This window comes from Alosa alosa, chromosome 5 (assembly GCF_017589495.1).
Source record: "Alosa alosa isolate M-15738 ecotype Scorff River chromosome 5, AALO_Geno_1.1, whole genome shotgun sequence".
Lineage (NCBI taxonomy): Eukaryota > Metazoa > Chordata > Actinopteri > Clupeiformes > Clupeidae > Alosa > Alosa alosa.
This window is the reverse complement of record NC_063193.1, coordinates 4,690,931-4,763,019: the sequence shown is the minus strand read 5'-3', so window position 1 is coordinate 4,763,019 and position 72,089 is coordinate 4,690,931. Positions and strand designations below refer to the sequence as shown.

At 42.8% G+C, this 72,089-nt stretch overlaps 2 protein-coding genes across 3 annotated transcripts in view; both read left to right on the top strand.

The window, feature by feature from the left end:
- The first annotated feature begins 19,578 nt into the window (after positions 1-19,578).
- lzts1 (leucine zipper, putative tumor suppressor 1) lies at positions 19,579-51,480 on the top strand. Its single transcript, XM_048244436.1, is given in 6 exon segments — positions 19,579-19,749; positions 43,586-44,085; positions 46,099-46,467; positions 46,469-47,146; positions 47,908-48,102; positions 48,481-51,480. Coding segments are annotated over 5 exon segments (2,166 nt in total). The 5' UTR covers positions 19,579-19,749; positions 43,586-43,734; the 3' UTR covers positions 49,054-51,480.
- A 15,669-nt stretch (positions 51,481-67,149) lies between these two features.
- Positions 67,150-72,089, top strand: part of msi1b (musashi RNA binding protein 1b) — a 21,948-nt gene continuing 17,008 nt past the window's right edge. The window contains exons 1-4 of one of the 2 annotated variants that reach the window (XM_048243922.1): positions 67,150-67,311; positions 67,714-67,754; positions 68,471-68,552; positions 68,725-68,809. In XM_048243922.1, coding sequence (XP_048099879.1) covers positions 67,253-67,311; positions 67,714-67,754; positions 68,471-68,552; positions 68,725-68,809 — 267 coding nt within the window. In that variant the 5' untranslated portion in view covers positions 67,150-67,252. The remainder of the gene's footprint in view (positions 67,312-67,713; positions 67,755-68,470; positions 68,553-68,724; positions 68,810-72,089) is intronic. The other variant, XM_048243921.1, reaches the window with a different exon arrangement.

The following is a 72,089-nucleotide window of genomic DNA, read 5'->3' as shown; positions in this document are numbered from 1 at the left end:
TATCAAATCGTTCCTGTATTCTCTTAGCCTGGCCGTGAGAGATCTCATCTGCAATTTCTCAAACAAATTGGACTGTAACTCTATTCTCAACGCCCACAGACACTGGCATATTCAGCAGCTTGCAAGGACATTTGACTTTTAAAACTAATCAACTGAATTAAGAATTATTCTTATGGCATACCTTTTATGGATCAATGGAGGCACATACACACATACCCACATAGACATATAAACACTGCCTCAGTTCTGCTTGGGCCACCAGTGAATATGATTAGACATGGCTCTAGTTATAGGCATGTTTTTTGTAAACCTAGAAACACTTTCTGTAACCTTTATAGTGAACTCCCATTTAATCGGAAGATAAACATTCTCATCCTAAAATAATCTTCAGCTGACAAAAGTTTTCATTTTTAGAGTGTATCATTCACTCACTCATTTTCATGCAGCTCAAAACACACTGCTACAGTCTCATTTAATCTCAACTGAGCAAGTTAAAAAATACAAAATACCATAGGAGATGCCCTCTCACTACCAATCTATCTGCAGACATCTCTCAGACTTCTTGTGTTGATTGTGCCCTTGAGTTTCATTGCACTCAGCCTACATACTTTACAGATTGACTTCACTGGACATCAACTTACCCAAAGCCAACCCCTGACCTTCACCATAACTTGTAGTTAACAGACTGCTAACAGTTTGTGTATTTATTATCTAAACATCTGTATGTAGTCTTTAGGGCACTTACTTTAGTTTAAAGCAACACAATGTAAGAATTAGTACCCGTTGGGGTCATTTACTGTACAGGGTTCCATGAAAGTCTATCAGACTGACATTAATGTTGGAAAATGACACCAAAGGGCTAAACAGTGTGTCTAAAAGTGAAGAAAAGGGTGCACTGTCCCTGCACTCTACACCAAAGTTACATAATCCAATTTCAGACATTCCAGGCGCACAGTGGCAATAGCAGAGATGTTATTCTCCCTATGAAAAGTTATTGCACTCTCAAAATGTGTTTGACACTGCTATTTAAGTTTTTTTTTTTTTTTTAAATACAGAACAGTGTTTCTCTAAAAACTCACCTGCTGGTAGTAACTAAGGTCACTCAGTGTGAATTGAGGACAACTTAGCCAGAAACTGACTGGGGGACAGATATGTCCCTGTTGTGGCGCCTGATCAGGGACACCTCTTTTCTTTAGTCACCCAGGGGAGTCTGAGTCCTCTCTGTGGCCTATAAAGGCCATCATTATCTGGCTACAATGATGCAATAGGACAATTGCATGAAACACTGTGTCCTCAAACTGGCATCTAATCACAGGGAGTTTGTTGTGACGGCCGGCCGGCTGATTGTTTCCTTTGTGCCGGCCGTCATCGTAGGGAAATGTTACCGCCGAAAGTGGCCCAGTGGGTGAATGCGCAGAGGCCGATAAGCAGCGCAGACGGTGTGAGGGATGACGGAATGACATTTGGGTTTCCATTCAACCGTGAGAGACACACACACACACACACACACACATGCTTACAGACCTGCTCTAATCATCTGGTCTGAAGTTTTTCATCTCTGCTTAGTCAGCCATGTTAGGGCGTGCATAATATGATGATAGTGGTGGACGAAAGGGCCTCTTCTATTTAATGGGCTGCAGAGCTCTGCCCATCTTAAAGGTATACAGTTTCAGGTATTATTGGTGACTCTACAGCTTCCCCTGGAGTCGCGATATATTTATATTTTACTTTGCCGTTGGAAATAGCCTACTTCTCATGGCTTGTTCCCCCTGTATACAATGAAGATAGCCTGAGACTCCAGACCCAAATCCGAAAGATTAAGGGTCTGGCCATGAATAATGTAATGGCCCAACTTGAGGGGCGGCACCAAGCATGCATTTGATAATCTCACTGCACGCAATTGGATAACACAATACGACTAATGTTTAATGGCTGATTCCGGACTTCGACGCAATTGGATAACACTATGACTGTCATCAGTTTAGCTTTTGTTATGAAGGCAAAGGACTAACAATAGGCAAAAACTATCTCCACGCTATCTGTCTTCGGGTCTGCAATTCTTGAAGTTGCATTGCTGGTTCTCTTGGTAGAAATCTGCTACAGCTATGCTCTATGGCAATGCTAGGTGAACGATTCCCCTATTACACGTTAGCCTGGGTGTTCCCATGCTGCCTTGCGCGCGATTTGATTCACGCTGCTAAGGCAGCCTGGAGACCATGGAGCAAATTTTCGCCTGAGATAGGGAACCAATCACAGAACAGGGGGGAAAGCAAGACAATAAACGGATCTGGGCATTTTTTTTCCAATAAAATCTGGGCATTTTTTCAAATGAGCGTTTGGGCGAGGGGCGGTAGTGCCCCACTCCACCCCTGGTCAGGTTACACTTTCAAACTTTTCAGAGAAATTAATACATTCTCTTTGAGACCTTCCCTGGCATAGCTCACAAACTATAATCTGGGTGCTCACTCCAGCAACATCAATTGACTCACATGTTGAGATGATATCATTCATGTGATGTGCAAATGAGCAATAGAAAACTGATTGCAGATATCACCTTCATACCACTTATATTGGGGACCCTGTGCTGCCCCTGCCAAGATGGCTGCCCATGTCACCAACACTTAAATCGGCTTAGAGCCATATGTGTTGTACTATATTGTGTGCTGTACATTGTGTATTTTTTAAGCAATTACATGTGCACCTTGCACAAATAAGAAACTACTTCTGGGAGAGCAATGTCAATGTGTGCTTGTGTGTGTGTGTGTGTGTGTTACATCATCATACATGCATATTACCCATTGGTAGCTGAGGATTTGTCCCTCCATCTTTGATGTTGGTCTGTCATCCATTCCTATGTTATGTGGTCAGAAATGTGATTACGGTACTTTGCCAAACTTCTTGCAATTTACATTGCAATTAGTCTCTGTGAATAAATGGAAAATTACAGGAATAACCACACTGCAAATGGCTACCTCAAGGTTCTTTTCATGTCTTTGCCTGATTAATAACATGTTGCTGAACGATGAGTCTCTAATTTTGTCCATACTTAGTGCCTTGGTTACAGGTTTCTCAATCGAGCTCTAGTTGGTCTTCCTACCACTGCATACTGTACATGCATTATCTAAGCCCATGTCGACTTGACAGCAGCTCTGAAGGGGGTAAGAAAAAATAGCACAAAAAAAAGCAGATTGCCTTCAAAAGTAGGTCGCAGGCTCAGGTCATGAGACACGAGGAGTGTCTGTGAGACTCAGACTCCTGTTGCCGCTGGTTAGACATTAGCCGCTGCGCTCCCACTGACTGTAAATGAAGTTTGTGACGCTGGTAGCAGGGCTAACAGATCATCGTTTTCCTACCTGTGTGTGCAGAGCCTCCATCCTCTGGACATCTCCACCGTAAGTCAAACTTGCTTCAAATGAAGATTCTCCTACACAGCATATTATGCTGAGCATTATATGCCAAACAGCACTACACATACGTAGCATCACCTTTTATTAACTGTCCATATAGGCACTATAGGCTCATTGCTTTTGTCTTGGTTAAAAGTTCAGTGTACATGTTTAGGATGTTTTGTAACACACTTAGGCATTGCAAAGCATCCCACCTCCTCCCCATTCTCCTCCATTTACTCAGCAGCTCTCAATTCAAATGATCACATCCATAGGGCGATCACAAACAATCTTTGCTATGGGCATTTTATGGCCATGACCAATACATGAGATGTTACATCAAGACATTACCTACCATATGCACACACTGCATCTAAAATCTAATAAAATCTAACCAACTGTGTTATTATCAAAATATCTAGTTGGTATTTTTTTCAGTATAAAGACACTTACCTAGGGCTTTCTCGTAAAATCATTTGGCTTGATATGATATAAGTTTGACTTATTTGAAGACGTTTCATCATAAAAACAAGCTACTTTGGCGGCCAGTGCTTTGAACAAATTTGTCTTGATAAGACTCCTTAAAATAAGTGAAACTCTTATTAAATTAAATCAACGGTTAGCCCGAGAATTCTCGTCAGCAATTCAAATTTCCACTGGAGCTCCAAGTGGATTTGTGTATAAAATGGAATTTTTGGTACATAGCTAATTTAGATAAACTTATGGTGTGGGTGCTTGCGTTTCTTTAGGAATCCGCCATCTTGGTTTGTATAGAAATGAATATTAAGTGACACATACAAGTAAGAGGTTGGACATACGTGACGGTTGGTAATATGTGACGTTCCGATAAGACTTATACTAAAAACAATACCAAATAGATGTTTTGATCTTAGATTAATAACAAGATTTTATTTTTTGCAGTACAAAATTTGTATTACATACATACAATAACCTCATTAGCTTGATAATGACACTTAATGGAAACTGGGATGTAAAATATTTTTACAGCAGACAGCCATGCCAATATAATGCAGTCCAAGAGCAAAATTGTGATGTGCCAAGATATTTAATGTTTTCATTATGTATGGGAGGTCGTGTCTGTAACTAGTGCAAGGTGATGTCCTTTGACCATGCCATATTGAATTTAGGAGGAAAACTGCGTTCACATATTTGGGCCCATTTGCTAATCAATGATAATATTAGCTATAACAATATAAATTTGAATATTTGGCAAGAAAGGGAAACTACTGTATAACAGATGAATGCCAAAACATCCCCTTTGTATCAGCACCTCTCTCTCTCTCTCCCTATATCCTATTTCTCCTTCTCTCTCTCTCTCTCTCTCTCTCTCTCACACACTCTCTCTTTGTGAGTGAGGATATGCAAGTGAGTGGTGGGGTAATAGAATGCTGTGAGGACATGAATATGCAGGTGAGTAGGGGGTAGTAAAATGCTGTGGGGACATGAGGATGTGTGAGTGGGAGGTAGTCCATATGGGGTAGTAGAGTGCTGTGGGGACACTAGCCCAGCTCCTTAACCACTACACTACCACCGGCCCCGCTATACATGTGGGGCAGCAGTGCTGTAGGGACATGAGGATGTGTGAGTGAGGGGCAGTAGAATGTAGAATGGGGGTAATAACGTGCTGTGGGGACATGAGGATGTGGGAAGGATGTGTGAGTTAGGTGAGAGTGAGGGGTAGTAGAGTGCTGTGGGGACATGAGGATGTGTGAGTGGGAGGTAGTCCATATGGGGTAGTAAAGTGCTGTGGGGACATGAGGATGTGTGAGTGGGAGGTAGTCCATATGGGGTAGTAAAGTGCTGTGGGGACATGAGGATGTGTGAGTGGGAGGTAGTCCATATGGGGTAATAACGTGCTGTGGGGACATGAGGATGTGAGACTTAGAGGTAGTCCATATGGGGTAGTAAAGTGCTGTGGGGACATGAGGATGTGAGACTTAGAGGTAGTCCATATGGGGTAGTAAAGTGCTGTGGGGACATGAGGATGTGAGACTTAGAGGTAGTCCATATGGGGTAGTAAAGTGCTGTGGGGACATGAGGATGTGAGACTTAGAGGTAGTCCATATGGGGTAGTAAAGTGCTGTGGGGACATGAGGATGTGAGACTTAGAGGTAGTCCATATGGGGTAGTAAAGTGCTGTGGGGACATGCTGTGGGGACATGAGGATGTGAGACTTAGAGGTAGTCCATATGGGGTAGTAAAGTGCTGTGGGGACATGAGGATGTGAGACTTAGAGGTAGTCCATATGGGGTAGTAAAGTGCTGTGGGGACATGAGGATGTGTGAGTTAGGTGAGAGTGAGGGGTAGTAGAGTGCTATGAGGATGCGTGAGTTGTACTGTAGTACATACGGGGTAGTAGAATGCTGTGGCGTCATGAGAGTAAGGACGTGCGAGTGAGGCGGGGGGTGGTAGAGTGGGTTGCTCTCAGATGGGGGGTTAGAGAAGACCTGATCCAAGAAACAGCATGCCTAATTTTTTGAAGACCTGATCCAAGAAACAGCATGCCTAATTCAGAGCTGTGCAGCAGATAAATAATGCATCGCAACGCAGTGTTTGATTCTGATTTGCTCGTTGCTGCTTCTCTCTCCATCGCCTTTTGCTGGGGATCACAATCAACTCAGTCAGAACAACCAGGACAGGAAGAGAAATTGTTTTCCTTTTTGTTTGTTAATTTGTTTAGCAGGGACAAAAAGAAAAAAAAGAAACACACATAATGCAATTCCTTCCTATCCCCGACTCTATTATCTTATATCATTCATGATTTGCAGACAAGTGCAGACTTTAGCAAATTAAAAGTCTGTTTGTTTCCCACCCTGTGTCCAAGTCACTTCAACCCAGATGGATGGTACCAGGAGCGAGCCGACAGAATTTTCCTTCAACTTTTTAACGTTTCTTCCAAATAAGCATTTTCCATCGAGGCGTTGGCATGGGCTGAATTAGCCATTAGAAAATTGCGGGGATGGGGGGGGTTGGATAATGAACATGGACTTCATTCACTGGCCCCCTAAAGAAGGCAAAGACCTGCTGCCGCGGCAGAAAACCATGCTGCGCTGTTTGTTATGCGTTGTGGCCGTTAAATCATGACCAATGCCACAAATAATATTAATGGCTACCAGAAAGGGACATTACAATAAAAAAAATGGTCTGCAACTTCGAATGTCTGCAACTTCAAATGTTATTTCCCAAAAGTCAGAGCACTTCTGGACAGAAGTAATATTAAAATCTGAAGCACTCACTGAGTAAGACTCCATGGCAATAAGGGGATTGGCACAGATATGTCTGCAGACTTGGGACACACAGTATGGGAGCTCGTTAACAATTCATTTGGATAGTCTGCCTACAGAGGCCTTCTCTGCTATATTTTTGGGGCTTTTTTGCCTTGATTTGGACAGGACAGTGAAGAGTGACAGGAAGCAAGTGGGAGAGAGAGATGGGGTGGGAATCGAGAAATGACGGCAGGTCAGATTTGAACCTGGGTCCCCGTGGGCACTCAGACCTGCACCTCAGAACTGCACCACAGCGCCCCCCGTATCTGGCATTTCTAACATTCCACCAACTTATTAGTTGAGATTTAATAATGCAGCTGTTTTGCTTTTTCTGTTGATTATTCACAGATATATTGTGATACATGATCAGGATGTTCTGCATTTAATTTCATGGACACTCCATTGTTTGGCCAGGATCTGGTCTAGTGGTCTTTCAGTATGAGGAGATATTCAGCTGTGTGTGTTTGCAGCATAAAGTAAACTCAATTAGTTTTTGTTCAGGTCTTGTTCAGGTGTTCAGACATCTGATAATGGATTTGGCACACACATACCAACAACATAAAGTTATTATCAGAATAAAAGCTGCCATCTTTATGTACTGTATTGTGTGTTTTGTCATCACTTGCCTTTCAGAGCGTGCTTACCTTGATCCCTCCACTGTATAGGTCACTTCCTGTCTACCTATCTTCCCTACTCTGCTCTAAAACATGTTGTTGAAATTGTTTGTTCACTTGGAGTCTCAGGAAATGGTGACTCAAAAAACCCTTAACTCTAAGTCTCCTCGCTCTGTATCAATGCACCACTGTCGGCAAATGAAAAGTTGGGTCAATTTAACCAGGAATTTAACACACACACACACACATACACACACACACACACATACACATACACACACACACACACACACAGATATAACACAACACTTTGAACAAGCTGCATCTGCTGCAAGCTCCGAAGCCTCCTTAAGGCCTACTCTATGACAAAGGGAGGGACCGCAGATGTCAAGGCAGTCTGGAGAACCTGACACTTGACCAAGGTCAATTGAGAAGGTGGGAGGTTGTGTGTGTGTGTCTGTGAGAAAGAGAGAGAGAGAGAGAGAGAGACAGAGAGAATATGTCTGTGGATGCTAGATATGAAGAGACTGAACTAGAAACTCTATATCATTGTATGTGGTTTCCTTTAATCATCAACAATTGAAGAGAGGGGGAGAGAATATGTCATGTCTTGTCATGCTTATATGTGTATAAAGAATCACCACAAAAGGCCACAAGCCAGCCCTCAAGCACCCTCAATCCACCCACACAACCCACCCACCACATACACACACACACAAACCCTCGTAAAGGCAAAATGACACCCTCTTTCTCTCTCCCTCACACACACAAACACACACACACACACACACTTGCCAAAACAAACATGTGCACTGCCAAGCACAATACAGTCTCCAGTGGTGCCTTAGAAATGCTCCAGTGGCTCAGCTGATGGAGCGCGCTGCTCCTAGCCATGTCAGAGGCGAATGGGAAGAGGGGGGACGCTTCACTTACGCAAATCAATGAATAAATGAACTGGTGAATACATGAAGGTGCCGCTGGCCAATTGGAATTGGCAGTATTTTGGTTAATGCAGCACTGGTTTGAGGAGACATTTATCCCACTCAGGCTTCGCTTTGGAGTTCTTTCTCTCTCTCTCTCTCTCTCTCTCTCTCTCTCTCTCTCTCTCTCTCTCTCTCTCTCTCTCTCTCTCTCTCTCTTTCTCTCCTGTTGTTTCTCAGTGGTGAGATGTGAATTGACTTGTGCAGGCAAACCACCTGCCTGACCCTGTTAGATCAGATCACAGATCTTGAAGGTGGCCCGAGGTGCTGCAGCGGTCAGGCAAACCACACACAGCCAGCTACCAACATCGGGTCACTCAGACTGTGTGTGTGTGTGTGTGTGCATGTGTGTATTGTGTGTGTGTGTGTGTGTGTGTGTGTGTGTGTGTGTGTAGTGTATGTGTGAGTGTGGGTGTCCTTACCACTTCCCAATTCATGAGGGGGTTGATACAAGAGGGGGTTGAAATCCGATATTAAACAATGTTTTGTAGAAAGAATGACTATAGTGTGTGTGTGTGTGGGGGTGTATGTGTGTGGGTGTGTCTGACTTTGTGTGTGTCTGTGTGTAAGTATACACAAGCAGTTTTGCGTTCGCGTGTGATGATATATTCGGAACAGTCTGTACAATTGCTCAGTCTTTCAACTGTAGTCGCACTATGGCCATGTGGCAATGCAGCACTGCAGCGGAGTCTCACATCCTGTATGCATCACACACACACACACACACACACACACACAGTATGCATCCCATCCCTCCTAAGCGAATGTGTGAGTTTGAGAATATGAGCAGGATTAAAGACCAAGAAAAAATAAAGCAGCAGCTCTTTCCACTGGTTCTCATTCATCTCACAGACGAGGTCTCCTGCGTGGGGTCTCCCTTCACATGTAGAAGAAATGTTGTGGTTAGTAGCAATAAGGGGGGTGGAGTACCTGAGCAGAGAGTGAGGGGTGGTGGTGGGAGGGGTAGAGGTGGGGGGGATGTCACTTGGCTGAGGAGAAATGTGATTGGGCGATGTGGGCCGCTGACCTGCCTTGTGAGCTTTCCCGAATCCCTGTGTCGCACAAGACCAGTGTGCCTCGGAGACGTTTGAGCAGGCTGAAACATTTACTGACGCACAAACAATTTCTGGAAACATCCGTCACTCAGAGAAGAGGAGACTCTCAGGCAGAAACCCACACATCCCCTCCCAAATCCCTATACACACACACATACACACGTACACACACCCACCCACCCACCACACACACACACACACAGAGATGCCTGAGAGGAAAAACTCAGCTCTTAGTTCACTCTGCCAAGTCCATCCTCTCTGCAGTGTACACACACAAACACACACACACACACAATGTGTACTGTACATGCACACACAAACAAGCAATCGCACACACATTCACACTGTATAACACACACGCATGCATGTGTGATAACACATACATTCATACACAAACAGAGACACTGAAAGGCACACACACACACACACACACACAGACACAGTCTGAGAGACACTTTCTCAATTATTCCTAATCACACACAGAGACAGCGAAAGGCAAGGGGAGTGGTCACCAGTGATTGTCCTGTGGTGTCATTTTGTCCTGTGGTGCAGTCCAGTTGTAAATCACATTCACAGGCTTACCTGTCTCACATTTAAGGGATGGACTGGCCTATTACAGATCTCCATAGCAATGCTCTCCCTCTCTCTCTCTTCTTTGTGAGTGTGTGATTATGTGTGTATGTGTATGTGTATGTGTGTGTGTGTGTGTGTGTGCACGCCCGTGTGTGTGTATGTGTGTGTGTGTGTTTGTGTGTTTGTACGAGTTGCGTGCGTGTGTGTGTGTGCGCGCCCGTATGTGTGTGTGTGTGTGTGTGTGTGTTATGCAGCACCTGCTGAGTACACTGATTCCTCCTTTTCTGCTCATTCCTGTGTAATTACATATAGTAAATAGCTCTCCATGCTGCTGGGGAAATGCTTTAACATGCTGCTATCTAATTAACACAGACCTCTACCAGTGCAAACACAATAGATGCTTTCTGCTCTCCAGTGCAATTATTCCACATTTAACATATGCACTTAAAACAGAATCTGTCAGCACACAATGCCACTGTACAATTAAATGGCATATTTAATTAATTATTTACTTATTTATCTGTCCTTATTTCGCTTATTGAGGAGAAAAAATATAGGGGAGAAAAAAGTATGGGATTTGGGCGAAATGAGGCAGAGCAACAGCGCCCCTTAGTGGTCGCCATGCTTTACATTTTTCATTATTAAACAGTTTCATGTCTCAGCGATTGCACTTAAATCTTTGACCACTGCTTTGCCATTTCTGACAAATTACCAATTTAATTTGCAATTAGATATTAGCTGAGACTACAAATACCCGAAATGTACAGGGCAGTAGTTTCTTTTGTGAAATGGAAGCATATCCAACAAGTCTTCCTCCTCCTCCTCCTCCTCCTCTACCTCTCTCTTTCTTTTAGGCAACAGCTTCAAAGCGCAAAGAGCTAAATTGTTTTAACTTGTTATTTTTAATTACTGCATGTTTTTCAGAAAAGGAACATTACCGCTCATAGGCAACATGAAAACCTCAGCAAATCCTGACCAGTGGGAGGCAGTATCTCCCTGATCACGTCAGACATCTGCCTGTCTTACCCATGTTTTTACTTGTGCTGATTGTGTTGTTACTGCTGAGTCTTGTGTTGATTAAAGGGACCCTATGCAATTTCTCTACAGAGCTCCCCCTACAGCTTCAGAGTATCCACCTGGCTCGGTCAGTCTGCCGTTTCCTCTTTCCCTGTTCCTCCGATAACAGTTAACTCGTTTTCTGCTTCTTTTCGCTGGCTCTGCCTTGACGAATGTCTGAGAAATTCCATCGCTACTATGTTCTAGCCAGTGCCTAGTGTGTATGAGTGTAGTGCTGTAAAGCAATTTGTTGAGGCCCACGGCCCGCCAGACCAAAACTGCGTCTGCTCACAGACGCTAGGGGGAAGCAAGATGGCCACCATTCAACTCGGAAAAGTAATTTAACCATTACAATGACTCCGAAGCTGTTAAGTTAAGGTAAATTAAGCTAAAACTGCGAGTTCCCCTTTAAAACAAATACAGTAATAAATTAATAAAACATTGCTTTTATACTGCATCAAACTAGCATGTTTTGTGAGCTACAGTATGTCATATATTATGCAGTCTACATGTTCAAATTAGACTACAGTGATTTAAAAGGGTTGGGTCGAAAAAGTCCATGATCAGATGTGAGTTTCACTGTAGAGATGTGTCTCCTGTAAAAATGTTAAGCTACAGATTTCTCCAGAATACACACAAACCCACTGACACACTTTGGCTTGTCCTCGTAACACAGAAGGATAAGTACATTCACCTCAACGTCTCAATCCTCCTCCTGGATGTGAGGGCGGGGGACAAAAGAAGAAGAAGAAACTAAGAAAAAGTCTTTAAATCACAGGTGGTGTCATTTCCCACTAACCTCCTATCTGCACTGTTCTTGTCTTAGCACCAAGAGGCAGCCCTCAGAGGAGACAGAGGCATCGCTCCATTCAGATGTAGCCCTGAGCTGTCAGTGCAGACTCTAGGCCACTGGGCCAGCCTGTGCTCCATGATGATGCATGATCCCCAAACCCCTCCCAGAGCTCTCCGTCGTTCTGGCTGCCAGCAGACAGTGCATCAAAACACAATTATTTTATTGGTGTAGTCTCTGCGGGCAAATGTGTCAGATGCCATAAAGGCACTGTAACGAGCTGACACTGTTGAATTCAAATGTCTTCCACTGGTGTTGATGGGAGCGCTGTAACACTAGCCTGTGGTTTAATGCAGACATTCAAAACATGCTTTGCATAAGGCCCAGGGTTATATGGGTGTCCAATTCCGAGGTGGTGGAGACATATCATAAAACCAAAGATGGGCACAAAATGCATTTAAATGCTGTTCTGTGATATGATAAACAAAATACTCATGTTTTAAATGCATCAAAATAAATGAGAAAAAACAGCAACATCAAAATGAAGATATCAAATTATGTTTCCGAGCAGCATGATATCATATTTGATAATTTTATATTTAACAGCTTTTCACTGTTTAATAAGGCATGTAAATTCTGTTCCAACAAGCTCTTTATCATGATAGGGAGTATTCCAGCTAGAAGGCCAACAAGGTAAAAACATGCATGAAATTCCTTGCCAAATTCCTTGTCAACCAATTAGCAAGAGGACAAACTGTTCAATAACTGCTTTTTCCACATTTTACGCGCATTAGGCAAAGCACTCAGGACATTCTGTCTCCCAAAGATGCAGGCAGGTGAGGCATACATGAGACATGGAAAGTATTTTAATATTTAGTATTATAATTAAAATGTGACAATGCTGAAAAATATACTACATGGACCAAAAAAAACACATAACCAATTAAGACCCATCAAATATAAATTACAGAATGGCATTTTGTATTTCACCGGCCTTCATTCTTTGGTAGATATTTTCCATATGTATTCAATAACAACCCCAGGTGTGAGTTTATTGTGTGTATTGTGCTTAATAACATGTTCAGCTGTGTCCTCTTCACTGTCTGTCTGCCCAATGATCTTTTCTGGTAATGCATGTTGAGGAACACTGTGTGTTTTCACTCATGTCTTCAGCTAGCAGTCTACAACTGTTTCCATGGAATCCAGTGTGAATTTCTGAGAATCCTCTGAGATCCCATAGAGTTCACACCTATACTCAGACCTGCTCCCACCTGTACTGTAGTATGTGTCCTCTCCTGTCTTCCTAGGGATTGTATGGACATGGGTTTGTCATGGTGTATTAATGTCAGCCATGTAGACCCGCTATAGTGGCGTGGTGGTAGTGTGTGTGTGTGTGTGGGGGGGTATAGACCAGTCTGCACTCCCACCTTACATGAGTGTTGAGCGGCGTGCCCTTGCCGTCAGCTCCTGACTCCTGAGCTCAGAGCACGATACATCATCCCCCTGCTTTGTGCCCCCTACAGGCCTGCGAGGGGAGGGGAAGGGCACAGAGGAAAATCAATAGAAACCAGGACCTGACATACTATTTCTGCTACCAAAACAAAAGCCAAGGATTGCTCTCTCTCTCTCTCTGTCTCTCTCTCTGATTCTCTTACCTTTCTCTCTATTCTCCTTCTTTTTCTCTCACTTTCTTTCTCCCTCTACTTCTATCTTTCCTCCCCACTTTCTGCTATGCTATTTCTCATACTGTGTCAGAGTAGTTATCTATCTCAGGGGATGCATGTCTTCATGGCCTATATACCGGGGGTCCTGCAGCATTAGCAGATATGTGGTGCACTGACAGTCGCTGATCTCTCATTATTCAACATGGTTTGACAAGAAAGGTAGGTTTATTTATCTACATTTGCATAATATCAATAATGAAAAGGATTGGCTAGATACACAATCCCTTTTTGGTCACTCTTACATCATACACTGATACACACACACACAAAGAGAGAGAGAGAGAGAGAGAGACAGAGAGAGAGAGAGAAAGACTCACAGACACAAACACACACACACCACACATGGACACACACATACCACACAGACACACACACACACACCTCATGACAGATGTCCCTGTGACTCTCCAGGGGTCATCTTGCACATGAAGACCCACCTCCACTGACCCTTAGCAAATGAAGCAGGACTAAAGTTAAAAGGCAAAGGTCAAACATGTGTGTGTGTGTGAGAGAGAGTTGAGAGGCACGTGCTCCTGTGTGAATGAAAGGGGAGACTCAACCTGTCTAGCGTGCGCACACACACACACACACACACACCACACACACACACGGGGGGGTTGAACCAGATTATATGGTCTGTTGTTCAACCTTGACTTTTGATTTGTCTGTACCGATCTTGCTCTATTATTCTCCCCCTCCTCTGCAGTGGTATTGGCAGAGTATTATTCCAGATCTATGAACATTGTGATTCATACTTCTGCAAGCTACCTATTTCTATCTCTTTAGGCACAGTTGGTTACATATAAGATTACTGTCACGAAAACACCCTTTTATAGTTTAGCACGGGACAGTGTCCTGCATGCTGAAACTTCTCTCTACTTGAGTAGTCTTCATTGTCCACCCCTTGGTTCCCTTAACTCCTTTTCCTTTTATTAGCCTATTTTCCTCTGTGGTTGCTTATTTAAAAGTACACAGGAACAAAATGGTCTATTTGCAGTATGTAATGAGCCACGCTTGTCCACCCATGGAAATGAAGGCCGTTTTGTGCTTAGGAAGATGCGATGTGCCTTAAAACTTCTGTATGGTGGCTTATTTAAATGTACCCTGCAATAACAGTCTGTTGACAGTCTCGGATGTGCTCACTTGTGCTTCCGATAAAATTAAGATAATTTTGTAGTTATAAGGAATTGATGTCCCTTTAAATGTACACAACAGCATAACAGTCTATTTGCAGTGTCCACTAAGCTACGCTTGTATTCCCATGGAAATGAAGACCGTTTTATGGTTAAGAAGATATGATGAGCCTTATAACTTTCACATGGTGACTTATTTAAATGTAACACCATAACAGTCTATTTACAGTCTCCGATGTGCCATGATTATGCTCCAATTGAAATTAAGATCACTTTACAGTTATGAAGATGTGATGTGCCTTACAGCTTCGTCCCCACAGTGTCCACTTCCCCACTGCGGGGAAAAATGCTCCTAGTCAACAGAAAGCAAATTGGGAAACTTATTCATCCATAAACAAGCCTGCTGCACGGCACACAACGCTGTGGCATTTCGTTCGCTGGATGCCCCGCTTCTGTTGGGGCAACTGTCCAAAACCTGTGCGATCCAGCCGCCTAATTATTTCCTGGCAGCGCGTCGGGTGGGAACAGAAGGCTCACGCATTAAAAAGTGTCACATCATTATGATGAACAACACATCAGGCTGACCCCTAAACTTTCCGCTTTGATAAATTACCCCAAAACAAGTCTCAGAGTGCACCACAAAAAGACATTGTTTCTGTAGAATTTCGATTTGGAATAAAAGTTTGATTTATTTGCAGGGTGTTATTAAGGGCTTCTACATACCCGACGCACCCGACCGGTAGCGCGACAACGTGACGTCAAAATGACGTAGATCTTGCTGGCACGCCAGGATTGAAGCCAGGTAGCGCGAGGTAGCGCACCACTCATTTTTTTCAGACGAGCGCGACAAGGCGGAAACAGGAAGATGGACTAGTTCGAGGGCAAGCGAGAGTTGCATTGTTTTGTTACAGTCGTGGATATCTAAGGATATCTATTAAGGCCTGAACAAAATCTCTTTCCACTTCAGGAAATTACACAAACTCGCTAGCTAACTAAACTGTTTAAATTATTAAAATTTCCCTCGGGATGACTAAAGTATCTATCTATATATCCATCTATCTATCTATCTATCTATCTATCTATCTATCTATCTATCTATCTACCTGTGCACACACCTTGGAAACTAGATGATAATGATGATGGTAGTTGTGAATAGTAGCAACCAAAGTCTGAAGTACCATCACAGAGGCTAGCTAGGTAGTTACCATAGACAGTAAAAGAAATGGACGAACAGACTCAGTGGGAGGGCACTGAGTCAAATTGAACAATTTTTCAGTTGGCCCCCCCATTACTGCGCAGACTCGCACTTAACTTTGTGACGTTAGCCATCGAACTAAATCATATGATAGGCTACACAGAAATTCTTCTCACACTTCCTTTGCCTTCCAAGTTATCAAAGTTAAACATTTATTTAAGCATTATTATTAATATCATCCTTACAAGTGATATCAAGTCGTGTTAATGTTGAAACTACCACACATGATCATCTTACTAGTGTTTCTTACTGCAGCTTCTTCTGCTGTGTAACATAGTTAGCGTTAGTCTTTTCACAACAGCGACACCTCTGTTCAGGAGAATATTGCAACTAGTGTCGCGACCACCACGCGTGAGTATAAATGGTTACGGCGCTTCTGTGACGTCACATTGTCGCGCTACTGGTCGGGTGCGTCGAGTATGTGTGACGTTTTATTAAGGGGCCTCAGCTACACTGTGAAGACCCCATGCAAGAATGCCTCCAAAAAGAACAGAACTTGACATTTGACCCTGAGTTACATAAGATAAGTATGCATAAGTCTGTACTGTTGATCAGAAGCAACAACATTTTGATTTAGTAGCTTGCATTACCATGCAACTTAATTAAGAGCAATTGAGCAACTGAAAAAAGATTCCAGCACTAGTTTTAAAACACTCCTTACCCCTAAACTTACCATCAATCTTACACTCGACTGGTGCAACCGACTGCAGACCTTTATCCTGAGTTACAGGAACGCCTTGACGTCAGTCTTGAAGTATTGACGTCAACAAAATCGTCAGTGCACTATTGAAAATAAATTGTCTGATCCTGTCAAAAACATACAAAGGTTGCAATTCACCTGTAAGTGAATGCTTGGTACCACTTATGCTTGGTATGTACATTTGCAACATTTGTTTCCACAATGCTGCCATTCGGTACCCTTTTTCAGATTATTGGCCATTAAATAGTTTAAACCAGATGCTATGCAATTTAACACATATACACTCTTCCTATTTCTATACTAAAACATACTCAAAATGAATGCAATTGTCTTCGTGTGGTCTAAAATGTAGAGCAATGAATGGAAACAATTTTCAAAACTATGTCAACAGGAAGGATATTTATAAGCTATCAATTATCTGTACCTTTTTTTAGAACACTGTCCACGTAGTCAAATAACATGAAAATGTTTTTACACCCTTAGGGTATGGCAAAAAGAAGCGCTGCCTTTGGTATCAGGACACAAAAACACAGTCTGTTTTCATTGAGGTGCCACTCAAATGAAACTGAAGGGGTAAGAGGGTACGAATATTTACGTATGTTTTCTTTCCTCCACCCTCAAATTGGAAATATTATATTTCCACAAAACTAGATAGGAAGTGCAACCATTCGTCAGCGTTTTCTCACAAGACAGAGAGACAGAGGGGGTGTTGTTGGCAGATTAACCAGACCCTGGGACAGCAGGCAGCGAGCAGCACAACAGCACACACTGAAATTGAATCCTGCAGCTTTTAAGGCCTCAGTGGATCTGCGACCCTGTGGCCCAGGAGCTGTCCTGGTTCAGTGGGCACGGAGACCAGCCCTGACCCCTCGGGTCGAGGGCATCGTCTCTGGAGTCCTGCTCAGCACAGCTCTGCTCAGCCAGGGAGGGGGATGGGAGTGTGAGGGGGTCAGGCGCATCTCCCTGGGTCTCTGTTCTCTGTTTACTCAGTATTGATCTGTGGTCTGTTGCCGCGTTCCTGCTGCTTTGTGGCACGGTATTGAGGACAGCAGGGGAGGAGGGAGGGCTGGAGATGGTGAGGTGGGGAGGGGAGGGGAGGGCAGCTTGTGAGACACCAGGTGTTCTGACCGACTACCGATGTCTGGCGGCCACCAAAACAACATCTATTATAAATACCTATCACCATTGGGACTGTGCAACCAAAGCGACAGATTTCTTTAGTAATGTGAAGAAAGCGGCAGAGCGTAGGTTCCTTTGTTGTACAAAACAAATAGCTCAAGGACAAGATGTGACTATAGCTTGTTTACTTTACTTGCCACTGGTAATTTAGATCTAGAGATGCATGTTGAATAACTTATTTTGCGGAAACATCTGGACATGTGAGACTTGCTACTACTATCTAGACTTTTCTATTGACCTATTTTGAGTGAGTTAATACACAGGGTGAGTTATACCTTATATTTCAAAGGGTTGTTTTTCCATAATGAAACCTGTGTGGGAGAAAAGTATCATTAGAGAGTGAACTCGTTGACTCATAACACCGGAGTATGTACATAAATCATTCTCACAAGCAATACAAACAATGTGACTCACAAGGGCAGAAATAACTCACTCACAAAATGGCTCTGCCATCCCCCCCCCCAAAGTCTTCCCGCTGGGATCTCTCCCAAGTACAAACAAACTGGACACTCAGAAAATACACCCTCTTTTTGATTTCCTGCGTACAAAACAGACAAATGAAAGATAAGAGTGAGAGGACTGGAGAGGTGAGGAGAGTGAAGAGAGGAGCGGAGGGTAGGTGGTAGGTGGATGACAAGGCAGGATGGATAGTCAGACTTCAAGGGACCCCATGCGGTTTCAAGGTGAACACCTGTCATTAGAACAGGTTGCACTGATTAGAGGGACAGGTGGTAGAGGTTTATTATTAGACTGCCGTTAAAAGTGTAAACACACGGACCCAGGAACATACACACATGAACACACACATCAGTATAAATGTGCCTGTATGTCTCAGACACACACACACACACACACACACACATACACACACACGCAAACGTAACATTTGATGGCTGCGTACAGAAACAAATCATTTGTAAGTACAAGACCAGACATTTACAACATGCTCAAGACAATACAAGTTACCAGGACAACAGAGAACTGACAGGTGACACAGATTCAGACAGTGAACTGACTGCAGCTGCTTGTGGAGATCAAACACTTACACTTCTGTTGTTCCATGCCATGGCAGGAAGTCTGTTTTTCTGCCAACACATACCACCCCTGTTACTGTTATCATGGCCCTGCCTCTATTTTGAAAACTTGCTGGGTGGTGGATACAATGCAGTGGAAGACCATCATTAGGAGGATTTAGCCTGAAATCTGTTGATACAGGCCCAAGCTGTGGAACCCAGCGGACCCAGAAAGATTTTTCCAGATTAAAAAATGAAGATACAGTAGGGGTAGAGGGCTCAAAGAGCTTTGGCTTACTCAAATTGTGAGCTCGTTTTTAAAGGATCTGACAGAGCTGGAAGATTTTGGTTTTATTCTTGTTTTTGTTTTCTTACCTTTGTGGCTTGAACTAAACATACAAGTGTTTCACCTAGATGCTTTAACAGAGATAGTGTGAATCAATGTTATGAAATACATTTCCGTGAAGGACAGACAGAAAGAAAGAGAGAAAGAAAGAAAGAAAGAAAGAAAGAAAGAAAGAAAGAAAGAAAAAGTGAGATAATGACACCATAAGCAAAGGAGTGCAGAGGTTAAGAATGAGAAACCGGTTAAGAGGGTGTACAGAAAGAGAGAGAGAGAGAGAGAGAGAGAGAGAGAGAGAGATGGGAGCACGAGGAGAGAGGTACGGATAGAGAAGACGCAAGATGAAGGAATGAGAGGAGGCACTATTTGTTTATGCAGGAATGACAGAACGCCCACATCCTCAGAGATAGAGATAGGAAGGGAGGCAGGGAGGGAGAGAGAGAGGGAAGGAGGGAGGGAGGGAGAGGATGAGGAGAGGAGCCAGGGAGTAATAGAGAGAGAGGGCAAGTAGGCAGGCAGTCCCATTTCTTTCCAGCAGTCTGAGCAATTCTTCTTTGACATCTGGAGGGACAACAGTGGAGAGAGCAGAGCACACACACAGCTTGGGTCAGCGGAAGTCTCACTTTGTTACATGCCTGGTCATCTTCAGCTGCAGGTTCAGGTAAGTCCAGCTGATGTATTGACTGGGTGACATTGATCCCCTTGTGGATTGCCCCTGTTAAAATGGGGGAGATTAGTTCCATGGCAGATGGGTACCTTGCAGTGTTATAAGGCTTTCTGGTTGCCTCTCTCTCTCTCTCTTTCTATCCCTTTCTATCTCTATCTATCTATCTATCTATCTATCTATCTATCTATCTTTCTTTCACTGCTTCTCAGAGAAAACCATTATTTTTTGGCATAGTGTAACTTCTCTAGGCTTTCTATGTTTGCTGTGTTTCTTGCAGTCTAGAGTTTTTAGCCTACAGCTGTCTTACATCTGTTTGTTATAAAATAAAAAAATCATGTCAAGCACAACTTCTTACTATTTTTAGTGCTAGTGATAAATATTGCATAACTGCAAACACCTCAAGCATTAGCAATAACTCAACATGACACAAGAATACCTCTACTTTTCAGTATGCTACCTATTCTGATACATAACCTCAAAACTTGGAAAGTGTTTATACACTTACAATGTAACGTCTGTTTTTGTTACACTAAATTACATTTTAAAGTGTTTGTTGAGTTGTGTTGTGTACAACTGCCGTGCAAGTCATGCTCTGCACATGCTGTATGACACCTAATCTCACTGATCGCTGTGCTTATAGTTTATGCGTTAAAATCTGGTCTAGGTCACAGAACAGGCAGGTCCCAGCTTGTACCACCACAAACAGACTTAACGGATTTTGTACAATACATCTTGGGTGTGTACTCCTGGGTGGAGGAACCTGAATCCACTGTCTGCCAGCTGCTTATGGACATTGACAGTGGCAGTAACTCTGAACCCTGACGTGACACACAGATCTGAGAGGAGGACAAGCAGTGACTTGTGGAATCCCAGGTGTGTGAGAGAGAGAGAGAGAGAGAGAGAGAGAGAGAGAGAGAGAGAGAGAGAGAGAGAGAAGGGAAAGGCAGGGATGTTTCACAGGGGAAGATGAAAAAGACCTATAATAAATCTAATGAATGCAATGTCAGCCTGAGACAGGACATCAATGGCCGAGCTTGCAATGGCTTGTCACTGCAATACATAGCTCTGAGACAGGCGTGGGTCAGGGTTTGACTCACAAATCCATACAGAGCTGAAAAGGGCCTTCTTCGGGGTCCAGGTGAATGATAGATAGATAGATAGATAGATAGATAGATACTTTATTGATCCCCAAGGGGAAATTCAAGAATGATGGCCAGGTCTCCTAAGACACAAATATCCTGATTTACAAGCTCTCTGCAAAAGCTCCCTTCACCTCAAGTTCTGTATTACCACACAACTTCACTATGTGTAGGTGTGTGAGTATGGAGGATGGAGATGGTGTGTGTGTGTGTGTGTGTGTGTGTGTGTGTGTGTTTTGAAAGACATATAACATGCTGAAGAGTTTTCTGAGGGAGGATGCATCATCCATCTTCTGCCACTTTGACCGTATCTCACCGGCTGGCGTTTTTACAGATAGAAACAGGACATCTCTTGACCTAATAAAGCAAACTGAGCTCAAAAATACTTTCTTGCTCTTCTACCAACCCCCCTCTCTCTCTCTCTCACACACACACACACACACACACACACACACACACACACACATACAAATGCATACTCCTTCACTTTTTTTCTCTTTTTCTTCCCTCCCTCTCCCTCTCTCTCCCTCTCTCTCTCCCTCTCTCTCTCCCTCTCTCTCCCTCTCTCTCTCCCTTTGACTCCCCTCTGCAATCACTGAAAGTAGGTTATGCACTATTTAGTCCACTGCTCCACTGGTCTAATCCCTCTTGAATGCACTGCATCCACAGTCGGATTCACCCATCCCAAATCATCTTATCAAGCAATCTGGCTTCCCTCTCTCCACACTTATGAATTCTTCTAAATGTTTTTTTTTACATCTTCCCTACTTCACTTTTAAAATCCTCCTTGTACACCCCCGTTTTATGCATTGACATGGCCCTGGGAACGTCGAGGTTCATTTGACAACTCATCATACTCGAATAATGATTATTTGGTTGGTGTAAACTTGCGACACTTGTGTCATTCGCCTAGCGCCAAAATGTGCTGGGTGTACGATAGAGCCCATAGAGTTCATGGCTATGGAATACACAGTGACAGTTCTCAAATCTGTTTACCAAATGTTTACCAAACAGAAACTGCATTTTTTCGACCACACAGTGGATAACCTGCCAAAGCATGTCACTTGCTCAAAATGCTTAGTGTATGTCTTAAAGGCAAATGCTAAACAAGTCAGTGTCATTTGAAGGAAAAGTTATTGTGTCACTGTTATGAACACGATAGTCAGAACACTTTGCCAAGTTGTCAAAATAACACTTTACTCTTTTTGCATCTGTTTTAATGATGTTCTCAAGTGACAGCGTGGAGGTTGAGCCAGTACTTCTGCAAATTTTGATTCTGATCTGAGAAATTCACCAAGGAGACTGAGAAAAATTGTAAAACAGAATGAATAGGCCTACCTCTTGTAGTTTATAACTTAGCTAAGATAGCTAAGCTAAGAACATTTATAACTTAGCTAAGATAGTTAAGCTAGTGATTCTTAGTTGTTTTTTGGAATTCTCCTGTGCACGAATACTCCTTTACTTTTTTCACCAAACAGTGGGGAGCTACAGGCAGAGTGAGGAACTGCCTTGATCACAGAGAGCATGGCTTCACTCTGGGCTGACAGCTTTATCACCATTTTGTCTCTACTGAGGGGCAGGTAATGCTAGTTTCACCCCTATGAATGAGAGGTTTAAATCCTGAGGGGACGATTCACAGTGCTGTTTTATGTGCATGCCAACCATATCCAACTGACAATGATTAACCCTGAATGAGCCATAAATCAACATTGTTTTAATTCACATTTTAACAGTATACCATTTTGTTAAAATTTGTTTGTAATGTTTTTTGTGTGTTATCATGGTGAAGGCAAGTGTTTGTGAGAGAGAAAGAATGTGTACTCTATGATGACTCTCTATCTCAGGACAGTTTTTGCAATTAAAACCTAGCAGACCTTGCAGCTGCTGAAATATGAAATATGATCAAAATGTCACAAATAATAACTCATTCACCCTCCACTTTACTTTACACCGGCTTATGAAAGTAGAATTGCTGGTGTCTGCTGCCATTTGTTCAGCGACGGGAGACATGACATCCACCTCCTCCAGAGATTAGTCACCGAGGTCGAGGGTGCGTTTGAAATGCAGTGTGGGAGGACAGGCCTACATGCACTATACCACCAGGAGAAGTTACAGAGAGCGTGATCCCCCAGAGGACATCACAAATTAAACATTCAGCCCTGTCATTGGATAGAGTCTGGTTTCTAACATTATCATTCTGTGTGGAGTGCTGATCCCCAAAACTGCTCTGCAGCAACTGTTGTGGTTTTATAATACAATTTTAAGCACATACTTTTGCTTGCCTTAGTCATCGCTGAATGAACGTTCTGGGAACTGCCCTGGTGTTTGTTTCCAGAAAGAGTCATTGTGTAATTTCTGTGGAACGACAGGTTGAAAGCAGTAGTTAGAAGCATCGTCAAAGATATTTGCTTTTATCAACATCATTATATTAAAACGATTGACCGTCTATATTACCTGCACATCCTCGAACTGAATTTTTCATGTATCATATTTATGAATTTCCATTACCACAGGTGTAATGATGGAGATTGCATAGTAAATGGCAAATATACAATAGTAAACATACTCACTCACTGACCTAAGGTGCACTAACCTATATGGTGAATGAGTGTAATTTTGAACACATCTACCTTGTTACCAAGTTGTTATAAGTTATTTTTTCATTCACAACAATTAATGTATAATGTTGCTCCATAGATGCTGTATGTGGAGGACTCATTTTTATCCTCAACTGGGCTGCATGATGTTGGCTGTTTGAAAGATGGGACTAGTGATGTTCAGTCGAACTATAATGCTTTTTTTTAGACACAGTTGTGAGTGGATTGTTGTTTGAGTGAAAATTGCCTCATACCATGGTGGTTCAGCAATGACTAAAGGGTTTTCGAGAAACACGATATGAAATAAGCCTGGTTGAAAATAATTTAGTTTGCTACCAGTCCACCTGCAGAACAGGTCTTTGTGTTCTGCAAAAAAAAATCAGACTGGGGCGATTTTGATATATCCTGTTATACTGCTTTTCCCCCTGGATACTTCATTCTCTGCCATCACTTTCATGTTTGCAACAGACCATTTTAGCTAATAGTCATAGCATGTCCAAACATGGATCTACCATGACTCATCTGAGAGGCATGATAATGAATTATGGCAAATGGCACCATTTCAGGTGTAGTTACAGAATTTTTATAAAGTTCAATATGCATGTGAGGTAGGCTATTTCAGACACTGTAAAAGTATGGAGTTAGAAAAGTTGACGAATTCTTATGGTGAATATGAACTCATTAGAGTTCAAGCCATGTATATCTAGCCATTCATTTATCCATCACAAATGTCAGGCTTTGGAATGTCTCTTGCATCTTCATTTTCTACCTGTCTGTGCACTTACTCTTTCATTTTCATCAATCCATCTCTCTCTCTCTATCTATCTCTCTCTCTCTCTCGCTCTCTCTCTCCATCTCTCTCTCCTAGTAGTCCTGACTTTTACACGGCACATTTTATGGCAGGGGTACCATCAAACTCCTGCTCCAGTCAGTCAGGCGTTAAGCACAGCAGCTTAACTGGGAAAGGCCCGTGCCCTTCACAGGGTGTCTCCTGAGAATTTCAAGCTGAACTCTCCCCTTAACCAACTAAGTTATGTCAGAGCTCTGTCCATCCACTTCACAGGGGCTGGATCACGCCACGATGGCATTGGCACTCAAGTGTGTCGACTCCGGACTACCTGCTTTTTTTCAGTCAGTCACCCTGTAAAAGTTCCATCTCCTCCTCGGCTCCACTCTTTCCCTACTGATTCATACATGAGCTTATCCATTTCACCTAGACCTTTGCTGGGAACCTCTCTACCAGCTGGATCTTTCTTTTTTTCATTGAGCCCCAGTCAAGAAACAGGTTCTTTAATACTAGCTGTTATTTAGGTTTTTTATTTTTCTTCTTTCCCTCAATTATTAACAGGAGTAGTTAAGCAGCAGAGAGAATTCATCCGTAAGCTTGCGCCTCGGAAAATACTGTGCCACATTTTCAACCTCTCATTTCTAAAAATAGGCCAGCGGTTCCGTCTTTGTGGAGCAGTTTATAAGACACATGGAACCGTTGGGCTACCTTGGTACTTCCAGGCTTGTTTTGGTATTTTCTGTTCTTGTTTTGTAGTACATGCTCTGTGGAAAGGAATAGTTTTGCCTATTTCAGGGGTTTTGTTAGCCTGGAAAATCCAGACCCTGGTAATCTAGAAAGATAAAGGGTCTGGCCACGACCAATGTTTTCTCTGAATGATTCCGGACTTCGACGCAAACGGATAACACTACGACCAATATTTTTTGTCCTCCAACGTTGCAGCGCTGTCTTCTCCGGGATGCAAGGGGTAAAAGTAACGTGCATCATTGCTCATTGCCAGAGTGTCTCGCAGAGACAATTCCATTGTACTCTCGCGAGAACTCTGGATTTCCAGGGTAGGGTTTTGTACTGTCGATCAGTGAGCTGTAGGGAAGGCTTTAGGTAGTCACAGAGAGGAAGTGTTGCCATACTGATCCAGTCACATCATTTGGATTGAGCAACATCCCCAAATGTCCAAAGGGAATCCAGTGGAACATCCAAGCATCGTGAGAACACTCTGTGTATTGTAGTCTTCTCTAAGAATGCCACTGAGACGGCAGACATCTAACTGATACCATCCTGTTTTGTTACAGCTATAATTAGAAGGCACCTCATCTAAAGATAAACGGTTGCCTTCATCTTAGCTAGCTTTTGGCACAAAGAAAATATTCCACATATTAAATAATTTCAAAGTGTGATCACATTGATGCTATTAGACAGCCATATTCACAGTGCACTCTGCTTTAAACTTAAAATAATACCACAAAAATCACTACAAAGACAGTGCCATGGAAAACCTCAATCAATATTTAAAAAACATCAATATTTCACTCGTGCAGAGTTGTACCTGCCCTCAGCGCTCTCTCAGGAAGAGGTTGGGGTCTGTACATCTTTCATGAGCTTGGAGGATGCGACTGCCTCTCTACTGGTGCTGACAGTTGTCTAAAATGGTTTTTGGACATGCTCCAGTCACCCTGTTCAGGGCTCCCACGAATGTACTCACAGCCCTCTTGTCAGGCATTACAAATCGATTGAAGAGAGGATGGATGACACCTGAGCTACCCTGCTGATTTAGAGTCAGGCAAAAATGGAACAATGAGAAAATGTGACATGTTCAATTGAGGATATCTAAATTAGTGTGTCACAAATCCATTAATAATCATGTTAGCATGTGAGTGTGTGTGTGTCAAATGACATTTTATGGGACAATAGTGGAAACATATAGAAAGATTTATGAAACTATAAATTACTTAACAAAATAAGTAGAAATGTTCCATAGCTACTGGAGTACACTCGAGTAAATTGAGAGCACAATCTAGTAAAATGTGAGCACGATTTAGTAAGATGAGAGGATGTTTTCTGGATATAACCAAAAATATACAATGACACCTCCGGGGTTCCGTAAGGCTGTACATACAGGGACACAATTATCATTATTTTATGTTCAACACATGAAAATGCCATGTCCAGCCACTGAAAGGTGAACCATGTAACATTAGTAAGGCCCTATGAGAATGTCATGAAAATGTATTACAAAGTAATTATACCTAGATAGATACTATTAGACGACATGAAAGAGAATGCGGCCTAACCTTTCTTTATTGAATAGAGTCACATGACTGTAGTTCGGTTTTGAATTTCACCCGAGAGAGATTATTCTGGTGCTATTACCACTGGGAAATTTGGCAGCATCAGTTCAGATGATTTCATCATCCTCATGATATGACCTTCACCTCACTTAATACGCCACAGGCTTTGTGTATGTGTGTGTCCGTGTGTGTGTGTGTGTGTGTGGGGGGGGTCTCTTTTTCTCCAAAGCCACCTAATCTCTTTCCCTCTGATTGGGCTCCATCTGAGGTACACTGGGAGTATTCATGAGTATGCCTTGGTAGGCCTACATGTGTAGACCAAATTGCTGCTGCACAGAGAGTTGTCAGGAGGGTGAGAGGGTAAAAGAAGAGTGAAACGATGGAGGAGAGAGAGAGAGAGAGAGAGAGAGAGAGAGAGAGAGAGAGAGAGAGGATGGCCATCTTTGATCTTCTTCACAGCCATCAGAGCAGTGCAGTGCAGAGGGTGAGATGTATCGTTTAGGCCCTTTAAGTGGTTCCCATGAATAAGACACCAGGCCCAAGCATGTCAGGAGACAGAGAGGGCTCTTGACTCCGGGGTACTTCCTGTTAAATTATTCACTAACTGACCACAATGCTTTTACCCTTCAACAGGGGATTCCCACGCCAGACACTGCATCTATCATACCGGATGTGCTCACCTATATGTTATATGATGGCTGGAAGTGTCCATTTTGTGTCTGTGTGTGTGTGTGTTGTTGTATGTATGTGTGTGTCCTTATGTGTTTATGATTCGAATTGTCCTTTTTATTGTTTTTTTTGCGAATGAGCAGTTTTACACCACCTCAATGGTCTATTACATGTTAATAACACCTTACTATGTTTACGAAAGGTTTTATAACTATTGCAGTGTTCACAGTGTTCATAATTACATTGTTTGAATGTTACCACACCGTAGTTTAAAGTTGAAACTGTAAGATGTCACTCGTCAGGACCAATGAGGGAACTGGGAGTGGTCGAAGGAAATCGTGAAGCTTCCGCGCGCTGTTGGAAATAACAATTGATTATAGAACCCCTGTTAACCTAATGATTCTGACCCCGGTAGATATGGAGAAGTTTCAGTCAAAGTAATATTACTATCCATAGTAGGCCGATGTAGGCCTACCCACGATACTGTTACAAGAATGCCTTCTAGCTATTTAATTAGACTCAACATCCCCAAGAATAGTGTGCAAGGCCCTCCACGGCCGATTAATTCGGGAGGCACCATTTACTGAGTAATGATCCTAGTGTGAAAGTTGGTCAGAGGCTATAGTGCTGGCCTGGACCACTATACTCATCTGGACAGAACATCTTACCGAAGCTACAGAGGGTTCAGGGTGTGCTAAGGTTAGCTGTCTAATTCCAGACTACTAATAAAATCAGTGACCCACCACAGTACAATACGATGGCCAGTTCTCCTGGTAGCATGCCTACTTTCACTGATTTAGCCCCACGGCCCTAGGGACTAATCCTAGCCGTTCCCCCTGGCACATCTTAAACTTTGAGGGATATCTAAAGAAATTTTAAAAAACTGTGCGGGCCAAAGCATAACAATTTATTTGTCAGATACAAGCTATTCATCCAATACATTATAGAAGGTACATCTAAATGAATAATGTGAAAGTTACGAAAACAGGTTAAAGGATCATTTAGGAAGCCATATGAAGCAATCAGAGAATGAACATACCAGCTCAGAGGATGATGACTACACACCTTAGTGGTGCGGGAGATTCTGACTACAGAATGGCTCCTAGAATGCTCTGTAAACTTCACTTAAATAGGCTACCTAGTTTGTGGTTGGTTACATTCACATGATTGGAGGTCAGTTGATTTGGGATCACATGGTTGGAGGTCATCTGATTTGAGAGTACTTTGATGAGACTTGAGACCATTGTTGTAGTGAGAGTGAATCAATCAAGACATGACAAGGTATACATTTGATTACATTTCCTGTCCCTATGGTTAACTGCTCCTGTGGACATGTGACAGTAGGCCCACAATAGGCCCACACTTAGTAGTTGATCAAGAGTCAATATATGACTGAAAAGATTATCATCAGCCTGGTAAATAGGATCCTTACAAAACAGAAAGGAAATCCATTATGACTATGACTATGACTATTGGTGTCAAACATTACATGTAATGCGTGATTCTGAACATACACTGTATATATATATACATATCAAGGTGTACTGTATGTAAAGTATTGTAATGCATTATAGTCAAGATCTTAACACTTCAGCTATAGTAGCAATGCATTATGGGTACCTGGCTTTATCGTGCGTTCCATTTGTACATGCTGATGGCTTGTGACAAGTGGTAACTTGTGAAACTTCCTTGTCATAAGAACTCACTGTAAACTGGGGGTCCTTTAGTTTGAACGAGATTGTTTCTCGTCAGACGAGTTTAGGGGGGCGTGCCGTCACGTCATTTTACTACTCGTATAATGAGCCCTTTGGACAACTGGATTGCACCATTAGTGTTTGCCATATGCACTACTGATTTGTGTGTCTTCTGTGTTAGGGTGTGTGTGAGAGAGAGAGAGAGAGAGAGAAAGAGAGAGAAAAAGAGAGTCTAAGAAGTCGCAAAAAGGGGAGAATTATTTCCATAATTGCCATTACCAGCAAAAAAAATCAAAGCTTAGAGATTTAAGCGCCTACTAATTCTGTTTGAACACCTTCATTACTTATCTGAAAAGCTGAATCTCCCAGACATTAAATGGAAAGCATTCACACTGGGGCACAATAGCACACACTCCCAACACCAAGGTGTAAATGGGACCTAAGTAATGAATAGAATACAAAATCAGTTGTAATGGGACGACTAAAAGCACATATCCAACGTTGCCATAGAAACCTGCTGTTATATCCGATGATGTGTGCAAGTAGAGGAACACAATGCCATTCTGCTGGCAGGAACATTCATGGCTCAAACTTGCTGATGCCTAGTAATGGGTTTGGTACATTATAAGTCTAATAGGAGTCTAATTTAGCCTCCTGTTTAATGATAGATAGAATAGCATAATTGCAATATAAGGTCACAAGCCTATTTCCCAGCATGCAAACACAATGCAAATATAATGTACACAATCCCAAAATAGATACATTACAGAGGATACAAAGTGGAAAAAACATCGTTCCCATTTTTTAGACACAAATAGTCTTCATGCATGCATGAGAAGCAGAACAACAACGTTTGCAATAGCCACATTCGCTCACCTGTGAGACATTCGTGCAGAAGCTGTTATGACTGCTTATTTTTCTTGCGCCATAAGGCAGATCTCAGAGCTGGCAGGGCTGATGGAAAACATTTAAGTGGCAGGGGCATGCTGTCTGGCTCAGCCCGCTGCCCAGCCCCTGGCCCTGGTCCAGGCCCTCATTGTGTATCAATTCATCTTGATTAGCAGTCATGATGCCACATCTGGTGGGTGACAGTGAGAGGAGCTAACGAGACCCCCATCCTCCACCCATCCACCCCACCCAACCAATCCCCCAGCAAGCGGCGCCTGGCAGCTGCAGGCAATATGCTCCCAATTACACCCTCAGCAATAGATATCCCCAAATCCTCCCTGCAGCTGTGCCTCTGTGCCTCAGATTGCTTCCCATTGTAAACACACAGCCACAACCATCACCCCACCCCACCCCACTCTACCCCATCTCAGCCTAGCCCAGTCTAGGCCCGATCTTCCTCGACTGTCTCTCACACAACACAGCCATGGCAGGTCCCAGGAAAGCGAGGGTGTTGAAAGCGATACACTACAGCACTCCTCCATCACACAAATACCCTTCTGCCCTTTCTCACATCCTTCATGCACTAATGAGCTGCAGCCACCGGCTCATTTCACTATCCATCCCTCAATCCTCGATTGTGATGTTTCATACAGAGAGTTTGCTCACATGCAAGAGCGCACACACACACACACACACACACACACACACGTAGTCTCCGGTTCTGCTCCCACCTACTTGAATGCCCTCCTACAGGCATATGCTACCTCCTGGCCGTTGCGCTCCTCAGACGAACGATGTCTAGCTCTGCCACCGGTACGCTCAGGCCAATCCAAACTTTTCTCGTCTGTCCTTCCTCTCTGGTGGAAAGCGCTACCAGTTCCTACTAGAGGGGAGGGACATCCCTTTCCATCTTCACAAAAACTCCTGAAGACCCAGCTCCTCTCGTAGCACTACCTACAGCTAGCCATTACTTTTCTAGCACTTATCACCTGACTAGAACTGACACCTGACTGTATAAAAACAGCACTCACTGATGCACTTGTTCTTGTTGTAGGCTACTCTACCTTTTAAATTGATTTAAATTGTTCTAGAATTGTTGGGAGAATTGTATAAAAAGCTTTAGGGCCCTATCATGACATTCTAAAGTGCATCGTCACTCGTCAAAAGTCTATTAAAATTTAGTAGGATGTTCAGTTCACATTGGGAGGGGTTTCGCTATCAAAAGTGGAGCGCATGGCGTAGGTTTTTTAATCAGTCATATGGGTGTGTTTGGGGCGTAACATCATTTTAAACCAATGAGAATGACATCTGGCATTCCTTTTGGCGCACAAAGCGCGATATATCAAATAAATGCATCGGTATTTTGGCATTCAACGGCGCATTTGAAGGAGGCTGCTTGGGAGACCGTATGAAATAGTAATTCTTAAACCATGCATTACTAAAACCTAGCATAGCCTTCACGCATCTGCACTCGTCTATTATTTGAACTCATTGGCAAAGTGAAACTAACTTCACCAAGGTGTCAGTCAACGAAGACAGTTATATGCAGTTACTTTCACTAATGACTGACAATGGGTTACCATCGAAAACATAGGCTGGAAAAAGCAACACTTACCCTAATATTGCTCAAATTACTGAATAAAACAACATTTATCCTGCAGAGGAGTTGCTTATATCTCGTGACAGTGCGTCTTCATCTGTGCTCCATACCTGTCTCTCGCCTCTCCCCTAATCACTTTTAACCGTCATTACCAATTTGCAAATGATGGTGAATAACTACTCATCATGAGATGTACAGTATTTCGTAATATCTTTATTCTAATTATGTTTCCCATCGTAATCGTGTAATGCTTTGCATGGACTTGCGCTGGTGTGCGTTCATGAATGATAGAAGGATGGTGCGTGCACCTGCCAATATGACTGTTGACATGCGCTCTTAAAATAGCATATGAACAACTCCATTGACTTCTGACTAGGTTTAGGTGGTGTATGATAGCGATTTTTAGACAACGCGCCAGGCCACTCCCTAGGTTGTTAATTGCCACACCCCTGGTCGCAATGTTTAAAAAATAAACGTACAAAATACCGAATTAAGCTATGCGCGGGTAAATAACGAGCTTTACGCCATGCGCCAGCCCAAAATACAGCCCTTAAACTGTTTACCATGTTGTAAGTCACTTTGGTTAAAAATGCGTCAGCCAAATGTAATGCAATGTAATGTAATAATAATAGACTAATAATAATAATACCAATAATGATGTCTTTATTACAATATGTAAAGAATAATGGATAACACCATTCGCGTGTCAGAAGTTAATGCACATTCAAGGTGCTAATGCCGTTACACCTCGAAGTGCATTAACTTCTGCTACCCAAACGGCCTATTAACCCACTTGTGTTGTGTTTGCTGATATCATTTCCATGTTTTCATCCCTACAACTGTCTTGTTTGTATAACTACGTCCGCCCCGCCACAAATCGGGGTGGAAGGAGTCATTTCTCAACTTGCAGGACAAGTTGTGATAGTTATTTAAACCTCACAACAAGTTTAGCAAATTGATATATAAGAAACTTGAGCTACTTTTGGGTGTGCAAATATCTGAAATCGGAATATCTGATATCTGAATAATGACAGTGATTGAAAGAGTAGACCAGTGTAGACCCAGCCTTGCAGGGTTGAGGAGGCTGAGATGCTAACATAAAGAGTGCTCTGAGAGGCCTCAGCTCACACAATCATCAATATCATATTGTGATGGAGTAGATGTCTGTGGCCTTGTAAGTGTTGGGGAGGCTAAAAAGGACACTGGTGACTGGAGAGTGCTGAGAGTATACCTTGTTAATTAATTAATGCACTGAAAGCCATGAATCAAAGGGTCAAGCTCTATTCCTTAACCCCCCCCCCCCCCCCCCCCCCCACCCCGCCTTGGGAAGGGGAGGTGATTCTGAAGATTGTGCAATGGTTTTAAAGATTCAGAGATTCAGACACGATTATAAGTATTTAATAAAATAATAATACTGTGACTTAGCGGTGGAGGGTAACAAATCAGTTCTGTGCAGTGAGTCATGCAAGACATTATTTAAGAAAGAGATTAAATAAAAACTATTATAGCGTACCATTCAAAGGTTATATTAAAAAAATAAATGCAGATTATTTCATAGGCATGGAATAAAGGGATTTGAGTAGGGTGAAAACCTCTGCTGGAAAGACATTAAAGTGCATAAATCACATGCTCTCTCTTTCTTTATGTCCTTTCTCTCTCTCTTTCTCTCTCTCTCTCTCTCTCGCTCTCTCTCTCTTATTTGCCCTAAACATGTCGAGTTAAATAGCTTTTACATCAGTTCTTAATACACAAATATACATGCATTCCATCGCCCGCAATTATACAGTATAGCACTCCAATAAATTGATTCATAAATAAAAATGAGCTCATATCAATTAAGTGGGATTGGGGTGGGTGTTAGCGGTGTAACACTTGTGCTAATATTCATTAAGTCGGGGCGAGGTGGTGGCGGTGGCGAGACATATGTTCCAGTCTTATCTGTAAGTCTCCATGCTGCACCCCGAGAGGTCTCCCAGGGAAATACAATTACATCAGCATCCCCAGGGGGCGTTCACAGTGGATGCGATGAGAGGAGAGGAGAGGAGTGGAGAGGAGCGGAGAGGAGAGGAGGAGAGACAAGAGGAGGAGAGAGGAGAGGAGAGAGGCGCTCCCATAGGGACTACTTTGGCCCTGGGCCAAGGAGCCGTTTTCTCGCTTCCCGCAGGCTGATTATCACAAAGCAAGCAACCGAAACCAGCAAGATTAGGTTTGAGTATGTGTTGCATAGAGGGGTGTTCAGGCATATAATATGTGTGAGGGTTTTTTTGTTTTGTTTTTTTGTCTGCATACATGACCCTCTTTTGACTCTTGCTTTTACACTGTTTCCCTCTCTCTCACACACACACACACACACACACACACACACACACACACACACACACACACTCGAGCAAACACAAACACCTAAACACATTCACACACAGACACACACACACACACACACACACACACACACACACACACACACACACACACACACACACACACGTCTGAACACATGTACAACTACACAATGGAATAGAGAGTTTGAAGATAGAGAAAGGCTTTCTCATTAAAGTAGACCCTGAACAAGTAGGAATGTGTGGCATTTGTAGGCTGCAACTGTTTCTCTTTTTTACACCATTAATTCAACACGGCGAGACCCAGAGACAAGTCCTAACCAGATCTGAAATATTATCCTGTCCTCTTCTTAGTTACGTAATGACAATTCATGCACCGAGTTGATTTGGAGCTGTAAGAAGAGGGAGAAACAAGGTCAATCCTATTGAAGGCAATGGTATCAAATCTAGTTACCATCAATGGGCTAACATAAAGAAGCACACACACACACACACACACACACACACACACACTCACACACACACACTCACACACACACAAACACACACACACCATGTGTGTTTCACTATGCATTAAGCTGGTCTCAGGTATTATCATTGTAGATACAGACAAACCGATCCACAGTGAATGGTAAAGCTATGGACACAATGTTCTGACCCCTTAGTCTGTAAAAGCAAACCCACCGTATTACAATTCATTAGCTCCTCATTCTTTACAGATGAGAGCAAGGTCAATTATATATACAGGCTACCGAAATTACTCACACTCCTATGGCTGGAAAAGCACTGCTAGCAGGTCTCCCAGCCCCTCCTGTGGTAAATTTGGGTAATAATTGTGCTGGGTGGGTGGGGAATTACTAGAGGCCATAGCATCATTGTCTGGGTGAAAAAGGAACAGTCCAATTTTCATTTCAATATCACATAAAGCCTCTGAAGATTTGCCACAGTCACCGCCAGAAAACGCTTTTGTTCTTGTGTTCGGCTGGCATGCTCAGTTTACGAAGGACATGCGTCCGCTCCGTTAAGGGGTGCACAGAGGTGATGTCCACCTTACAGTACCCAAGGGTTAGAGGAATTGATTGGGTTCATTGTGCTTCACAGTGTGGCCTGTTGTTTGAGTGACATTATCAGAGGACCGAGGAGACCTTCATTTTCTTCCCTGCGAATGCGCTTTCAGAGCCTATGGGAAAATGGGATGCAAAAGAGACTGATACAAATCCAAGGTAACTTAGCAGCAGATAATTCAGCCTTTGTCTCAGCTTTTGCTGAGACCTTCATATTCATTCACGAGGGAGACATCTGACAAGCAGCACTTTTTACAGCATTTATATTTCACTCTCACACTCACATAGACATCAGACGATATGGACCAAAAGACAATACAGGGTAAGGGAGAAAGAGAGAGAGAGAGACACATTCATTCATTTTAAACACTTTTGCCTGAAGACGCCATGTGCCTCTGGCATCAGTAGCCGACCTAACTACCTCTTTAAGGCTTTATTTATACGTAATTTCACATTACCATGACACATTACTCAGCAGGACCTTCTAGCCGTAGCTTAACATAGTGGAGAAGTGCTTTTGCATAATGTATGCACAAGGGACACTGGGGACACATATTTCCCCATATGAGTGACTGCACTGAGGGAGACTTATTGTTTATGAATAAAAGTTCCATAAATCTGGGCAGCTTTTGGCCGTCAGTTGAGGATGGCATATGGTCAGTTGAAGTGCAGTGAAATATAGCGTGGAGCTCTTCCTTAGGCATGGTGTACATTTATTACAGGCTCTATAGGTCTACTCTGTGTGTGTGTGTGTGTGTGTGTGTGTGTGTGTGTCACAATGGATTAGTTATGCTCAGAACTTCAGCGTCTGCTTGAGCTTGTGTCTGTAAAAGACTATTATTTTTCCTTTTTCAGACTGGTTGGCGTATACAAGAGGGACATGTGCAAAAGAAACAAAACACACACACACACACACACACACACACACACACACACACAGCCACTCTAAAAACAGCCCACTCCTTTCTCCCAGAGGAGTTAAAGTACCCCATATCCACAGATAAAGGTCTGTTATGGCCAATTAGCCCCCCCCCACCCACCCATGGCGCTAACCCTCCTACACCCTCTGCCACCCCATAAAACCCCATAACAACCCCCCACCCACACACCCCACATCCACCTGATGGCTGACTGTGGGGCCTCACTCACTGTAAGGAGAGTTAGATCATACTGTGCCCCAAATCACCATCCATCTCTGGCCATAATGGATCTCAACGAACTTGCGCTCAGAAGCAGCATAAAGGTCCCTCACGGCTGCTCAAAAGCTGACTGCACTCTTCAAGAATCAGATTCTCTGCCCTCTCTACACCCCATGGGGTATTCCTCATTCACAGCACACACACTCATGAACGTGCGTGCACACACACACACACACACACACACACACACACACACACACACACACACACACACACACACAGACATTGTGTCACCGGCTGTATATCATGCAACTCTGTAGTGAGTAGAGACTTAAATCTGTCTGGGTCCTCAATGACAAAATGACATCAGGGTCTTTCACGGCTGATTTTAAAAGCCTTTTCTGTGCTCCGGTGCATAGATTCAGACAGAAACAATCACACACACACAACCCGTACCCCACAACACACACACACACACACACACACACACACACACACACACACACACACACACACACACACACACACACACACAATGCTCCAATTTGGGGGATGTTGGTGACTTATTTGACAAGGACGTGCAAAAGAGTGCGGCGTGGGACATGTTTTGAAAGCTCTATGCGGGAGGGACAATCCGATGACTCACTGCACTCCGGCAAATTAAATATATGCGTAAAATAACATATAGAAGTTATTAAAGTAGTGTATACAATTATATTTGAGCTGGATATTGTGTTAGGCAGCATTAAAAATGGGGTTTAAGCAGCCTAAGTGTCGTTTAGGCTTAAGTGGGTTAAATTATTTCCTGCTGCTCCGTTGTTGAAACTCAAAATCGAAACCATGACAGAGGAAGAGGACACCACTAGGCTACTTCTGATTTTAGTGGCTTTATAAAGAACGGATGCCAGCTAGCATAGCTGTGTTACAGTAGCCTACAATCAAAATCAAGAAACTTTAAATCAGACATCTGGCAGTCTTTTTCAGTTGTGTGTGTCAAGTGCTCCTTTTGTGAGACAAGGCAAAAGTGCAAACTCCTGCATATCCTGTGAGCTTTTGCAGGCAGGAGCGGGACCTAATGTTAAAGATGCGGGTGGGAATGGGACTAAAAATGCCACATTTATTGCGGGAGCGGGTGGAGCAGGACAGAATGTTGCTGGAGTGGGACTGAAGAATCTGTCCTGCGCAGACCTCTAACGTGTATTTCATACCTTTTGTCAGGTGTTCTGCTGGGAAATGCCCAAGAATAATCCACATTACCTACTACAGTCACTAGCATAACACACCATACATTTGAGGTAGCTTTACTGGGGTTAACCATGCACAGCTGAGGTGCGTTCAGATTTGGCAAACAATGGCGAACATGTTTTCTCTGAACAGCTCAATTTCAAAAATTTTGTGAAAACGTTCTATTTCAACGAAACTCACGGAGACCTACCTCCTCCAACTGTTGCATAATATGTTATCGAATTAGAACGCACCTGTGGTTTTCACATGAAATATATTTAGATGTAAGACTGTAATGCTTCTCCACTGCTCTTTGTCACACTTGTTTCATTACCCCCTTCTCTCTCTCTCTCTCTCTCTATTTCTGTCTCACTCTCCCCCTGTCTACCTTTGTTTCTCTCTGTCAGTCTTTCACATATCCTTTTGTTTCAATAACCTGGCATAAAGCCAGAACTGATGTAATTCGTAAAGCCTGTAAACAACTGTTACCACACCCCATATCATTAACGGACAAAAGACACTCCCTTGTTCACTGTCTATGCTCTCCAAGTTAGCAATTATGATGTAGCTCAGAGCAGTCATAACACCTAAACGACTCCTCACTTATAATGTAGTACACACACACACACACACACACACACATAAACACACACATGAAAATAAATTATATGAATGAGAGCCAGAGTCCACACATCACCCGGGGCGATGTCATTACACGTCCAATCCCTGGTTCATTACTGCGTCGCCCCGGTATCATTTTCTAAAGAAATATCATCCTTAACACGGGTCTCAGCAGGGGAAGTGGCATATTCAACACCACATCCATAATTTAAAGGAGAGTATTCAGTGAGCAGTTTCGACGCTGCATTACCCTCGGGGGTCTCACCTTCATAGATTGGCTGGCCCTTGATTCATCCCCTTTCTTTACAAATGCACTGGGCAGTTGTTCAGGGGTGGCCTGGCGGTTTACATATTGGTCTGCCCCCACTAAGCACTCACAATGGACCCCTTAAAATCAATATCACACGTGCTACATCTACTAGGCAAAATCATCAAAGCAGTCCTATCGCTGAACATCGCCTTCAGCAAAAAGTGAATTTCCCCACAGAACAGTAAAATGCACAATCAAGCTGCCTGCTGTGCAAATAATGTGTGAGATTAATACAAAATACAATATGACAGTCCCTTTAGTTGTACTTTTTGTCTAGCCATGTATTTAGGTAAGTCCGTTTGAGTCACCAACAACCCAGCCCCCAGACCGCTGGTCTGTACAGAGAGATGACCATGGTGCAGCTTTAGTATGGAAGAGGTAATTTACCCCTTTTGGTGCCCTTTCCTGGGGTCTAGGATAAATTATCTGTGCCATCCTGTGCCAGGGCCAGGACTGGTCTCGTGTGTGTGTGTGTGTGTGTGTGTGTGTGTGTGTGTGTGTGTGTGTGTTGGGGTTAGTGGGGGGGGTCTCACACCACTCTCCTCTGTCAGGCTGTGGGATTAGTCTGCGGGAGTAAGGGGGAGGCCGTGTTGAGAATCTTGTAATGCTACATGGTAATGGCGGATTTGCACAAGGGTTTCAGGGCACACTTATCGCACTTACCATACATGCAGCCATTAGCCTAATGCTTAATTACAACACCTTGTGCTCAGAAACCGACTTCACAATAATCATTATTATTTCTTAATTATACAGTTTTGATCTTCTTGATGTCTGGCATTTTTATTTTTATTTTTTTCTTAATTAGGACGTTTTCGATGGTGTTCTTTGGAAAACGTTCTTTGACTTTATTGTCAACAATTGTTTTTTTTTGTTTTTTTAATGGCATTGCATTTTAACTGTCAAATGGAGCGAATAATGTTTTTAGCAGCAAAAAAGTTCTGTAAATCTAAAAGCAGCCAAATCAATTAATTTTAAGCAGACAATTGTGTCAAAACGACAATCACTGTGTGACAGAAAATAATTTACTTTATTAATATCATATTAATGACTTGCATTGGTCTATGACTTTTATTATATGACAGATATGACTTGAAATATTAAACAAGAGCTACTCTTGGCTTCCTGTGTAAATAGGCTTTTGTAGTCTAGTAGTTAGCTAATCATTCATTTTTTCAGAGAGTAAATGTGGTACTCAGGAAGCATAAAAGTGCTAGTGCACAGTACCCCATACACGGGAGGCACACTTCAACGGACAAAGAAAGAGAGAGAAGAGAGGGAGAGAGGGAGGGAGGGGGAGAGGGAGATGGAGAGGAGGGGGCTGGTCATTCTCTTTAGGAGACGTGTTTTTCTGAGTGGGTGCGGGGCCATTTTGGAACACATAGAAGGATGGTATACACAGGGTGAGTCAACAAGACCTGTGTGTGTGTGTGTGTGTGTGTGTGTGTGTGTGTGTGAGAGAGAGAGAGAGAGAAAGAGAAAAAGAAAGAGGGAGTGTGCATAATTGTGAGAGAATAAGTAAGATGCGATATATATATGATCAATGAGATATAAGGTATAAGGTAAGGTATCTGATAAGGTATGAGTAAAACAGCTAGTTGATCATAATAGGTAAACAGTGAATACAATTATAGGCTATAGAAAACATACTCTGCATGACACAAAGCAAAATGTACATGTGGGTACATTTGTGTATGTGTGTATTTTTACCTGTGTGTGCACATCAGCCTGCCCTGTCTACGTGTGTGCATGTGTGGTTGTCTGTGTGTTTCGGAAGGGGGCAGGGGGGTCAGAGCGACTCATTGTGAGTTGCACTGAGTTAATCACTTTAGCTGTGGCACACGTTCTTGTGAGGAGAGGCGCGTGTTGTTCCCCTTTCTCCCGTGGGGGACATCAGGGGTCTGGCCACCCATCCCCCCACACACACACACTTACACACACATTTACATGTCAGTTATGCAAAAGGAGCCAGAGGAGGATGAATGAGCCGGATCCGCCCCCTCATTGCACCACGCAGCCTCTTGACTCTTGGCAGTTTGATGTACTCACTTGCTGGTTCAGTCAAGGACACACACACACACACACACACTCAGAGACACAGCCTCTCAAAACACATGGTGCGCGGTACACTCTTGCTTGCACGCGGTGAGGATCTTAAAGACAGCATAGAGGGGATGTTGCCAAGTTGAACGTGCCACTCGGAGACTGCTCATCCACAGTAAGTGATCTTTGGAGTTGTGTGCATGGCGCTGTTGTGGTTGCATGGAGCTTCCGTCTCAGTCTAGACAAGTGCTGTGATAAGGAGTGGGAAGCAAGCCAGACAGACTGCCAAATAGACGTGCAGAGAGAAACAGATACATGCATGCAAGCTGCCTCCAGGATATTTTAGGTTGACTGAGAATGTTTATCTCTGCTAGACTACAGCTTTTACATGTCAAGTATAGACTTCATGTCAACTCTCTGGGTTGTCAAAAAAAGAATATCACAATGCAATGCAACCAACACAATCTAATGTTTTGCATGCAGAGAAAAACATGTTATTGCAGGACTAACTTCAAACCAACCATAATGATGGACTTTATTCTCTTTGTTTGTAATATCTTTGTTAATTAACATCTTCAAGCAGTACTCTCGCTCTTTGCATTGCATAACTAGTCAACTTTAACTGTGATATTAAATAACAACATTTATTATGTGCAAAACCCATAAAAGTGAAAGTGCAGCTTTGTTCAGAGTAGCTCAAGGGCAGCTTCAGCATGTGCTGTGGCTTAAAACAAAGAGATGCTAGCCCAGCCTTTTCATTGGAGGACATTGCTAAAGGCTCCTGTGCTCTCCTGTTGTATCTCGTCTGGGTTTCAGGAGCGAACAGATGTTGTAATTTGCAGATAGCAGCCAGGAGTGTGAGTACTCTGTGTGTGTGTGTGTGTGTGTGTGTGTGTGTGTGTGTGTGTGTGTGTGTGTGTGTGTGTGTGTGTGTGTGTGTGTGTGTGTGTGCCTGTGTGAGTGAAAGTAAGTGAGTTTGCTCTCCTAAGAGTCCAACTCAAAGTAGGTGGGGGAGACATTGAGATTCAATTGGCAAGCAAACGGTTGGAGATTAAATTTATCCACCACTACAAAAGCTGAAGTGATTTTATGGGAGCACAAGGAAGGAAGGAAGGAAGGGAGCACATGACTTAGAGGTCAACAAAGTAAACAATAGAGGATGGATACTTTCACAGGGATATGATATGAAATGATATGACATGATGGGATATGATAGGATATGAATGAGATATAACTAAGGTTTGAAACTTCTTAGCAGGGTATGTGGCTTTCCTTTTGTGTGCAGGACAGGAGAAAAACATGTGTGTGTGAGAGAGAGAGGGGGAGAGAGAGAGAGAGAGAGAGTTGTGTTTAGCATCATGTCAAGTGTGCTGTGGAATATGTATATGGGATGAGTCTTTGGTATGCCATTCATCATCATAATGAGACCTGTCAATACACGGGCCTGTCAAAGGCCACTCTTTTGTTTGTGCGGACACTCATTGCAGAGGGTCAGTGGGACACAATGTGCCTGTTATGATGGATATGAGTCCAGGACTTCAAGGCTGGTTTAGCGAGACACCAGCTGCTTCTGAAAGTGTCAAGACTGGCTGATGAGCACAGGAAAGCTCATCGGTGGTAAGATGAGGAGCCAGTTAGAAGAGTGAGAGGGCCGAGTGGGGGTCCCTGTGGATTGCCAGATCAGCAGATCAGAAGCAGTGGCATATGGAGAGAATAGAGAGAGAGTGAGAGAGCGAAAAGGGAGGGTGAGAGAAAGATTCAAACAGAGAGGTAATTTAGAGAGAACAAAAACAAACCAAAACAGAGATTGGGAGAGAAAGAGAGATAGGGAAAGAGAGAGGGAGAGAGTAACAGAATGAAAAAAACAATGAGGGGGAGCATTGGAGAGACAGGTAGATGGAGAGAGAAGGAGTGAGAGAGGTGTGAAAAATGATTTAATGGAGTGACAGAAAGGACTCTCCACTGATAATCCCTCTTGAAAAACACCTGTGCCAGGATGCCTCTCATCAAATTGTCTCTAATTGGCAGTGTTAGATTTCAGCTGCAGTGGCAGGCTGTCGATGCTGGCTTTGGGATTTCCCCTCAGAATTCATAACAAACTGTGTATCGCACTCTTTCTTTAGTCAGGAAAGTCAGGCATGTTTTAAAATAAACATATTTTTAAATATTTCATTTTATCATATAAGTATGCAGCTGCATCATTTCTGACCATTGTCACCCACTCAGACAGACATTGAAAAAATTCCCCAAAGCATCCAGGACCAGTTTTGTGGGGTAACAGGTTTGGGTATAAGGCGCACTTTCTATTGTTCTATTGTTTGCTTACTCCATGCTGTGCAGCAGAGGTAGCAGGCGGGATGCTTTATTATGTTGGCAGGTTATTAGAAGACCATACTATAAGAGTGGGATCTCCAAGGCTGTTATTACTACTGTGTGTGTGTGTGTGTGTGTGTGTGTGTGTGTGTGTGTGTGTGTGTGTGTGTGTGTGTGTGTGTGTGTGTGTGTGAAAAGTCTCCATCTATGTGATATCAAAAATATTTTAAGATTTATGTGTTTTCATATAATTAGGTATTTAGGTCATATAAATATTTTAAAACATTTTCCACATCAAACAATTAAAGGCTTTCCCCTAGATGTCCAGATGTCAACCTTGCATGCTTGTAAGAGATAATGTTAAAATCAGGAAGCTCTGAATAACTGCCATCAGCTCTTATCTCCTTATGGACACACCCAGAGCAGTCCCTAAAGACACACTTCCTGTTTCTGTGTTTGTCCCTGACCTCAAAATATTTGAGCACAAACACAAAGAGAAGTAGGCCAAAGCTGAACGTCCTATACAATCACTTTTACCTTGGTTAACAGTCAACATACTCATTAACACACACGCATGCACGCACACACACAGACACACACACAGAGAGAAGCACACACTCACACACACACATATATACATGCACACACACACTCACACACACACACACACACACACACACACCTACACACACACCACCGGAGAACCACGTGGTGTGTGCTGTTTCTTTTCACTGTTTCCCATTGTTTGTCCAAACAGACAAAGCCTTTACTTGCAAAGAACTGCTAAGAATCTGTCTATCATCAAAATCTTTTTTAAATCAAACATGTATTTAAGAATAAAATTGACCATCTAAATACATTAAGGTAAATTCTTACAGTAATAAAACAATGTTTTCAGAAAATCTGTGTTAAAATTGTTAATTGTTGCATTGTTCTAAAAAATAGCAAACAAAGATGTCTATTTTATGTTAATACATACCCAGTAAATCTGCGTCTGCTTCCCTTTGTGTGCGAGTCTAAACTACACTCACTGATGACCGTCATCACTGTGGATTTTATTTTTACCACAACTGACAAATATGTTTTTTTCTGTTTTCCTTTTCATCTCTCTCCAGGCTCACAAATGGGACTACTGGGGACTCTCTCTGGAGGCTATGTGTTCACTTCGCCCTCAGCCAGCTTTAATCAAAACAGCCTCTGATTGCATGCTCATTATCACCTTTTCCTCTGGATCCCCTTGGATGCCCCCAGAGCCATCATCATCATGGGCAGCGTCAGCAGTTTGATCTCAGGACACGGTCTCAACAGCAAGCACTGCCGCGCCTCCCAGCACAAACTCAAAAAGGGACTCCACTCCAAGCGAACAGGCAGGAGTTTGGACGGCCTTCTGAAGTATGGTTTCTCTCAGGACCCCAGCAGCACTAATAATAACAACAAAGGTATTTTCCACTCGGCCAAAAGCGACGACTTCTTTTACATCAAGGTGAGCCATAAGACCAAGCCTGGTTACCATAGAAACGCGTCATTAGAGGACCGTGATGGAGTATCGCTGGATACCGAAGCCGGTCAAGGGACTCCCCCGGAACTAATACCGATGTCTGGAAAACTGGAGAAGGTAACTAAAGTCAAAAGTCAAAGACATTTTGATTATTATCTTTTCTCATTTCAAAGTCAAATCTTGGGAGATCAAAAGCATAGCTATCAGATAAAATAACTTGAATGTATCACTGACTCTAATTAAAAAGTTGAATGTTTCAACTGATGCTGTCTGAATTTAGCTGTACTTTATAAGTAGACTCCTGCTGTGGCCAGCTGCACTACTTATACTTTCCAGGAAAAATAGTTTCTGTGCATTTCAAAAAGAAAGCCAGGTCCAGCACACACACATATATTGTGCATTTCTGGAAACTACTGACCCATGCATATAACATTAAGGGGCTTCTCCATCTCTCAAACCAAACCATGCCATTGTTTTCCTCCCAGGCCCCAGACAAGTACAGTAGTATGGCGGCATAATCCCTGGTGGTTTCCAACATTCTCTCCGAGAGCTTACTGTTGTCTACTCCATTTAATTAAGGCTTGAGATTGACGTGTTAAGAATGCCTTGATCTCCCAAGAGTTTTGGTGTGGGGCGGTGGGTGGATGGGGGAGAGGCCGCGGTTATGCAAGCTACCCCTGCTCTCAATGGCCCCTTTTATAAACTACGGGTGCCAGAGACACACAGAGCCGTGGCACGGCACAGAAGCCATGGAGTCAGACAGAAGGTATGCTGAGGCGGCGAAATCTTCCCTCTCTCACACTCTCCTGACATACATAATTAATATCATACCAGGGAGTCATCCATCTTACCGCTCTCTCTGTCTCCTCTCTCTGTCTTTTATTCTTTCTCTCTTTGTCTCTCTTTCTCTCTCTCGCCCTTTCTCTGACTCTCTGTTTGTCTCGATCTCTCCATCTCAGTCTCTCTCACTCTTTGACCAAGAGAAGAGGTGGAAAAAGAGAGAAAACAACCCATCCTACCCAACTGTGTCAGCTTGCATTTAGCCCTGTTTTTCTTTTCTTTTTTTGGTAGCTCATTATAGAGAGCCAAAGTCCCACCCCTTCCGTTTGCCACCATGGGACCTATCTTCGGAAGAATTATGAACGGTAGTCAATGGTGAAATATAAATTATTTGAATGCCTTGAATTACACGTATGATGTTTGTTAATTTTAAAGTTGTTTTTTTATGTAAAGAAAGTTGCAGTTTGTTTCGTAACTACTGAATTGCAACATTGTGAAAGTTTGTAATTCCAACGACTACAAACCCATCAGTCGTGCTAGTGACATTAGCCCATTCACAGCCTTACCGGAATGTACATGCATAGCAACAGGTGACACATTGGTGACATACATCGTTCGAGACGAGAGATGTAGTCCACTGAGCGGATTCACACAAAACCTAACATAGCTTTTGCAGTCTATCAAACAACAGTACTTTCTTGATATGAAAAATTATCTTTTTTAATTTACACACATCATATGTGAAATTCATGGCACAATTCGAACAGGACCAAAAAATAATTGTTATCTCTCCATTGATTCCCGTTCATATTTTTTCAAAAGATAGGTCCCATGGATTGGAAGTAGAAGGGGGTGACTTTGACTCTCTATAATGGTCCTGTCAACATGAAACGCTTGGTTGAAAGTTGGGTGATTTATTTATACCGCTGTCATGTCAGTGTTGATGAGCACGCAGGATTCATCCCAAAACCACAGTACAGTATCTGAATAAAACAAGCATACAAGCTGTCTTAATGGTAGACTAACCTACAAACAAACTAACCAACTATCTAGCTGACACCAATACACCTTGTCATACTATACAGTTAGAGATGAGAAGATAGTTTACTGGCTGACAACTCTGAGATCAACAACAGCTTAAAATGAAATGTGATACATGAAATGACAGAGACTGTTTAACTGAATTACTGAAATACTGAATTCCTACTGAACCAAATTTATACACTATATACATCAACCAATAAACATTTGTATAGATAGTGAAATGTTTGTTAAGTTGTTTGTTTGTTTATTTCAGAGTGTGGAGAAGTAGGCATTTAGATGTTTTTTTTCTCCTCTTGTTTATTTCAGAGTGTAGAGAAGGCCCTCATCCGACCCACGGCTTTCAAGCCTGTGCTTCCCAGAAGCAGCAGCTCCTCCATGGAAACGCACAACAGCCTGAACCAGATCCTAGGCCGTGGGCTCAGCCCGTCCGAGCGCTCCAAGGACACCCCAGAGCCCAAACAGGATGCCGGATCGGGCACGCTGACCGACTCGGGCCGCAACTCCATGTCCAGTCTACCAACCCACAGCACCGGGTACAGCAGCCAGCTGGATGGCACCAGTATCGGCACTGGGACCGGTACCGGCATGTCCACAGGCCACCTGGTCCGCTACAGTAGCTCGGCCCACAACGTTAGCCTACAGCAGCACCTGAGCGGGAACTCGTCGGGGCTGAGTCGGCGGGTCGGGGTCGGCGTGGCTCGGGGACAGCAGTTCGGGGATTGGCGAGATAACCGTGGGCAGCTGGATGAATACCACGGGCACTAGCAACCAATCGGTTAACGGGCGAGCGAACGCGTCGACGCTCAGTGACAGCCTGACGGCGGCGATGAACTTGAATAGAGACATAGCCGCCGCGGCTACCGCGTGCACTTCCGATGGTCCACTCAGCCTGGAGTTCTTTTCCGAGACGAACGCGACCAAACCCAAGGCCAACACGCCGGTCTCGGAGGTGGGCTGCGTGCGCTCACCGATCTCGATGGACGAGTCTATGATCCTGCAACTGGAGCGGAGGCTTCTGGAGCGCGAGTCGGAGCTGCAGGAGCTCGTAGTCTGCCTGGAGGACAAGGAGGCGGACACTTGCCAGCTGTTCGAGGAGAAGCAGCGCTACTGCGCCGAGGAGATGCAGGGCCTCAAGCAACGCTGCTCCACCAAGCTCCGCCAGGCTTCGCAGCGGGCGCTCCGGGCACAACAACTGCTGCAGCTACAGGTCATCCAGCTCCAGCAGGACAAGGAGCAGCTCCAGGAGGAGGTGGACCGGCTTGAGCGGGAGAGGGAGGCTGCCGAGGGGAGGATGAGGAGCTACGAGAGGGAGAACATCCAGCTGGCCCCCACCCTGGAGGAGACACAGTGGGAGGTGAGAGATGGACACATGGCTTATGCTGTCCTGGTGGTTCATCTGATAGAGTGTAGATCTGATATAGTGGTTGATTCTCTAGGAGGCTCCATAGGCTGCTGTTGTGTAAGATGCCCATATCATAAATATATTTATGCCCACATCATTGCATAAAACCATGGGACATTATGGGGCTGATGAGGTGCACTCATAGGCTTATTGATAAGGTATCTGTGCTTGGGGGAAAAAACATCTGCTAAAAGCATAAATTAATGTAAATGTAACATTAGTTGTAGCCTGACATGAGTGGTTAACTGAAGTAAACACTCATTTGTGTTTGAAGAAAAAACATAAGGAAAAACTATCCAGAAATATTGCAGTGTTAATGTAGTGGAAAAGTTCAGTCATGTACAAAATACATGCACTGCATCATTCAACTTCTGAGCTGCTAAATATTTGTAAAGTTCAGACATGGTGCAAACATTTCTTGCAACATCTGCTGAATTGGCTGCCTAGTCGGACAAACTTGCTGCTATACCTCCATTCAGTGCATTTACTGTATGTGTGGGTTTACTGAGAAGTCTTGCTGGGGACAGATCAGCTTGTGTGCACAGAAAACAGAAGAAAACGTGCCTGTAATTGGGGGAAATATTTTCTTGTGTCTCGATAGTGCTGCTGAGACTGTAAGATGCTAATGAAACCTGGCTTGTTTATTGGGCAGGGCACAGAGTTGAGGCGAGGCGTGATAACCCCTGTTAATTCTCAGCATGTTTCATTTGCAGGTGTGCCAAAAATCGGGGGAAATATCGCTCCTGAAACAGCAACTGAAAGACTCGCAGGCAGATGTCGGACACAAGCTGAGCGATATCGTCAACCTCAAAGCGGCACTCAGGGAGGCCAAGAGCAAGATGGAGGAGCTGGAGAAGAAGAACAAGGAAAACGAAGACAGCATCCGCTCTCGTTGCGCAGAAGTCGAGGTACAGACTCCATCTTTCTAGAGTTGTACTCCACTTTTTCCTTTAAACACAATCTAGTTCATCCCTATGCATCACACGTAGACCTCAAAAGTGCTCTCTTGCATGCAGAAAGACTGGTGGGGTGAATGGTGAATGGTATTAAATGAGAGGAGGGATTCTCTCAAGTCCACATTTGACAGTGCTTGACTTCTGAGAGCAGAACTTAATGTTGGTATTGTGTGAATTCCCTGATAGCAAGAACAGTAAATATGGGAAGATATAAGTAGATCCTGTACAATTGTGGTATATTTACCCTACACAGTGTAAATGTCAGAAGCAACAACACAATAGTTAAATATAATCACTTCCTAAACTGTGAATATGTTATCCATTTGTCAGGTATGCCAGAATGAACTACAAAGAAAGAAAAATGAGGCAGACCTCCTGAGAGAGAAGGTGGGCCGCTTGGAGACTGACATCAAGGGCATGAAGCAGGAGCTGAGTCTGGCCAAGGAGGAGCAGGTGAAACTGCAGAGCAGCAGAGCCAAGCTGGAGGAGGAGCACCTGAAGCTGCAGATCACTAGAGCCAAGATGGAGGTCTTTGGCAAGGCTGAGGCAATGGATCAAGACAACACTGAGAGAAACAGGCATAGAGACGCAATGGCGGACACTGACACCCTGCAAAGGGAGGTGGAGAGGATGAGGAAGGAACTGATGGAGGAGAAACAAAAGAAAGACAAGATGGTGAACAACTTCCAGCAGGAGAGACAGACGTGGAACAAGGAAAAGGACAAAGTGATCCGATACCAAAAGCAGCTGCAGTACAACTACTTGCAGATGCACAAAAAGAACCAAGATTTGGAGAAAATCCTGCGGGAGCTGACTGCAGAGATGGACAGCCGGACTGAGCTTGACATGGACATTCACAGTCCCCCGCTTCGCTACGACAACATGGTTGCCACAGAGATATAAGGTCAGGGATGGATGAAGCCATGGAATCCTTTTCTGTTTCAATGGTTAAAGCAATGACATCACCATCATGATCTTTTTCATCGATCTCCTTCATCATCACCATCACCATCATCATCACCACAAAGATGTATGGATTATTTACAGCACCAGGAGTGGATGACACATCATCATCAAGAATCAATGCAACAATAAGAAACCAGTTTATCATTGTCAGAGCTAAATCAATTTTCAATGTTGTTTGAATACATCAAGGTCAGGGTGGGAAGCCATAGTTTCACGATCCTTTAGGGTTGACAAGAGACAGCCTTGAAAGGTGCTAATATGGATGCGTGGTTAATAAATGTGCTCACTGTGCTCAAGACAGAGCACATGATTGGATAACTGCACTAGCTAATGAGTACTGACCCAAATCCAAATCCAAACATCTTTGCTGACTAGCAGATAAGGAAGTGTAGCGCAGCATTTCCAGACTATAATCCCACTGACATCTGACCTGACATGTAGCCTGGCAACAGCTGAGTGAGGCTAAGAAGAGGGAAATGACAGTGACACGGTCCTATTTTCCCTGTTATCTGCCCAAGAGTCTTTATAAAAGTATGCAGTTCTTGAAACCCCAGTTCTAACCTGGAAATATGTATTTTCTTGTTCCGATTGTACAGATACCATATACAGTAGTCGTGTTAGTTGAGATTTCTGCAATGTTTTAAGTGTATACAGCTGAGATACACATATGGTTCACTTCATTCAAAATAAAGACTACCATGGCTAAATATACGGTATATACAGAATATTCTAATCAGTTCCTGAACTATGTGTATGTATGGATATACAGTATTATATCCTCACAGGACAGAGATGTGTTGAATGTAATGCAGCCCATTAGTAAGAAACATAGCTATAAGCATATAGTTATAAAGACTAAGCCCTCACTCCCCCACTGAAACAAAAAAATATCACCCTGGTATATTAACACACTAATGTTGAAACATGATACTGTATCTTATCAGATCTATGTCCAAAGTCAGATATATAGCCACAAAGCACTTGAACACTAACGGTCGAATGTTCATACGATGCACTAACGGGTATATGTGGCTTGTGCAAACAGTGTTCTTGTGAGCCTTAACTTCACTGATAAGACGGCTGTCACCGCAGATGCAGCTTACATCTGCCACACTACACCTGTACAAGATATGGCAACATCAGGATCTCTCTCACAGGAGACTAAATGGCATGTATAATACAAAAATGATATATGTTCCCTCTAATTTTAATTTGATATCAATCTTTGCTCACTGGAAAGCCTTACAATTCAGTCAGATTTTTTTGTTTTTATATATAGAAAAGACAGTTAGTTGAACCAAATGAATATGCAACAGCAATAAAATTGCTAATTATTAATTGTGAACAGTTCCAAAGTGTTTGATATTGAAATTAAGGCATTTTTGAGACGACAGAGCAGCTTGTTAAGAATGGGTAAACTTACTGCATACATACTGATTGGTGTTAAAGGTGACACCAGGTCCAAAAGAAGCCCATGTCTCTCTGCATGACCCCAACTACCTAACCTACACTTAATCAGTCGTCTGGTCAGTGGGGAGTCTTTCTCAAATCTCAGTATTTCAATGCCCATTTGATATAAGAAGTCCAAAAGCCCCCTAATGATTATCTTTGTCAAACAAAAAAATCAAATGTAGAGACACTGATGAGAACCTAAGATATGTTAGACAAAAGTGATAAATTGAGGGCAGAAAAAGTTTGGCATCCACTCAGTGACCTCCAGTGGTGAAAAAAAATAACAATACAAAATGTCTTCCCATCTTTCAAAACCCCTTAATGCGTTACTGTCTGGAGAAACAGGGAGGGTTTAAAGAGAACTGAGGCTTCATATGACAGTTGCATGTTATTTATGGAATGGATACAAGGTAGAGATTAAAATCCAATAAAACTGATATTTTGAATGTTAAGACCTGCAATAGGTTCACCATGGCGAGCTACGATGACACTATTTTCAGTATCCTACTTCAGGACTCTCAAGCATTTGTTTTCTTTTTCTTTTTTTTTCTTTACTTGATGGAGATGGTTCACTGGGCACAATGTACTGTTCACAACATCAGATGTTCTACTATTGCACATATGTCCAGAATATAGCCTAGAACTGTAGTTTTCTTTTTGTCTTCTGTCTTGTCATATCAATGTCTGGGTTTCGTATATATTCCACCCCAGCATTGTCCACACTCTCACTCCACATCACTTACTATGGGTATTGTGACATAGTCCTAAGAACTTTTTCAAATACTATTCTCACCAACACTAAATGGTTACAGTGGCTCCCAAATAAGGCATTCCACAGATTCATTTTTACCCGATGTACGTATTGTATATTTCTATTTATTTTAAATAAACAAAAATAAAGAGGCTCTTTGAAAGAAAGATGTTTTGATCAGTGTATTCCTCCATACCCCACCCTTAATGCTACAGTATATGGATCTTCATACCACAGCCACAAATCAGCATTATGCACTCTGTGACAGTTTCCCTCCAACAGGAGTGGGTAGATTAGTGACAATAAGCACGTGTCTGTTTGAGATGATTTAACACACACACACACAAAAGCGGGGGGGATTTAATGCATGGCAGAGCACACCGGTTGAATCTGTCACTAACTCACACTTGATCCTCCTCCTCGGCACCTCTGGGTGAACTCCTGCTCTTTGTGTGTGTATCTTATCACTGCTCCTGTGCTTCTTAACCCTCTTGGTAGAATAATCCATTTCACTTTTTTTCTTTTCTTTTTTTCCTCTATTTGTGCAAAGAAAATAAAAAATAAAACCCAAACTCTCCCATCAGGAGGGTTTTTCTTTTATGTCAGTCCAGCCTCCTCTCCGCCTCAGCAGCTTAGCCCCCTGTAGCACAATCAGGGGGTCGGACGTGGAGTATCAGTCCTGAAATCAAATCAAAAAAAGCCTTTGTCTGTGTTCAGATGCGGCTGTCAAACACAAAGATATATCCACAAAGCCCCTGCATGTTCTTAAACAGACAATGCCTAATTGAACTTTTCATCCTGTTGGAGGAAAGCCTTCGTTTGGCGTGTTGATGAGAAAGACAGAAGCTGCAGGTGGATTAGTTATATTGCCAGGCCCGCTACACATATTGAGCTCATTCATCATGTTCAGTTGTATTGCTAATGATTCAAGGTTAATCACTGATAAGGAGCCCAGCATTGTCTGCTAAAGTCTGACAAGGAAAGGGGGCTGCATGTGAGACAGGATCCCTGCTTGGACCAACAACACACTATGGACAATTCCTCAAAGACCGCCCCAGAGGATTGTCTCGGAAATTATATAAAATATTTGTACCTTGCTCAAATAGCAGTTTAAATACCAACTAATTCAAAAGAGAGAGGGGGGGGGGTCCTGAGAGATGCATGTCAATTGAAAACAAGGCAGTATCCAAGGTATCAGCTTGAGCTAGCCTACTATAGGTGCCAGATTAGGTCTATCCAAGTGCCAGCTGCGATATGGGACATCATAAGACACGTTTGTGCCATCCGCCTGACCCCCTTCCACGTGATACCCCTCACCCCTGTCATCAGGACACAACAGCCTTGAAGCCTGCGGACTGAGTAATTGCACCGCAGTCAAGCCACAGGCCACGGGCCACGTTATGATAATGCCGTTGGCCCCCGTTGGGAGGTTAACATGCAGCTGTCAATCACACAAGAGGAGAACAATGCCATGAATGACCCAGGAGGTCTGACATATGTACAGCAGACAGTACCAGGGGAATATTATACAGCTGAAGAAGTACAGAAGCAAACTGGACAGTAGGACAATACAGGATCATTATGCTGCTCGATAATACATACTTTGTATGCAAAAAAAGTAAGTGAAAAATGAGTGATACATTATTTATTAAGAAACACTGTGTAGCACTCTTATATTATATCAGACTGCAAATAAATAGTACACATTTCCTTTTTAACAAAGAGTTAATCACTTTTAATTCATTTTGCATTGATTTTATAGTTGTTCCTCTGCAATACATTTTTCATCTTTCTAAGCCATCTCGTATTTACAGCAGGTCTCCTGATCCCAATCTGGGGGTCAGTGAACAGCTTGCATGGGGTGTTCAGTGACCATTTTCATTTAGATAGTGGAATGGGGAATGGGGGAAGGGGGCTGCTCTGTCGGGTGGTTTTTTTTAGGCGGGGGTAGGGGGCATTTTTAAATCCATCTGCTCTCTCCCCCTCTTCTTTATCACCAGCAATCCCCCTCCCAGCAAATTACCCACTCTGGCTTTCCCTGTTGTCTCTGCTACGCTAAATGCTGCTACACACACACACACACACACACACACACACACACATATGCACACACACACACACACGCACACACACTCAGTATTGGGTTTTTTTTTCTCTCTGTCTTTCTCTCTCTCTCTCTCTCACACACACACACACACACACACACAGACTCACATTTGTACGTTTAGTTACATGGACAAAGAGCTAATGTCTGCATGCACACACACACACACACACACACACACACACACACACACACACACACACACACACACACACAGACACACACACACACACGTGTGGCGCATGGAGCCCTGGGTCCAGCTGAGCCTGGGGGCCAGGGGAGCAGTTATCAGCTCTGTTACACACTGCAGCTCCATCGCACTGATCCCACACGCCTGCGGGAGTCCCCCCATCAGAGACACACCTCCTTTTCTTCACTCTGTTTCTTCCTTTCAGCACTCTCTCTCTCTCTCTCTCTCTCGCTCTCTCTCTCTCTTCATCTCATCCTCACTCTGTGTATTTTCTTTCTTTCTCTCCCTCTGTCCTGCTCCCTCTTTCTCCATTTCTCCACCCCTCTCATGCTGTTTCTCTCTGTCTGTCAATGTTTCTTGTTCTTCCTTGTTCTGTTTCTGTCTTTATCCCTCACTGTCTCTGTATCTCTTCTCTTTCTCTAACTCCCACCCTCCTCTCTCTCTCTCTCTTCATGATAGATGTTTTTTTTACCCTAAATCTCAGGCACCATCATTTGTACCTTTCTGAGTTTCTTTCATTCCTTTTTCTCATTTCTTTCACTTTCCCTACTCCTCTAATGCCTCCATTTTCTGAATGATCTTTTTTTATTATTACTTTTTATCCAGCTTTTCCCTATTCTTTATCACTTTAGCGCTTTACCAGAGGCCAGAAACTTGCCTCTCTTTTTGGACAAAAGACCTCCATTTCTTTTGTCTATCCTGTTGCTTGGGTTGCAGTGCTTTTGGTTTAAAGGAAGCTGTGCGCTGATGAGAGAAGGGAGGGGAGCCATTATTACAGGCCTCATCTCAATGACACTCATTCTGATGACACTTCAGTTTTACAGCACCGAAATCTTTGTATCTCCATTTCCACATTAGATAGCAGCAGCCATTCACGATCACCCATTTAGCCTTCCCTGTCATTTTCCTTCAAAGTGGGTCAAGTGTGTGGGATGTTTCATTAAACTGCTGGTAATTTGAGTAAAAAAACAGAACCTTCATTTAAAAAACAGAACCTTAGCTAGACTTTCACATTGCAAATTAACTTAGGCATGGGGGAGGGAACCATTTGACATAGCAAAAGCTTGTGGCTTAAGACATGGTCCCAGTGTAAGTGAAGCTGGGTTTTATTTTATGTTCGCAAATACAAACTGTCAGGAGTACTAGATCTCAACCAGAGAGAGAGTTAGCAAGTCACGTGAATAGACAAGACCCTGAGGGCACCTCTAGTCATATTAGAAATGTCACAAACCATTACAGCCACTGAATCTGTTTGACAAGTAAATCTGCTGAGATATGCTATCTTGCAAACAACAGATCATACCCCGCAGTGACATCATCAGTTTCAGGCACACCATAGACGCTGTTGAGAGCCACAAGTCCTGTATCTGGAAGACCGAGAGGCGTTAGGGACACAGAGATGAGATAGCACCGCATGGTCCTGTCTGCAGCCTACTGTGGCACAGGCACAGAATATTCCTTCAAAAAATGAAAAATCATTCAGTGGGAAATTAAACTTTCAATGGTTTGGATTCAGATGATAACAAAGTAGTCCATAGGCTATAATCTCTCTGGGATAATTGTGTCAAATAGCAGGAAGTTATTACATCAAGCAAAATTCAACTCTATACTGTGCAATTGCACACTAAAGCTTTAAAACTATATTGAATTCAAACACTTCCCATGAAACTGTCATTTTCCTACTCATCAAATAACATGTTAATTTTTGAAAATAGAACTGCCTAGCAGTCCCTCAGGTCTGGTTATGACTGGTTTCCTGTGAGAATACACTCTGTCCATGCTAACCTTGAGGTTCTCACATCCAAGCATATTGATATGACGCTGCCAAGGACAGATCACTGGTTTAGCATCATGCAAACACCTTAATCCTGTTTTGCCTTAGTGTCATTCAGCCAGTGGAAGAAAACATATCCTGGTGCCTGCTAAATCAACAGCTATGGCATTCTGCTAATGATATTAACTATCTTTTCCTCCGTAAAGATGACACACTTGCAAATCCTTGATGATCTTTGCATTTCCAATTCCCCCCGGTGGAGGCTGCTGAAATCTCCTGTTCCATAGTGATGAGGCAAGCAATTAAAGGAGAATCTCAGGGAGAGAGAGAGAGAGAGAGAGAGAGAGATGCCATAGAACCACACAGGGACACAGTTGTGTGTGTCTCTGGTCAATTAAACAGTGGCTTGTGTGTGTGTCCCATTTATCAGGTGAATTCCACTTACAACCTATAAAACAACACGCACAGACCAAGGGGGATAAATTTACCATAGAGTCTCTTCTGAGTACCAAGTGGCTTGTGTGTGTGTACAGCAGAAGTCCTTTATCAGGTGAACTGGCCCATCAGGGAGTGTGTATAGTGCTGGCTTTTCAACCTATAATCAATTCAGCTACTGTACTGATACAGTTAATTAGCAGACCAATGGGGATAAATTTACCATACGGAGTTGCTCCCTGATCATCTGGAAAGTACTCAGAAAATGCCTTATCCTGTTTTAATTAGAGCTTAGAAGGTTATTTGATTCTCTATAATGAGTATTTAAAGTAAAGATGAATTTAGAGCAGAATGTATGCAATTTGGGCTATTTTTTCAGCCAAATACATATACCAAGTGATAACAAGCTCTTGTAATGTTTTCTTTCATTCAACTTCTAGTTCTGCAGCTCTCTGGTGGGTCTTAAACCCCAATAAACATCCATTTTTATAAGACCAGAAAGACTGTAAAAACATTGTAAATGTCAAGTAGGATTTTGAGTAATGGCACATTGATTCAGACTGACTCATTCTCTTCAGCATGTGATTACCCTGCAACTAACAGTGCCTCGGCCAGTATTGATTGATGTTGCCCTCTTTGGCTGCAAAATGGTATTCTATTATTCCAGTGTTACATTATATGGACTGCAGTCGATTTAATTCAGTCGTGAAACCCCAGCTGTCAGTCCATTTGTGCAAGAGCAAGGGGTCGATCAATCACATGCAAGACTCCTTATCTCTGAAGAGATTAATGAAGAGGATATCCTTCCACAGAATGACACAGAAGGAACTGTGATAAACCATACAACTCACAATTTATATCTCCAGGTCAATACCATGATGCTTTTTTGTATTTTGTTCTAAGGGGTTGTAAAATAGAAGATCCCCAAAGTTGACAGATTGCATCACTGAAAATACATCAAAACCATGCTGTCTGTAATCAAAACAACATATTATTATTATACATAGAAGGTTTGCTGAATAACTAGACCTGAGTCCCATTCCTTTTTGCACTGCAGTCGGAGGGGTGATAATAAACCAAACATCTGTGTCAGCCAATCCAAAGATCTCTGGAGGATGATGCTTAAAAGTTGTGTGCGTGAGTGAATGTGTGTGTGTGTGTGTGTGTGTGTGTGTGTGTGTGTGTGTGTGTGAGAGAGAGAGAGAGAGAGAAAGAGAGACAGAGAGAAAATACATCATAACCATGTTGTCTGTACCTACAGTTTTATGTTCTGTAATCAAAACAACATATTATTATACATAGAAGGTTTGCTGAATAACTAGACCTGAGTCCCATTCCTATTTGCACTGCAGTCGGAGGGGTGATAATAAACCAACATCTGTGTCAGCCAATCCAAAGATCTCTGGAGGATGATGTCTAAAAGTTGTATGTGTGAGTGAATGTGTGTGTGTGTGTGTGTGTGTGTGTGTGTGTGTGTTTGTGTGTGTGTGTGTGTGTGTGTGTGTGAGTGAGACAGAGAGAAAGAGAGAGAAAGAATGTGTGAAGACATCATTATTACACTCATAATCATGTTCAGCATGTTGCAGTGATTCTGCACACACTCTCCTCTAAACACACTCTATGAGCTTCTCCATTTCGCTTGCCCCCTTTTGCCATCCTTATCTAATCTTTATCACTGGCTTCATTAGTATGGACACATGTACACCTGCTTCTAGCTGGGAGAACAAAAGCCTGGACAGGTAGGAAATCTGTCTCGGTGTCCTATCGAAGCAGGGGGAGTCCTCGCCAAGGTTTTGGCCAGTAGTCTGCGATGGTCCCTGGTACTGTGCCAGATGCCCCTGCTATCATAAATGCCAGGGTCAAGGTCAAAGATAAAGTCTCTCGCTCTCCCCCCGTGCGCTCAAGGTTAATTATTTCTCATAAACATTCATTTTCCGCTTGTGGTGCAGCCCAGGACAAGGGGATCGGAGGGTGTGTGTGTGTGTGTGGGAGGGGGAGGTGGGGGGTTCTGAGAGGGACTCTGGAGGCCTGGTTTTCAGATTCATTTGTGCAAGCCCCTCATTAACACTGTGCACCTTGAGTCTCACATTTCAAAGCAATTAGGTGTACTCCTATGCAGTGGGAGAAAGGAAAGCTCTGTTCTCTGATCAGAAGAAACCAATGATAAGGGAGCAACAGCAAGATGAGCTGTCATGTGGGTTAGTCTACAGTACAGTTGACTCTTTACTATGCATCAGACAGTACATTGAAACTACCGTTTATTGTGCATTGCGGTAACAACTTTTTGCAGTAACACCACCGTTGGATGCAATGTAAATCACTGCATTACAATCCATATAGGTGAGGTTAGGTTAGTAGGACTGTATGGCACTGCTCTTAATCATCATCACTCTCAAACTGGAGACGTCAACATGAAAGATAGTAGGTCGAGAGCTTTCGCAGTCTTTTTTCCCATGATTGTGACACGATGAATGAAGCAGAAAAGTGAAGAAAATAAATAAACTATGACCCTGGACATATTCCTAAAAAACAGCAACTAAGTGTTGCACTTCCAGTGTGCATGCAAGCTTGTGGGCCCTTACAATCTTGATATGTTCTAAAAATGTACAAAGGAAATAGATTACCTGGCTTGTTTCTAGGTCCCTGTCCAGCCTTGGGTGTTTTGAATCTTCTAGTGTCCTTTTCCTCCGTTGAGATGCCCTGGTTGTTGCTAGGCGTCGGTGTGCGTCCTGCACCCTTTTCTTCATCTTTGTTTCCCTCTAGTGGTAGTTTTATGTTATAAGAACACAAATGGACTCATGTGTGTACTAGTACAACACATTTTGATCCCAAATTCTAGGACTGACGTCAATCCAGTCATATGCTTTTGAGTGACTAAGTGACATGTTAATAAACTACGGAAATGTTAAACAGTTGCACTAAGATCAGAGTTTCATCCCAGGTTTCCCATTCCAGGCCAGGCACGCTGGGGACAGTAGGAAGAGTAAACCAGACCTGTAGTAGGTGCTTTAGTAGCTGCGTTGGCCCTATTTTCAAAAGGAATTATCACCTCCTTCTCCTCATAGTGTTGAAAACACACAGATTATTGTGAGCCATGAATTTCTCCTTGGAACCTTCTCCTTCTCTGAGGGGTCGTTTTTTTTTAGTCGGAGAGGCCATTACCACGGCAGGGGGCAGAGTTGGCCAGTATTTTCAGGACCATTAGCGGCAGCTATGGGCCATGTGACCTGCCCCCACTACTGTAAAGTCAGTCAGTCAACTTTCCATTGCTTGTGCAAATGAAGGCAACGGCTGGATACCGGTGCCGACAGCAATTTAACATAAAGCCTCACTAATGGCCACAGAGACTGGGACCTACCCGTGTCCAAACTGACTTAATGGCCTTTCGATGGTCCGTCCAAGAACTCTGGACATGTTTATCATGGCAGTCAAATATTGGTGATTTTTGCCAAGCAAAGCCCAGTAGGCACACAGAAAAAACATACCCTCTGGTCTGCAGCCGCATACCACACAAAAGCTAAATGAAGATGAAAAAGATGAAAAAGCTAAATGGAAAAAAAATCTGAATGAGGCCTAGTAGCACTGTCCCAACACTGGTTTACAAAACAGGTACTGTATGCATGTTATAAAAGTGCATCTGTCTTTGGTATAATATGACAAAGTCAGCAGGATGAAAGACTACATTGTGATTTCAAAGTACAATGGCTAGTATGAAATACCCTATATTTACAAAAAAAGATACATTTCTATTTTCCCAAGAATTACAATATGATCAGTGGGACATAACAGTATGAATGGAACTTGGCAAATAGCTTTGAGAAACAATGAAATACAGTACATTGAATTATATTAAGTTATATGAGGATGTAGTTAACTTTCATAGTCTCTTTAAAAACACTGTTAATTCAGAAATAATAATTACATTATCGTTTGAATTACAGAGCAAAAGAAAATAAACCACCACATGAGCCTAAATCACCAAATCTGCAACCAAAGGACCCCTCAGGCTAATATTGCTCCATTTGCCCAGCTTTGGGCATTCCAAATAGCAAGATGACAAAGACCAAAATGGCTCAAGATCAAAATAATGGCATCTTGGGAATTTGCCGGTTGCATTTGTGCCATGTACTGTACTAGTTTATGTGTGTGGGGCTTGAGCTCAATTAGTACATGCTCAGGCAGCCTACAAACACCTGAAGTCTGCATGGACCTGAGGAACAGGCGAAGACTGACACCTTCCTCCGGCTTACCTCGTCGGTGTCCTCCTGGCTCTCTACCTCACTGGGAGCTGGTGCAAGAGGTCCTAACCCATTGTCCTTGGCTCTGGTATCTAATAAACAAACTAAGTTGCACAGAAACATTGTTTTTTTAAAAAGATACATAAAAAATCTAAAACTTTTCTGCAGCTCATTAACGGCTCCTACACACAGTTGCGTGCGTTGCAGTGCTGGAGACGCATCCCATTCACTTTACATGGGCTCACGTCATCCGTTGCCTAACTGAATTGTGGGTCCATTGCGTCGCGTTTCTCCTGTTGCTCGCGTTGAGAAGTTCAGCTGTTGCTGCACCGACAGACGGCACCGGCCAATCAAGCCAATCAACAGACGGCACCAACCAATCAAATTACGGTTTTACTTCAAGTCATTTGCATAGCTACCGTCGGGAACACCCACTGGCATGCGTTGACGGAACGCAACTGTGTGTAGGAGCCGTAAAAGCATCAACCAAAGACTGGTTTGAAAGGAAGGCCTTATTGATGTCAGCGCTTAGTTCATACAATGTGCTGTCTAGTCATTCATGCCATTCTGTCTGTGACTTCTTAAAATAACTGCGGCCAGTACAGGTCTGCGTTGGCTGGCCTGAAGCACTGTCCACTTACTGGAGGACACAACACAAGCATAAGAAGGAGGCCACATACAGTACTTTCCCAAACATGTCCTTCTAGTCCCACGAAGCCTCCACGTGGAACCATCACCACCCTCTGTGTTCTCTCCCTGCTCAAGGTATTAACCTCAGGGCCCACTCCCTTTTGGCTTAAGATACTAAGCTCAGACAGAGACTTTGTAATGAGACACAGCACTCAAAGAATCCACCATAGAAATGCATGGGATTAGTATGTAATGCCAATTTCGTACAGTTACAGTTATTTGATTGCAGTTTCCCGCCCCCTCCTGTAATCTAAGCAACCTACGAATAACATATTTTAGCCTCAGTTCAGATTTAAACACAGATTCGCCTGATGTAATTTTAATGTCAACATGACCTCCCTTACAGTAGGTATGCCTCCCCATTCATTTCAATAGGAATATAGCTGCCCAAAATAACTGCCTGAAGCCACACATTTGCATCACATTTTCCATTTATATTTAATCATTCAGCTGACACTTTTATCCAAAACGACTTCCAACAATCAAGGTAGGGCCTACAATAGGCACAGTGCCACTATGATATTGTTAGTGCAGCAATCAAAACAGTATAATAGAATAACAGTTCAAGCGAAGTTCAGGGAGGGGGAAGAGAGACAGTCAGGATAGGGAGAAAGTGCTAGATAAAGCATGTCCAGCTGTTAGTAGTGCTTAGAGAGGAGGTACTCTCTGAAGAGGTGGTCTCTTTAGCACAGCATAGTACTCCCTTTCGGCTTAATATACCAACCTCAAGGCTGCAAATTCCAATTTGGCTCAAGGGCTCCGGGCTTGCATACTCACTTCAGGCTTAAGATACTAACCTCAGGGGCTGCATACTGACTTTCGGCTTAAGATACTAACCTAAGGGCTGCATACTCACTTTCGGCTTAAGATACTAACCTACAGTAAAGGCTGCATATTAACTTTCGGCTTAAGATACCAACCTAAGGGCTGTATATACTCACTTTAAAAAAAATGAAATGAAATGAAATGAAAAATGTAATAATCTAGGAAAGGTCAGCATATATGGATACTACTGGTGTTTGGAGTGTGCATACTTTGGTGATAGGGACCTATGAGTGTGTGATGTAAGGTCTGGCCTTGCATGTGTTAAGCAAGCTTGTACACTAGATGGCAGTATTAAGTGCTTTATCGTTGCAGGTATTCATGACATTTAGACCCTAATGGTTCATAGTAGGGGATGAAGATGGTATTGTATTCGGATGCGTCTGTCCATTCGGATGCGTCTGTCCAATCCTGATGCATTTTTCCCCACTGTTTCATATTGCACCGGATGGGTAAAATGCATAGAACATACTTACTGTAACTTATATTGTATATACAAGTTGGGGACGAGGGTCTGCAGTTGTCGCCTGATTGCTCTTTACTCCTTGGCAGTTTATTTTACTTAAACATGAACCTTTTAAAATGTGTTTTGGGGATCTAGAGTGCCACAACAAAAGCTTTAAAACTATCTGTACTCCCCATATCATCCCGTCTCTATTATTGGATGTTTTTTCAGTGCTCAAGTTGGATGTGCAATAACTTCTAGATCTATATATCTACTGCCGAGAATTACAAATCTTTTCCATTACAAAGCTGGTTTTGGTATTTCCATTACAAAGCTGGTATTGGTATTTTCATTACAAAACTGGTATTGGTCTAGTCTGGTGTTTGGTAGAATTACACAACTCTTATGACAGCAATAAATACTTTTTTAAAAACTTTTTTTCAGAACAGAAGATAAACCTACAAGTAAAATACAAACAAAACAACGGCAATGCTTGCCAACTGAGTGTGTGTGTGTGGGGGTGACTCAATGAAAAATGACCAAATAGCACTTGACGTGCTGCCAGTATACCACGCTGCATACATCATTCAGCCTGTCCATGCCCTTCCTCAATTAATACTTACAGTACTTCAGCATTTCATTTGTAGACAAATAGTTATGCTCAGATTAGTGTCAGTCAAACAGCAGTCTGGATGAAGAGTAACCAATCCCCAAACAAGGAAAACCAAACTACACTAACTGGGCAAAAACATAATAGAATATGATACAGTCTGGTCCATTCCATGCTGTGAAGCCTCCATTCTTGCCTCAAGTCAGGAACAGAGCATGAAATATGGACCAGAGTATGACCTTTGTACTGCCTTCCTGCAGTTCATGTCAGCATACGTCAGCATTTCATTCATTCATTCATTCATTCATTCACAAATACCAGCCTGTCTCTTTTTATTTTCCACATAGAAAGCCAAGTAAGCAGTGTGGTTCTTCACACATAAGGAAAGTATGTCGCTGTGTATGAAAAAGAGTTCTCTGTACATGGAAGGCAGTGCATGCTAACAGGTGGCCCTCCCCCACTGACACAGGAGTCACACACAGTTCAATACATGTGGAATTGCCTGAAGGCTGAACTGGGGGAAAAGGGGGAAGAAATGTGCTTGCTGTGCACATGAAAGTACTACCAGTGCAAAACTGCATCAAAAATACTGTTAACTGTTAAAAAAATGATTATGAATATTTGATTCTCAGTGAAATTCCAAAAGTGCAGGAAGAAAAAGACAAATGGTTATCTGATCGTCTACTAGAGCATTTCCTTGTAAGCCAAGCTTTGTGAATGCTTCCCGTGAATGGTTCATAAGTGAGCTCAGCTTATAAAGAGTTTTTACATGAAACTTGCATTACCAATTTAGCCCTGTGTCTTTGTATTTAGAAGAAGTGCTTGCCTACCAATTTGTGCATGTTTTTTATGCTATTGTTTTATAACTACATACAAAATCTCTCTCTCTCTCTATCTCTCTTTCTCTCTCTCTCTCGCTCTCTCTCCCCTTCTCTAACTATCCCCTTTTCAGTCAACCCCCAGCTACAGTCATTGATCAAGCATGCATAAATAGAGCACGCCCATTTCTCAACATTCATGAACTCTGTGCCAGCAGTTGTTGGCACATTGTCTGCACAGTTATGAGAATATGAGAGGCTGCAGGTATATTACAATACACTATTACAGTTTTTCTCCATTGTTTTGATGCCTGTGTCAACTCTGACATCACATTCTCAATACACATTGGACAACAAAATGCAAAATATAGTTCTCAGAAGGAACATTTTTGCTATGTCTGTTCCATTTCTTTCTCATTTTTTGGTATCAGAAAAAACTGTGGAACAACTAAATGTACTGAATAAAAAATAATGTATTAATTCCTACCAAGATTTAACTGTCAATGACATGTAAGACCTACAGTAAACACAGGCAAGACAAATTTCATTGAACTACAACTTGTCATTTGTCATCGTAACAGACCTACAGTAAACCCCTTTTGTACTGTTTTCTTCACCAAATAGGCAATACAGTACTTTGTCTAAATGTTCATTGCATCTGTAGCAACACATAACAGACATGGCATCTCTTATGGATAATGAATGATTGCTGATTGAAGAATTGTGCAAAGGAGTTCGGCCCCTCCCACCCCCTCCCTTCCGTGCAATTGAAATTCTCCTGAATGCGCATCTCATCAGTGAATGGCTGGAAAAGTTTGTTGTGTTTCATGATCCAGGCTGCACCAGGCTGTTTTTGTTACCGTTTTTAGAGCCTGGGCTGTCTACAGAGAGACCACATTTTTTTACAGTGAGGGGACAGGCAGCAAGCTGATGGTGAGGAGATTTTTATTAGCTTAGAAACCGCGTAAGATCGCTTAAAGCACCTTTAAGTATAGTTTTGAAAATGTAATTACAAATTGGACAAAATCATGTTAGTGAACTTGAAAACTGAGTATCCTAGTGATAAGTGCTTACCCATGGTCATGTTGTCCAAAGCCCTGTGGCTCTCTGGTGTAGTGTGTGTGTCCCACAGAGCACCATCTACATGGTATATCATGTATAATACCTGATTTGTGTATTTGCAAACACTGCTCATTTAGCTCATTTATTCATAACGATTTATACATGTCATTTTCATTACAAGGGCCATTGTTCCCAGAGCAATTTGGTGTTACGGTGAGTGCCTTGGTCAAAGGCACGACGGTGAAAGCCGTCTATTGAACCCACAACCTTCCAGGCTACTGCATGCTAGTACCGGTAACCACTTCACTATCACCGCCCGAGCCTGAATGAAGTTGTTCTCTAGATGTTCCTGCAAAGTATTCAAATTCTCTCTGTTCAGAAATTCAGAAATGCTGATATCAGTTTTCTATAAGGAGTATAATTAGTTACACCATAGTGACTCCACTACATGTGTAGTAAGTGTATCACTGAAAGGTATGAGGCATCATTACTTTACATAACTTACTGTAAAAAGACCAGCATAAGTGCCTTGAAAGCAGCTAACAATTGCACTGAGTGATGACAGATGTCACATGTGGGTTTGTGTGTGTGTGTGTGTGTGTGTGTGGATTTGTGTGTGTGTGTGTGTGTGTGTGTGTGTGTGTGTGTGTGTGTGTGTGTGTGTGTGTGTGTGGATTTTGTGTGTGTGTGTGTGTGTGTGTGTGTGTGTGTGTGTGTGTGTGTGTGTGTGTGTGTGTGTGTGTGTGTGTGTGTGTGTGTGTGCAGCGCTTGGCGTGCATGTCCGTCGCGTGTCCCGTCCGATGCGTGTCGTGTGTGTGTGTGTGTGTGTGTGTGTGTGTGTGTGTGTGTGTGTGTGCTGGAGGAGAGAGATGGAGGTAGTGAGAGATTAGTAAAGGCTTTTACTAATTAAATACTTGGGCCTCAGCAGTGAACACTGAGCACTCTGAGATTTAAATCTCACACATGCAATTAGATTACCTCCAACAATTCCCCAGTTATAAACTATGTATTTCTACACTAAAAGCCTCTATGACATCAACAATCCATCCATTTAGGTTCCAAAAATAAAATGTGACCTGTCCCTGTCCATAACTGACAAATATAATACATTGCATATTATGCATAATTTGCTTTCTTTGTTTTTGACACCATCAAGAACAAGCAAGTCTTACATGAGTAGTGTGTGAATCATAGATGGTCACATTCACTAAATCCATAAAACACACAAATCAAGGAGCCACCTGTCAAGTGCATTGTATGTCTTTTATGGCCTACTAGAGCCACAGATTATTGGATTATGGGTACATTTTAAATTTTAGACCAGGAGCTCCATGAGTGCACTGGAAGAAGTAGCAGATAGTTTCTGAAATCTGCTTGAAGATCGGATCAGAACACCAAGAAGACTGTTTAAGTGGCATATGTTTCCCAACCTCGCTAATTACTTTTTGTCTGGCAGTGCTTGTTAGGAGTGTAAACGGGACGCAACATGTGGCACGCACAGGGTGAATGGGCTAATCGGGTAATTCACACAGACGCACAGTGCTTACATGCAATCCAATTACAGCTCTGTAATCTGGTCACTGTATGTGTGTGTGTGTGTGTGTGTGTGTGTGTGTGTGTGTGTGTGTGTGTGTGTGTATGTGTGTGTGTGTGTGTGTGTGTGTGTGTGTGTGTGTTCATGCATGTTGTCTGAGTGTGTGTATTTGGCACTTGCGCATGCATGTGAGTGTGTGTGTGTGTCAGTGTGCATGCGTGCTCATGCATACTTGTGTATGCTTGACTGTGTGTGTGTGTGTGTGTGTGTGTGTGTGTGTGTGTGTGTGCGTGTTTGTGCTTGTGCATGTGCATGCATGTGTGTATGTGTGCAACTGTGAGAGGTGTTGAGTATGTAACACCTAGGTACACCCACATGAATGTAAGATGAGTTGGTTTGGTAAGCATCCATGAAAAGAACCATACCTCAGTGTGTTTTAAAACATGCTCTAAATAAGAAATTATGCTCTATTTAATTCAATAATATGCTCTAAAGTATGCATATATGCTGTATTTTTAAGTGAATCAATGAAAAGAAAAACAAGCGTGATTGGTGAAAATATGTTTGTTTCAAGCATACTGTGGGGAAAACTTCACCAAATGTGTGAATCAGTCAACTGTAATCAAGATCCTCAGAACAAGCCAGATATATGAGCATCCATGTGGAGTGAAACAAATCAGAAATATCCGGCTACTTGTGCATTTTGTCCCTAAAAAGTTTTTGCTGAAGTACTGAAAATGGTAGGCTTGGTAATAGTACATGAGGGGGAACTGAAAATGCATGCTAGCTGTAGTAAACTGTTGAGGCCTATTGTGTACTGTAACATTCACCCCTGGCACACTGTCTATAGACAGACAGGCTATATGTGGAGAAAAAGACAGGGAAGTTTGCTATTGTTACAAAAGCAAACGTTAGGGTGGCTAGGTCTGTCTTGAGCCCAATTTTGTTTTACACTTTACTCCACAAGGGACGTAACCTAAGCAACGGAATTGGCATGGTATTTGTTGTGGTGAATGTAATACACTACACCAGTGCGCGCTCACCAATGCAGTCCTGAAAAGGAGGAGTCTCACAGGCTTGGAGCGAGCCTGATCCCTCCTCTGGCTCTGTCAGTAGTACCCCCTCTCCTCTCGGCCATACCCCTATCCCGTTGGATACTCCACACTGCTTGCACTCCTATACCGCGCAGAAGAGGCAAGCACGGTCAAACGATGGAGACAGAAGGCAGTCAGAGCGGGTTATCTTCCTCGGATTCCCCTCACGATCCATGGTAAACCGAACAAAACGTCGTAGTTTTCTTGTGTGTTGTTCTGTTCTTGTTCGTTCGGAGATGAGGGAGTTATTGAGACTTAACAAGACTTTGGGAGTTACTGGACAAAGACGGAGAGCATGCATGTTGGTTGGTCAACACGTCGCATCCGACACTGTTGGATTATCATTATTCTGTTGGCTCGAAACGGAAAACGGGAAATAGCGCATAATTAAGAGTAAAATGATTTGTTAACTGTTTTCTTTGTCTGTGGAAAGGCTTTGAAAAAAGTTGCATACTCAACGTATTTGATCATGCGCTACTTTGATGTCTATATTATATCCCAAATACTTATTATCTTTATTTAATGTCATACTTCTTAAGATATGGTCTCACTGTGTTTTTCTTCTTCTTGTCATTAAGCAAAATGTTCATCGGTGGCCTTAGCTGGCAAACGACACAAGGTAAGCGGCTTTTCCTCAGACTATTTCACAATGGTCAGGGACGGTCAATTGAGGCTCAGTTGAGCGAAAGCAATATCCGTTCGTTAAATTGTTGCCTTTTTCTTAACTAACTTTGGTCGGTTGGAGAGAAGAGGGAGAGAAGGGGATCCAACCTGCTCTCCTCGTCGAAACTACTATTCGTGCCAATCGGCAGTTCGGAGTTTGCATAACGAGCAGAGAATTAATTAGATTTAATATCAGATAATAGACAACAGACAACTTATAAGTTATAACTTCCTTACGTATTAACCCCGAATGTTTTGTAAACAGTTTGAAAGTGAACGCGAACATCACAGTCGAGATGATGAAGTAAAACGATTGAAGAAGTTGAGAAGGACTGAGCGAATGCAAAGGTGGTAGCCTAGGCCGCTACCTGAAGTGGGCTATGTTCTTTAGCTCAGGCTGAACTCAATGAGAGACACGCCCCCTAAACTACAGTAGAGAAGCTATATTTCTGTTTGTGTGTTTTTGAAAATGTATAAGCATACATGTATGTATCCACATCATTACAGAATGATTAGGTTTATCAATTATTTGGGTGACATTTAAATGCTCTTATTGTAGCCTACATCCACTTAGGCAATTCCAGAGAAAGCAATTCCTCTCTTTTGTGTATCTTGTTACCCAGCTTTGTGATCAGAGTTCGTTATTTAAATCTTTATTTTCTTCCATCTTAGAGGGTCTCAAGGAGTACTTCTGCAAGTACGGCGAAGTGAAAGAGTGTATGGTCATGCGGGATCCAGTTACAAAGAGGTCGAGGTGAGGGACTCGCCGTGCCCACAGCGGCGTCCTATCAGCGGGCACTCCAGCCAGCGCTCGGCCTGAACCGCATGAGAGCTTCACGCTTTCTTTTTACAAATGCGAGCTTATATATTTACTGCGCTCTAGCATACGGAGGATCACGGGAAAAATGTTGTCTGTTTGTTTACAGGGGTTTTGGGTTTGTCACGTTTGTTGATCAAGCTGGTGTGGACAAAGTTTTGGCCCAGACCAGACACGAGTTGGACTCAAAAACAGTGAGTTTATTTTTTTTACATAGTCTATCTGTCCTCAGATTTGATTTTTATTTGCTGATGCTGTGTCATGCCAGGATATTCCAGGATATGCAATAATAGCAGGTGCACTTTGTGTGCTTGACATTATCATTGAGGGCTGCTGACGGGCTACATGGTTGTATAGTCGGTCTGTTTGAACTGTTTTTTTTTTCTCTCATCCAATCGTGCAAAATTAATTTATGATAAAGAAAACTCTGTTGAAACTCTGTTGCATGCCTTTTCCATGCCAGCAACCAATAAATGTCTGTGAACATTTGAGATCACAGACATCGCAGAAGAAAACATTGTTCCGCACAAGAAGTAGCCTAGGCCAGCTTACATACCTTGATGAAAGCTCAGTCACATTGAACAAACTCCTCATCTCAGGCCACTGCTGTCTCAGCATGTGCTGATGAGTTGTAGATGACTGGCAAAGACAGCGTGAAGACTAACTGTTTGTACACTTTGTAAGCTGCTTTTTTACTCAGCATACAGTATTATGTGGTGACTTACACATTAATGCTGGACTCGTGAGTTTTGTCATTTGGTTACTGAATGGGTAAAGTTCTGCAATGGAGCACAGTCACCCTCCTCCTCCTCCCTTCTCCTGCAAAGAGGCCAGGAAGGTTCTCTCCCTCTGGGTCGATTGCCATGGTAACTTGGGGAACCTAGTAGGGTGAGTGCCACTCTATGTGGCACAATGTGTTCAAGTTAAGAAAACTCTTTTGAATTAGGACGAATAGATATTTACTCAAATCGTAAAAAAACATTAAAAAAAAAACAGGATTGATGTTCACGTTCAGTTAAAATGGGCTGCAAATTCACATCTTCTGGCCAGGCCACATATTTGTACTGTGATGCTTTAGTTGAAAAAAAAAAATTCAATTTCAGGGCAAAACCTATGTGGCATATGTTGACTATTATCTGTTATTGCAGTATATTTGCATTCCGAAATTATAAAGAACTACTGTTGGTGTATGTGCACAAATCTCTTTGTATACAGTTAGTTGGTAACTGTTGAAACTAATAATTCCCAGTCTTAACACTGTGGACCATTAATTAAATCAGAGACCTGTTTCTTGATTACAGTTATCAGCTTCTTGTTTCTCAGCCACATATTTTACCTACCTAAAGAATCATCTCAGCGGACCATGCATCTCCAGAATGACTGGTCAATTATTATTTGGCCTAACCTACTAATAGTTCTGTCACATGTATTCTTGTATTGTTACATATCTTGTGCAGTTATTATAGAAGATAATAGTTTTATAGCACTTATTATCCCAAAGATGGATATTTTTCATCAGGTGACACTGTTTTGGTTATGGACAGAAGGTTGTTTTTGTCGAAGTGCCAGTGTCTTCCAGTACTTCTCTGTTGGCAATAATGTTCATAAAGTGACGTGGAGATCATAGAGGTAGCTTGACTCCGAAAGTACGTAAAACACAAACAATGATAAAGAGAGAAAATGACATTTGTGTACAGCTTTCACTTTACTTTTAGTGAGTTAGCTTGTGTGTGTGTATGTGAATGTAAATGTGTGTGTATATATGTGTGTGTGTTTGTGTGAGCAATTGTGTGTGTGTGTGTGTCTTTGTGAGTGCTGTGGATGTGGGCGGGTCTGAGGACAATGCTGCCCGTTGGTTGCCATAGGGACGGTCGAGTCTCTTTCCCCAGGGGGTCGGAGAGAGGGAGTGGTAGTGTCTCTGGGTCAGTTCAGTAAAACTTTCAGAGTTTCTTTCCCTCTTTCTCTCTCCCCTCTCTCTTTTACTTTCTCTCCCTCTTTTTCTTTCTCAGTCTCTCTCTTTCTCTCTTTCACCCCCTTACTCCTCCTTCTGCCACCGCCACCTTACTGTCTCAGAGCACTCCAAGCGTGATTGCATAGATTTATATACAAAGCAGGCACCTGCTGATGTTAAAATATGTACCACGTGCTTGCTGTAGTTAGAGGACTGTGTAATTCATTTGTGTGTGTGTGTGTGTGTGTGGGGTCATTTAAATCAGAAGTTAGAGAAGTACAGTATAGTAGTTTGGGTAAGAGCACTTGTAAAATGCCCGTCATGTAGCCTAGTCTTTGTCTGGCTAAAGAAAATAAATAAACAAAGGCTGCTGAAGTCAGGAGGACAAGGCTGTCACTTGCAGTCAGGGCAGAAGTTGGCATGGCGACCACAGTCTCTTCAAATGACATTCCACACAGCCATGCGTCTTTCAATCTTGCAAACTCAGACTGGCCCAAGTGATAAAGTGTTGTCTCTGAAGTCCGTGTGTAAAGTCTGTAATAAAGACTAAATTCATCAGTTAGCGGTCCATGAAGGGTTCTTTTCATCACTTTTTTCCTATAGGTGAATGGAATATGTCCTCATGAAATACATCAAGCTTTGTTTGGTCAATTCCCACATAGCTGAATGGCCACTTTTGTATTTCGCTCTCTGACACAAAAATCGGCAGCTTCAAGATAATATATCACCCACCAATGCTCCTGCAGTATGTGTTTTTTTGGTGACACATAACAAATTCTCTACTTTTTTCAAGTTCTGTAGTGTTTTGCGGACAACGGGCTGCTGCACTACTAGCTCAGTGGCTAGCGCACAAGCTCTTCCCATGCCTCTGTGCCTCAGTAACAGCTTGGCCATACCTCTGAACTGAACTCCATGTAAACTTAGTAATCTGGGCTACGTGAGCAGAGGCCAAGGCAGAGCGAGAGACACGCAGGCTTTTATTCGAGGCCCCCTCCTCCACTGCCACCCCCACCCCTACCCCTAGCCTCAGCCCTCCATACTACCCCCAGCCCTGCCTGGGAGACTGGGGCCAGTGTGAAGGTGCCTCATGGCAAGCTGCCTGGCCTTCCTTTGGGCTGGAAGAGATTAGCCCTAACAAGCTGACCAAAGCAAGCAGGGGAGGGGGAGGGACGGAGAGAGAGGGGGATTGAGAGAGAGAGAGAATGAGAGAGAGATGGAGAGGAGTGGAATTAAGGAGAGAGAATGAGAGAGAGAGATGGAAAGGAGTAGAATTAGAGAGAAACAGACAGAGTGAAAGAGAGAGATTTGTGGGCAGGGGGCAATTTTTAGTCTGCTTCCTCTTTTCTGTGTCCTTTGTAGTAATTAAAGTAGTTGCTCTGCAACAACTAATCAGATCGAATAGAACTGGTACGAGCTGGACTAGACTATGTGCATCTTTATGCCAGGGCTTGAACCTGGATAGTAAGTCTGGATTAGTCTGTGTGTGTGTGTGTGTGTGTGTGTGTGTGTGTGTGTGTGTTTGT